At 40.5% G+C, this 72,089-nt stretch overlaps 2 protein-coding genes across 4 annotated transcripts; both read right to left on the bottom strand.

Annotated features, from left to right (window-relative positions):
* Nucleotides 1-15,358: 15,358 nt before the first annotated feature.
* On the bottom strand, nucleotides 15,359-33,366 carry LOC147420983 (RING/U-box superfamily protein). 3 transcript variants are annotated; one of them, XM_086504707.1, is made up of 18 exons: nucleotides 33,100-33,366; nucleotides 32,889-33,007; nucleotides 32,691-32,764; nucleotides 31,858-32,008; nucleotides 31,661-31,758; nucleotides 31,516-31,583; nucleotides 31,374-31,418; nucleotides 30,783-30,874; nucleotides 30,581-30,698; nucleotides 29,606-29,692; nucleotides 29,428-29,530; nucleotides 28,756-28,854; nucleotides 28,573-28,667; nucleotides 28,436-28,501; nucleotides 28,272-28,359; nucleotides 28,139-28,199; nucleotides 15,831-15,894; nucleotides 15,359-15,755 (listed from the first exon to the last, which is right to left on the bottom strand). In XM_086504707.1, the coding sequence occupies exons 3-18, from the start codon at nucleotides 32,695-32,697 to the stop codon at nucleotides 15,618-15,620; spliced, it is 1,380 nt and encodes a 459-aa protein (XP_086360833.1). In that variant the 5' UTR covers nucleotides 32,698-32,764; nucleotides 32,889-33,007; nucleotides 33,100-33,366; the 3' UTR covers nucleotides 15,359-15,617. The 3 variants fall into 3 exon arrangements, with proteins under 3 accessions (XP_086360833.1, XP_086360831.1, XP_086360832.1); XM_086504705.1 differs by lacking the exon at nucleotides 32,691-32,764; XM_086504706.1 differs by lacking the exons at nucleotides 32,691-32,764; nucleotides 32,889-33,007 and having other exon boundaries at nucleotides 15,360-15,755.
* On the bottom strand, nucleotides 24,338-25,867 carry LOC147420984 (uncharacterized). Its single transcript, XM_086504708.1, has one exon. It carries the CDS (start codon nucleotides 25,280-25,282, stop codon nucleotides 24,569-24,571), a length of 714 nt encoding a protein of 237 aa, XP_086360834.1. The 5' UTR covers nucleotides 25,283-25,867; the 3' UTR covers nucleotides 24,338-24,568.
* Nucleotides 33,367-72,089: the final 38,723 nt, after the last annotated feature.

The raw sequence follows: 72,089 nt of genomic DNA, 5'->3' as shown, positions 1-72,089 counted from the left end.
AGTTGAACAATTTCATGTGTGATGGTCCCGAATAAATTTGGAACCATTTGGGAGCGGCGAGCCGTTGAAAATGGCCAAAAGTCGACTTTAAAAAAAATGTTTTCTAATTTTTTCCAAATTCGCATGTATAAATATTTTAAGTGTCTTTTTTGTGGTTCATGTGTAGGATGCCTCTTTTTGACCCTAATTTTGTCGTGCTTTGCTAAATATAGGACTTCAGCTACAAAAATAACCACTTTTTGGCTACCTATTCCGAGAGACGGTCTCTATAAGCAGCAAATGCTGCACATTTGCAATTGGGATTATGATTGAGAGTGTACGTGAGATTGGAATTGTGATTGAGAGAGTGCATGAGATTGGAATTGTGATTGAGTGTGACCATCCACCTCCACGTTGCATCTAATAACCATATGCATAACATAGTAGGAGCTTCTCCCCGGAGAAAAATCCCATATGCTGTTGACATGAGACAGATGTCTCTTCCCTGTATCATACACATAATTTTTCATTGAATCTGATCCAAAATCATCATGCTTCAATTCATAAAAAGCATTAGTTTTCAACCTTTCCATCAAATCTTTTACATTCTCCACCACAAATTGTCGAATAAGACATTCAAGGCATCTTTGCCTGCCAAACCATAAAAGAGCACTTTATGTTTTCCATCACACTTGAGACTATAAGGCATGTCAAATTTGTAAGCATATCAAAAAGATTAACATTAACGATTTGGCCATCCATCTCATCAAGATTTCCAAAGCAAAACACCTCTTTCAGTATCTTCATAAATTCCTCTAAACTCTCTTGCTTGACTTTAGAGCATATGCTTCCAAAAGTTCTACTTCGTTGTCATCAAACAACCCACATGTAGACACATAGTCCTCCTCCACCTCAATAGCATTCATAAAAAGGGGCTTCAAATCAGCATAAGAGTCATCAATAATCAGCATTTGTATCACCAAGAGATGTATCCATGAGAGCATTTGTATCATCCAAATCCACATGACAAGTATCCATGTCATCTACAAGTTTATCTTCCACACAATCACATGATGCTTCATTCTCACACTTGACTTCTTGGTCCCCACAAAGACCTACCTCAAGCTTCCACAATGCATACTCTATCACAGGCTTACCCAAATGAGCTTCTTCATATTGAAAGTTCACATTCACAATTTGCATGACCTCATCCCTTTTGCATGTGCTATCAAACACAATGTCTTCCTTATCCCATAAACATGATTACATCTGCAAGCATTTCCTTTGAAGGCGTCAACTGAAACTTTACATGTTCTTCATGATGTTGGATGCTAAGGGTAGCAACCATTTCTTTTTGACTTGTAGCCTTACCCATAATTTCTTTGTTACCTGGCTTGCCTTGAGTAATCTCTAGAATGCTCTGAATTTTGTTTGCAACCATATTGTATTTTGCTTCTTATCCAGTAGAGCATTTCATCTGACACTTGCTCCTTTTGTACTGTTGATAACTATAGCTATTCTCATTGTTGGTTCTATTAAAGATCTCTGTCCTACTTTTGTCATGGTCTCATCTTGATCTAACTGTGTCTCTATGGAGGGTAGCTTGAGACTTTGTTTCCAATCTGACTTTCATCAACTGATTTAGCTGGCAATGTCTAGATCTTTGGACTTCCTATTGATTCCTGATTGTCTACAGTTTTAATCTTCTTTACTTCTTGTCTTGGTGGCATCCTCTGCTCAATAGCTTTCGTTGTTTTTCTTTGTTCTATTTGATATGCACTTCTTATTGCCTAATTTGCTTTAAGCTCTTTTGAAGTTCTATTCGATGGAGATGAATCATCTTCAATAAGATATGCTTTGATGTCAGTCTCCATTTTAACTGTGCTTGAGGACCTTGTGATGTCGTCCGTGGGTGACCAATCTTGGTCTTCATTCTTTGTTTTCTTTGAAGACTGCATCATGTTTACATTCTGTATCTCTAACACCTTCTTGGCCATTGGCATTCCCATTATGATATTGTTTGGCATATCCTTTGCTGTGGAATTGAGCTATGATGATCTGTGAACTTACTTTAATGGTGGTGGAGACGATCCCCAGTAATCACCACAAAAAGGCACCTCTCGAGCAATACTAATACTAATACTGTAGGAACTCCTTGGTGGGTGAGCAGTCAGAGCAGCAAACCTTCTTTAGTTCTGGTAGCTCTTCAATCATTAGGTCTCAAATCAGCTTGGTTCAAATCAGCTAATAATCTCATTGATGACAAAGAAGAGCCTTTGATGCAAGCAAAATAGCGGAATTGTTGAGAATCATGATAGTCGAGAAAAGGCGAGACTGTCAGTTGGGCAAAGCATCTGCATGGTAGCAAAAACTGCTTGAAGAGTGTTTGTCCGCCGATTTGGTGTGTGAACAATAGCTATATCAAGAAGTTGCATGAATTATCCATTTGTTCACTGGCACCTGATTGATTATGGAGCACCAGGTGCAGAGTAGCGAGAATAGTCTGTTGCATTGAGATTTGGGCAAGGGCCAGCAGAGTTAGCGCAATCTGGGTATGGTGAAGGAACACCTCAGAAGAGAAAACATTAAATGCAAGATCTATTGCAGAGATCGGTGGTTGCAGAAGTAGAGAAACGTTCATTGGAGGCTGCGTAGTTTGAGGAGAAGCATCAGCATCATGACTGGCCTCTTCAAGAGACAACGCTCCTTCTTGAATGTAGTTTACAAGCAGCAGCAACCTCTCCCTGCAGGTATAGAGACCGCAGCTTCTGGGTATGAATTTGTCAGGGACTCCTTGCGTAGGGCCGGGGATGAAGAGGTCGAAATTGAGGCAGGCCGTGAAGGGCTGATCGTGGGGCTGCATGAGCAACAACTGCTCGATTTGAGAGGAAATGTTGTTGATTGCCGCAAAGAAGCACCTGGCCGTAAGCAATAAATCGATCTTCTGTTGCTCATCATCATGTGCAAAGTGACTAGGCCATGCACATACAGTGAAACTCCAGATTGGGTTGACGTTAACTGAGGTGTATGGCCGGTGTGCGTAGGTCCAGAATTGGTAAGAGGGTGCTGATGGGATAGCGTATTGCCAACTCGGAGTGAGCTTGAGATAATCGTACAGGAAGACAATCAACCAGGGTTGTGAGTACAGGGCTTCGTGCAGGTATTGTGACAAGCTCCAGTGATCATGATGAATGAGCATTAGTGGTGACACTTTGATGGCGTGAAAAGAGTGGAGATCAAGGACAGTTATGGCGACGTGTGTGGAGTAGAAGATAAATGGCAGGCTGGCACACTTTACACGTCGGCAGGGATTGGGGCTACGGCTGAAAAAGGTGCAAGCATATGGGATGACAGCACCAGCCCTTCTCTAGTTCTCTCTCTCTTTACCCTGTGTCAAGCAAGAACTCCATGGCTGCGTGCACAGAGCAAGAACTGAAATAAAGCAAGGTCCCTAGCTACCCGTGCCCGTCTCCTCCACCAATGTGGTGTGCTCACATGTGGACAAGAATAGAACCCAAATGAGTCTGCCCACAAGAGAGTCGGGCAGCTCCCTATATTGCCAAGAACTGAGTGTCCTCCCACACTAGGTGGTCGGACACATGACCTACACGACCACACACCACAATATTAAAAGGTTTTTAATGAGTTTTTTTTTACTAATATACAAATAAATGAAATGAAAGTGAGAGAAAAAAATGAAATTGAATTGAAATACATGAAAAATAAAGGGAATGAAAATGAAATGAAATGAAATTAAAATAAAATTGAAAAGAAACAAAATGAAATGACTAAAAAAGTCAAGGACACAAAAAAAGGAAAAAGACAAGGCTTCAGCGGACAGCCGTTGAGAAAAGAGAGAAAGAGAGGTCCCCCCCTTTTTTTGTCTTCTTGTAGCTTAATGAATTGTGTGTGTAGAGGTGCGCTCATGAATGTGTGTGTGTGTGTGTGTGTGTGTGTGTGTGTGTGTGTGGTGATTGACGACGTTCACACGAATAGAGGAGAGAGACGAGAGAGAAAACGTTAGAGAGAGACAGAATGACAGTGACCTGGCATACATTATGAGACAAGAGAGAGAGAGAGAGAGAGAGATACTTATCGCCGCTGACGTGGTGTGCTGCAATTGGTGCGTAAGAGGAAGTGACAAGGGAGCGAGAGAGAGAGTCAACACTTTTCGGTGCGGCAACACGAGCCCACAAAAAATTAAAAATCACCGTCAAGTTTGCCACGAATGTAGACGCCGTATCGGACCGCACGCCAAGGTTCAGAAAATCCCGCGATCCGCACCGAAGCTCAAAAATCGTCTTATTTTAATTTCGAATTTCCAAAAGTGCCAAAATTAGGCCGAAAATCACCTAAGAACACGCAAAAATCTAAAATATTGCCCGAAAAATTCTAGAAATCTCTAAAAATCATTGGCAATCACAATTGAATACTTTTGACACGCATAATTATGCACACCAAAAATAGCAATTTTACCAAATTCGAAAAAATCATCAACTCGACCTTCGAAAATAGTTAAACGCTCAAAATTTGGCAAACAAAAGCCTAGATACGCTCAAAATCAAGCCGTAAACACACATTCAAACAGCTCGTAAAGATTGCAAGATATCATTTTTTTATGGAATTAAACAAGAATTAATGAAAAAATTAGCAAAAAATTATCCAAAAAATGTAAAAATTATGTGAAAAATATCCTTTTTTTTAAAAAAAATCCTCCACACATAGGGGATTAGTGCAACCAAATAAATCACAAAAAGCACATCAATTTAATTGCCAATTAAATTGATCAATAAAATCCAAACTAAACAATTAAATCAACAAAATTAGGTCAAAATTTTACGCATTCGGAGTGTGTAAATCCCTGTTTTGAGCTCAAAAACGTAGAAATTAACCATTACACACACCAAACATGCAATCAAAATGGAATTAATCATGCACATTAGGCACTTTTTAGGCACACACGTGTACACACACACACACACTAATAATTGGCAGTTTTTACCAATCTTTAGGTGCGCACACAAAAATGTTAATCTTGTCAAAATTGCAATGTGATTTTACAAATCTCTAGTTGGACATGACCACAACACAAATCAATCATCACAATTGAAAAATCATTAAGCACACATTAATTTTTAGGTATACAAACAAGGGCAAAATATCACACACCTAAAATTAGGCATACACACACTCAATTAGAATGCACACACACTTTATTTTAGTGCACACACTTGCAATTGACCATTCAAGTATGCAATTAAATCAATTAGGCACACAATTAGCAACGCACAATCACCAATTAGCAATTAAACTTGTCAATTTCATACGTCACTAAATCTGAAAAATTTCGGCATTACGATGGCATGAAAACGAACAATCCAAAAAATTTCAAAGCAACATAGCATCAACATTGCATTGCAATAACATAGAATCAACATTACATTGCATCATGGTGGAGTCTCTATACAATTCTACACATCTTTAGATTCTAAGGAGGTTGAGAATACCACCTTGATTACCTTTCCATTGAAGATCGATTGAACGGTTGAAAGCTCCAATCCTTCATAGCAAATTAGTGTGTAAGTTAGCAAAATTTGTGAAATTACCAAGGGTTTAGTGTGAAATTAGAGTGTATAAACACACAATTGGAAAGATACGGTGATAAATTAGGGAATTATAAACACATTGCTTCATGCACACATATCCAAAATCCACAAAAACATAAGCACGCAAGTGAAATTAGTGAGGAAACACATCCAATTATGCCACAATTACACTAGCGTAGGCCATCATCCTGGCAGTGGTGCCAAATGTTGAGGGTCCCATCGTTGCATAGCTCCGATGACCAACAAAATCATCAATCCGGAGGGATGAGCTACCCGGCTAGGGCATGGAAACACTCACACGATTAATGAGCTAATCATGGAAACACGAATGGTGACTCTATGAGGTGAGCTTCTCGGCCTATGGAGGAGCTAAGCCACAATGATGGGCAATCTCCACATCCACTTCTCTTTACCTTTAATGAACCCAATCACACACACTAACGAATGCAAGACTCACACAACACTAATCCTATCATGCAACACACTAATCACAAGCACACACACATAGATCTATCGAGCACCACAGTCCAATCAAATATGCAATGTCCGGACGCCCAAGGCCTTTAGGGATCCACCACTTACTGAATCTGCTACCTAGGCACACTACTGACCTGTTCTTTACAGCTTGGAACTCCCATTGAGCCCGTAACACATTAAAATATTACAATGGCTTGAAATAAAACAAGAATTTACAATACGTGACCATTTTGAAAAAATGTGAAAAATGTGTAACTCCAATCTTTATTGCTTCTTTGTATTCATCATCGATGTGCATCCATATGTCTTCGGACTTTAGCAGCTCCTATTAACTGACGTTGACTCAGTTAACAGAGAGAGAGAGAGAGAGAGAGAGAGAGAGAGAGAGAGAGAGAGAGAGAGAGAGAGAGAGAGAGAGGTGTGCACAATGGAAGGAGAGAGAAAAAGAGTGACCAAGTATGGAGGAGGAGAAAAGGGGGACAATTTGAGAGAGAGATAGAGACAAAAGAGAGGTGTAACTCCAATCTTTATTGCTTCTTTGTATTCATCATCGATGTGCATCCATATGTCTTCGGACTTTAGCAGCTCTATTGAGAGTTGGAGAGTCAGTCAGAGAGAGAGAGAGAGAGAGAGAGAGAGGAGAGGACGAGAGAGGAGAGGAGAGAGAGAGAGAGTGAGGTGGCACAATGGAAGGAGAGAGAAAAAGAGTGACCAAGTATGGAGGAGGAGAAAAGGGGGACAATTTGAGAGAGAGATAGAGACAAAAGAGAGGTAGGGAACCCTAGAGAGAGAGATAGAGACAATAGAGAGGTAGGGAACCTTAGAGAGAGAGAGAGAGAGAGAGAGAGAGAGAGAGAGAGAGAGAGAGAGAGAGAGAGAGAGAGAGACTAAGGTATGGTGGAAGCACCTAGCATGCCATGTGGTCCCGTGGCAATTCCACGTGGGCATTTGAAATTTTGGAAACATTTTAGTCCTAACTTGCACAACTTTTTGAGTACAAGTTTAAAATGTTTTATGCACTTTAAACTTTCTCTACAGAGATGTATGATGAAGATTACCTCTTGATTGGCCAATATTTGAGCAAACTAACAAATCAAGAAGGATGGAGCAAATAGGAGAGCAAAAGGATTCAAAACAAGGCTTATGGCAAGTTTGTGAAGGATGGGTACTTATGGAAGCACCCAAAATATAGGAGAGGGACTCCCTAATGAGTAGTCCGTGACAAAAAAAATTCAAGTACACATGATCAAGGAATTTCATGAGAGCTTGTGGTGGGCAGAACATAGAAGAGTTTGGTGTACTTTTGCATGTGAGATTTACTCAAACATAAGGCATCATGAAGGTTGGCGTTCTACTTACCCTTTGGCTATGCATTTTAAATGGGTTGTGGAATTAGACACTATACCTTTAGGTTTATGAAAGATGTAGTATATTGTACTTGCAAGGGAAGATTTGACTAATTAGGTTGAAGAAAGGGCTTGGAGAACTAAAGCAACAAGTGTAGTATGTAAATCTTGGTTTGAGGATGTTATATGCAGGTATGATCCATCATTAAAAATACTGTTGATAGGGGTGAATTAGATGTTGATGAAGCCAAGGATTTATTTGCTTGAATAGGCATTAAGTTGTCTCTTACTTTTGCTTACAAACCAAAAGGCAATGTAGACGTGAAAGAGAAAATCCTCATATCATCAATGCATTGACAAAGGCATGTAAAGGAAGCATTGTGGAATGGCCTAGGTTATTAACTTATGCTTTGTGGATAGAACATACTACATAAAGTATAGTTATAGATTACAAATTCCTATTATGCTTACAGAACAGGCAGTGATAACCTTGGGGTATAGGTTTGACCAAAGAGGATCTACTTGCTTTAAGGATATGCCGATTGGAAAAGAGGGCTAAAGACATTGAGGCTGCAAAGGCATAGATAAAGGATGTTAAATTGAAGAATAAAGGGGTTTTTGATCAGCGACATAAGATGAGGCCAAGTGAAATTCAAGAAGGATACTGGGTTTTGGTTTATGACAGTAACCTTGACAATCGATATGCAATCATTGGGTTTTGGTTTATGACAGTAACCTTGACAATCGATATGCAATCATTGGTTTTGGTTTATGACAACAGCCTTGACAATCGATTTGCAAACATGCAAAAGAGGGCCAAGTGGTGGTTTGATCCTTATGTGGTCAAACATACTTACGTTGACACTACTTACTTCTTATGTGAGTTGGATGGCACAGAGATGGATACCTACTAGAGGCAACTGTTTTAAGTTGATCAAGAAACGGGGCTCAGATACATAGGTTGAAGATGAAATCTTGGAGTTGTATAAGGAACAAGAATTGGATAATTAGGATAATACATCTGATGGTATTACTGATTTGGATGTCTTTTGAGGGTGGCACATTTGGAGGATGTGCAAATTGAGAGGGGTGAATGTCATGTGCATAGGTTAAAAGTTAAGAAAAAGATTTCATTTTTTCTTTTCTCATCGACTATGGTTCGGTATTGGGTAGCAAAGTCAACAAAATTTTCTTGGGCTATATGCCAAATGTCAATCTAGGACAAGATTTTGATTAGTTTTGTCGTTGAAACAATTAACTTATGAGGGTTGGCTACGAGAACTTTTGAAATTAGTTTTTTTTTTTTTGGAAATGTGATGTACCGGTTGTTTTGCACGTGAAAATTGGTGAGAAGTGGGCACTCAACTTCAAGGTTATGGTGGGGTTTTATAAGTTCAAGGCTGTGATGGACACCTTCAAGGTCAAGCTCAAAAATGTTAATTTTGGAGGTGTCTGGGGCCATTTTTGCTCTCTTGGAAGCTAATCTCATGAAGGAGTCCCACATGGTAGCCTAAATAACCCACATGCAATGTGAATTGAAGGATTCTAAGAGTATATATGGGAAACAAGTCCCTTGTATTACCATCTACAGAGCTCCTCCCCTTCGACTGTGGTGGGCCTACTTGTTCATCCTCCTCACACGAGCTCACAAGGGTATGTGCGCGTGTATTTGTGATAGTGGCTGTGTTGTTGCTTTCGATGACATGTGGCCATTAGCGGTCGATGGTGGATGGCGCTGGCGTGCAGGTTTCACACGTGGGTGGCCAATGGTTGGCGGCCCATATGGGGTGGCCCTTACCCTTTTTTTTTGGGGGGGGGGGGGGGGGGGGGGGGGGGCTCTTCTAACTCAAGGAATAAACAAAGAGTGACGTTAACCTCTTCAAGCTTGGATAAAATCATGTCACAACTAGCAATATGGTTCGAAAAAAATTTCTTGCAACCCCTTTGGTACACTGCCATATCCTTTTCACTCCCTTCACACCCCTTAAATGTCACACCATCAATAAAAGACATGATGATTGGAGGAATGAAATCCCTTAGCACTTTATTCATGTCATTAGTCATGTGTGTAACTAAGCTTACCTTGCAGTAAAGTTTGCATACTTACCAAACTCAAATAGTATAAATAAAAGTCAAATCATTTCTCTCCATGGTTACCTGGAATTGATCATAACCTAGATATAGATCCCCCATGGAGTAGATGGTTCTTGTTGAAAAATTTGTCGACAATTGTACATGTTCCCACATTCCGAAATATTATCTTATTACAAGGTTGCATATCTTGAATAAAATTCAATGCTTCATTCTTTTTAGGAACTGTAAACCACATGTTGAAATATAGAGCACAAAATGGTTCCAAAATTCCCTTCGCAATCTTTTCATTAGGCAAAGCAATCAATTTAAGAACATGAGCCTTTGGAATTGGAATAGGCCCAAAGTCCAAAGCATATATGGAACGATGAAAATAACTATTGGAGCGATAATAGTTGGATCAACACAACCAACCTCACCTAGTTGGAAAGCATAAACTTTCCATGTTTCTATAGCATATCTTGAAAACTCTTCATCTCCTCTTATGATAGAAAATCATCATCTCCAATCTTCAATTCATGTAGTGTTTCGTTGGTAAGCATGTTCAATTCTTCCTCAGATCCCTAAGAGTAGGTTGTTGAGTAGCCTTCTCCATATTCTCATCACTTTTCTTTGGTAAAGGTATTGCTATAGGCATGACCTTCTTTGCAACTATTTTGTATTTTGTATTAACCTACACCTCTGCGGTATCTAAATCTACTTTCAATTTCATAAAACTTCATACATGTCCACAAAATTTACCAATAACAATATGAGCACTAGATCGCACAATAGCTTTCAGTTCTTCCACGATCCTCATACCCAATTGTTTATCTGATATAGTTGTCGACTTGACATAAACATTCATAACAAACCTTTCCCTTCTGTGTAATCTTCATGGCATATGGCCAAAAGACATGCATCATTCGCTTGAGCTTCTTCATCATAATTCACTTGGAAGCTAGTTTCCACCTGTGAACCATAAGTTAATGCATCAATACTATTAGAATTAGCTTGAATATCTTCCAAAACCTTCTTCATGCCTCTCTTCCCAAAGTTGGTCTTGAGAGGAACACCAGATTTCCTTAAATGAATTATCCTATCCTTCCAAAAAATCAAATTTTGGTTTATGGCATCATTGAAATCATTAAAATCCTTTTGTATGTGATCAAAATTGTCACACCACATACAAGGAAAAGTACCACTTTCTTGGTGAGGTGGTCATTGATTTGGCTCCACACATCACCCTTTTCATCATACCTAACATCCTTCAACTTCAAATTTATTTCGTGAATATCCTTGATAAGCTCGTCCAAAACTAGCTCATCTGCCTTTAATCCTTAGTCTTTAGGTCACACAGGTAATTCTTCATCCACTATATCAACACATGCACTACCCACAATCAATTTATCCACCAATTTTTTTCTTCTAACAATCATGTTAACAGCTTCTATAGCCTCCTTCCGTTCTAATTTTTATCCCAATTCACCTGCAAGATCCTCTAAAAGATCTACCAAACTCTTATAAAGGTTTTAGTCTATTATCAGCTCAAAAAGCACCATTTTCTTCATATTTAATATTTTCTCAGTTGTAGATAATTGGTCAAGTAGCTTCCCAAATTCTCTTGGTAATTCTAGTGCAAACAAACCTTTATTTCCCATTTAACCCACATCATAAAACTATGCTTTGTCATTGTCTCCTTGTCTTCAATAATATGTCTATCTTTCAATGCTTTCTTAAACCATATCCAAGTACTACCATGAGTGGTTCAAATTTTCGCACAACTTTGAAGTTGAGGACCACTTAGAATTGAGGCTAACTTTGATTTTTTTTTACTTATGTTAGTTGTATGTGTATGAATACTTCATGTGGATGAGAAATATATAATCACGTTTTCACAGGCTTTTTTTAAAAACGTTGGTTTTGAAAGAAATTTTATAGCACTAATTTTTTAAAAATGAGCTTGATCTACAAGTTATGTATGAGTTTGAAAACTTAAAAGATTTTTGTTTATTGGTTTTATATATAAATCGAATTTGGACCTTAAATTTTGCAATTTAGCCTTATCATGTTGGTGAGAGAAGCTTCAAAAGGCCAAATTTTCTTCTTTCTCAGGATTTTCAAGTTTTGGGTTCTTTATTCATAATGCATTTTCAAAATAAGAATGAAGTTACAAAGCTTAATGTTAAGTTGTCAGAAGGAATGTTCTAACCATAAATCTTCACAACAATGAAAAATATTATTTTGATTAAAATACATGAGCATTGTATAGGAATTTTGAAAAAATATTACCAAACTTTTACATAATTCCAAAATTAAAACCTATCCCAAAATCTAAAAATAACATAGGTTTTAACATGAAAAAAAATGTGCAAAATTTTTAGCTCATTGATCCAGAGTATAAGGATGACTTGAAAATTTGATCTCTAGCTTCACCAAATAATTGCAACAAGTTGGTGAAAAAACAAGACACTTTAGCATGTGATTACAGAACTAGTATTAAAGAAATTCTTTTGTGTGTAAATAATTTTGTTAGTCTAATCTCATTAAGAACTTTTGAGCCTCTTTACATCCTGTCTGGAATAATTTCTTCTTTGGAAAACCTTTATTGACACCTTTGCAAGACTTGTGCTTCACTACAAAGCATTTCTTTTGCAAAATGGCAAATGACTTTCTTGAAAACTTGTCATTTACATTCTAATGTTGGATCATTTGGAAGCTTTGACTTCCATAACATTTGCTCAATCATATCAGCATACATACGTGCCGGCTTGTCTATGCACAAAGAGGAATGTTCCACACTATGCTTGGAGCTTACATGCTCAGGTACTCTCCATACATTTGAGATCAATACATAAAAGTCATGTAATCCAATTTCGTCTCCTTTGGCAAAGTATAAAACTTTGTCAAGATGGCTTCCACTAGAATAACATGTAGTCAATCACACCATTAACCGTGTTGTGTTTCCTACATGTAAAGTCATTAGCATCATTCAATAAAGATACACCATTTGCAATGAACATTATGGTGCTAATGTGCATATATAGAAGTGACTTTTCACATTTATCCCACTCTTTTTCATCCCTCGGCCATACATAGATACATCCTCTTCTCCTTGAAACATACGGCGTGTCAAATTGTTTATGTCACCAAAGACAATAACATGTTACCTTTGTCCTTAGTGAGCGACGTCTTCCTCTAGGTTAATGAAGGTTTGATCTCTATTTACTCAAGCATAAACGTTGGATTCACGATGAGGATTCCAATAAACATCACAAAAGTGGGTGTGCATGTTGGTGCCATTATTTTCAACCATATGCAACATGTAAACTTATCACCTTTGAGAATAGAAGCATAATTTTTCAATATCTTCTTGATCATACATGCCACACCTCCTTGTCCTCTTCATTGCCTTACATTTTTGGTCCACCTCAAAGAATGTACATTGTATTTGTCCAATCTAAGTATCCGTTGGGCATCATGCTCCTGTAGCGGCCCATGTATAACAATGTTCTTGAAACGTCTTTCATATTCTTTCAATTCTTATACATTTCCATCTCCATATTTTTTTGCTTCAACCATAACTTGCATGATAGATGAATCGCAAGCTACATTATCCATGCATAAATCAACCCATGATTTGGATACATACTTCGTTGTACTTCGATCACGTCTCTTTGTATCCACCTTTCCCTCTTTCAATGCTTAATCGTTCTCACTTTCGCTCAAAAACCCTCTCTTACAACGCGGTTACATTCTTAAACTTCATTCTCAAGTTGTGTGAAACATGTTGTTCGTATTTTGAGCACCTTTTTAGGTGCACATCCTCGACAACCACGACTCTCGTAACTCTTCATCTTCCTTCTTAACAGTCTCTTGCAAGGAGATCCCGTAAGGCATAATCATGGCTTTGATTGTTAATGATGTGTTTGCATTTTGAACAAAAATTTTGAAGATTTGGGATTGTTAATGTCAATCTATGTATGTCCTTATTTGCCAATGTGTCTTGAGCTGAGTGCTTAACGTGAGGGCATCAGATACTCTGCTAGTACCCATGATCAGATACTCTGCTAGTACCCATGATCATCTGTATCGGTCCCCCCCTTTGTTCATTTGGCCACCCAAGCGACGCACATGATGATGAGTATGTAGATCATCATTGTTGGGATTGTCAAAGTCAATCGTGAGAGTACACTTTATACAAAGTTTGTAGATCTATACACCACTAACAAGATGACCAAGAAAACTCTTAAGTTAACCACAATCTTTATGACTCAAAAATAGTGAAGCCTTCCTTTCCTCAAAGACATCACATACAAGATGACCGAGAGAACCCCAATTTACCACAATCTCTACAATTCAAAAATAGCAAAGCCTTCATTTGCACAAAGTATTTTTATTTTCACATCAACACGTAGAGGCCTTCCTTCTCACCTTAGATTGAGCCCTCCTTTGCTCAAAGAATTTGGAATTTTACATCAACACGTAGAGGCTTTCGCACGTTCTATTTAAGGCAAAATTTGCCCACATCAAAGTTTGGATGATCAAGATAGTGAATGGTCGTCTACTAAGTCAAAAAACAACCAGAGAGAGAGAGAGAGAGAGAGAGAGAGAGAGAGAGAGAGAGAGAGAGAGAGAGAGAGTGTGTATTTTAACATCGTGGTAAAGATCTATCCGACGAGGAGAGTTGAACTCAAGACCTGTTATTCAAGGGGGAAATAGAATAACCAATCTACGACACTTCGGTCATAAATTGGTTATACCATTTTCCTCCTTTTTTTATTTGCACACACCCACACACAACCGAGAAGGATAGTATTTTAACGACGTAGGAAACTATCCAAGAGACCTTAAAGGTCTATCTGACAAGGGGAGAGAGAGAGAGAGAGAGAGAGAGAGAGAGAGAGATCCCAAGAGGCTTCAAAAGACTTGTTTACACACACACACACAGATTTAATTTTAATGGCAAATTAAACAAAAAGAAAGCTCACCATTCACGAGACATGATGAGGTCAAGATAGGGTGCATGCTTTGGAGGGACAAAATTCTGTAAAAGTTAAATTTAAAACAACCCCCGGGGGGGGGGGGGGGGGGGGGGGGGGGGGGGGGGTGCGTTTGTACAACCCCACAACCCAAAAGAGGATCCAGCCAAAAGGAAAACCTTCACCCTTGAACACATCTTATCCTCCCTTACTGGAAAGCCAAGGGCATTCAGCCTTAGTGTTGTACTTAGGTTGTCCAACAAGAAATCAAACACAGAGGACTTGCGAATGGGGTAACTAAGGTGGAGTTTCGATACACGAGCAAAGGAGCTCCATTCATATCAATACCAAGCCCTAGTACAAAGGTACACAATTTGCCCACAAACTCATGTGGTTTCCATGGCCCTTACCTTGGCCTCTAAAAGTTGAAGGGAAAATGACAATTGCCTGTCAAAGCAGGGACCAATGACAATTGCCTGTCAAAGCAGGGACCAATGATAATTGCTTGACAAGTCAGAATTCATCACAAGTACTTGCTAACAAGACAAAACATTGAAATTAGTCACATAGCCGTGTAGCACTCAATGGACACAAACTGCTCGATACACATCCCATTATTGTCACTCGTTAGCGCCCCAAATGCAATTGCAACTTAAACAAGGTCTGTTCAAGCTTTGTTTCAATGTAAGCTTTCCCTGAATATGTCTCCACTTTTTCCTAGAAAGGGCTGAAAAGTAAATTTGAACGAACATAAAGAAATATCTGCAATCGATGAGGTTGTAGCCATCTTAGCAATCTAAAAGACTACCTTAGTTAGTGGGCTAAGTAAAAAGCGTATAATAAATGATAGTCCCAGTGCGCTCTAGTTAAAAAAGAGATTTCACAAAGAAACTAGACAAGAAAGATTAATTTTCCTTGTTTACTAATCAAAGACATGTTTTTTTATTTCCAGTGATGCCTTTTTTAAGCATCCAAAAAAAAATGTTAAATCTTTTATGTTGCTTGTTTCTCTGTAAGGCAATACAGGGCATGCCAGCTTCAAAAATGGTCTTGAATCCCCACAAATTATATGCACACAAACTAACTAAATCAAGGAGGTATGCACACAAACTAACTAAATCAAGGAGGGTTCTTTACAAGCTATGCAAAAAAATGCATTATTGACTGCTTCTGGCTCTGGAAGATGGTTCGCAAACATGGTTATATCTTCGGGCATGCGAATCTCTGTGGGATTGCGTCCTACATAAGCGTCCATACCAGCAGTCTTCACGTCCTGCTGCATCTGATGGTAGCGCCTGCCAGAGCCATGCACACACTTTAGACCAGGTGCAACAACTAGACAGGTACTGAATTGATCAAGAGACACTTACAGCCTTTGGTACCGACATCCGAAATTTGTAAAGCAGATGATTGACAACGATTTCTTCACATTGACTGCAGAAAAAGAGAAACACGGGCATGAAAAGCGCTAACTTCCCTAAAACCCAGACAAAAAGATAATTGATGTGTGTGTGTGTGTGTGTGTGTGTGTGTGTGTGTGTGTGTGTGAGAGAGAGAGAGAGAGAGAGAGAGAGCACTAGGAGTCTGCGTTGTCATGCTCATCTAACGCACACCCTCCTTGTTCCCGAGGTCTACAACCTCCGCATTTCATCGCTCCACTAGAGATTACCTCTGGCCCTACCAGGTTAAATACGGGATTTGACTTGACAGCAGACTAAACTTAAAGAGCTACCCAATAATGCTTGCATCTAGCTGCCACCAGTTTGTGACATACCCCCCCTCTTGAAAGAATTGTAATTGCCCTCGATTACGTTTGCAAAACAGACAAGCCATAAATTGTCTGAGTAGACATTGACTGTTAGTACCGACGCCCTTGATCTTTGTTCAGTAAAACTGCATTGAGATCTATCTATGTTAATTGAAAAATATTCATAGCCGCTAACATTCTCTCAATTTCCTCACCTTATACTTCTGGCAAAGCTCTTTGGGTTTCAGTTCCTTTCTCCAACTTCTAGTGTTATTCATCTGAATCTGGATTCTGCCACTGGCCCCTTGTATTGTCAGAGTCTGATTAGCATAGTCGTGAACAGCTTGTGTCGTTCGCAGCCATGGGCGTCCCAGTAGCATCCCATACGCTCCTTGCACATCCAATACGAGAAAACTAGCTTTAAACTTTTCTTTGCCCACTCTTATCTGCATACTCTCTATCATTCTAATTGCCTGCACCACTCGATGATCCGCCATTCGAACTTTGAAAGGTGCTGGTTTCAGGTTAGTAATTCCCATCCTTTGTTGAAGATGTGCTCCCAGAATGTTTACCCCTACTCCTCCATCTAGTATGACGCTCGATAGTGGTTGCCATTGTTTCCGAACTTTGTAATCCACCTGAACCACCGGCACTTCACCATCCCTGACAGCTGTCAAGTCAACTGATCTGGCCTCCATCTCAGCTCAGCCTTCATTCGCTGTCTGATGAATTTCGCTGCTTCAGGCAAAGTTCTTCTAATGTCCTCTAACTCCACAATGAGTTTCTGAATTCTGTCACAAATCTTAACATGAATTTCCTCTTTCTCACGATCAGAGTTGTTATCAGAACTTGAAGAATTGGTAGTATCTTCACAATACCATTTCTTTACTTTAGTGCTTTCAGCTCCTTTATCATTTCCCAACTCTTCCATCAACCCTTGTACTGCAGCCAACATGGTTTCAGGTATCACAGGCTTTGACTGATTAGGTTGTGCTGTCTCAGAAAACTGGGTAGATATCTTTTGAATGACCCGGGCGTCACAACTCTCTGGCTGCTCTGGTAGCTTCTTGGCTAAATCCTCTGTGATTTTCACCGCTAGTTCTCTCTGCTCCTACTGTAACAGACTTGGACACTCCAAGTCAAGAATCAATCGCGACAGCACCAAATAACCACTTCAAAACAATTCACAGATCACAATAGATTTGCACTGGCCCGGCGGACTACCGTGCCTAGAGATATTGGCCCCAAAGACTGGCGCCCCTTTCGGTATTTCTTTTTATATTAATCAATCATCAAAGTACAAGAGAGCGGTTAGGGTTTCACTCTCAGACTCTGCGTCCAGATGCTCTGAGAAGTGAGGCCCTCACCACTAATTTAAAGGTTACAAGGGATACCCAAAAGCAGAGCCCCAAAAGCTTCAAAGCAAAAGCAGATTCTCTCTCTCTCAATGAGAGTCAGTAAAAAGCAAGTTCTCTCTTTCTCTTTCTTTCTCCCAAATCAAAGCGAAAAGCTGAGATTTGCGTCGCTCAAAATTTCCCAAAAAAAAAAAAAAACATTCCGCCTCCGTGATTTCCGGAAATTAGGGTTTTTGGCAGAAAGTAGGATTTGCAGGAATTTTAGGGTTTCTGGCAGAAATTAGGGTTTTTGCTATCCCCCACGTCATCACTTTGTGACACCTACCATTCATCAACCACCTTTTCTTTACCCTTTGCCTTCCATACCTCTCTCTACTGAGCCTATTTGCTACTTTCAGGAGTGACTGGTTTTGCTGGATTTTTTGGAATTTCCTCAATCACCACCCCTTTACTTCGTGTAACTGCTCGTACAAGAATTGGTTCTGGAACCTTCACCTCAGTATCCGCAACCGCAGGTGTTTCTGGACATTGAGCCACGAAATGCCCATACTTACCACAAGTATAGCAACTCAAGCTTCAACTCTGGAAATTACCACGACCCCGGCCCCGGCTAGTACCCGCTTGGTATCTACTGCGCCCTGTACCAGTACCACTGATACCTGGTTTCTCTTCTTAAGAAACATTGGTAGTTTCCACTCTTACTGGTTCAGCATTGGTAAATGCCACCACTGTTCCCTTCTTGAAAAAGATGAATTCGAATACCACAATTGTTCCATAGATGGCCATAGGCTTTGCAATAAGTACACTATGGGCATTCATTTGAAACATGGTCTTTAGATTTACACTTTGAACACCAGCTTTCCATTCTTCTTACCGGTTGTCTGGTCTGGCTAATTTCAGAAAATTGCCGAGCCATCTCTTCAATCTTCTTAGACCAAGATCCCTTCTTAATCTTGTCTTTGGTCCTTTCATCTGAGCTACTTTCAGAACTACTGGAGGCTCTACTGGAATCAAAATCTTCAGTAGAAGTACTGCTACTACTGGACCTCCTCTTCTTTTGACTCTTTTCTTTCTTAGCTTGTTGTTCTAGCTTCAGGGCTCGCTGCACCAAATCATTGAATTTCTTTGTTAGTGGCACCTCCTGTTCCCTAAGCTTCTTACTACGAAAACCATTCAAAAACCATGCTCGCAGCCGCTTTTCAGATGGTGGTTCCTATAGTTGTCTAGTCAGTTCCTTGATTTTCTCAACATAACTTCTGACTTACAATTTTCTTTGCTTTATCTTATCCAGCTCACAGAGTATATCCTCATCTCCTCTGCTGTCTAAATATTCCAGTCGGAAAGCTTTAAGCAGTTTATTATATGATCTGAGTTGACAAGCCGGGTAATGGTGGTACCATTTCCTTACTGCCTCCTTTAATGTTTGCGGAAAGTATTCACCCCAATCATCTTCATCAATATTTTTCAACTCAGTATACTGCTCAAGGGCTTGGATATGAACATCTGGGTCATCCTTCTTTCCCCCTTTGAACACGGGAAAAGATATTTTCAATGAAGATGTGTAATCATGTCTATCAGCATCATTTCTTCCTCTTCTCACCTTGGGATCCTGACTCCTTTTTGAAGCTTTCTTAGAATGGTCTGTGTCTGCATCCCAATTAATTTTTGCCTCCGTCTCAGTGTTTGTTTCCTCCCTGGCTTTTCTACTGGAACTGTGGAGACTTCCTTCACTGCTTTTGGCTCCTTCGTCCCCCTGTATGGTCCAAGAACTCTTGGCCTTGCGTTCTTCCCTTTCAGCCCTTCTTCTTCTGGACTGACTAGAATGCTGAGAGTCCTTTGCCTCGTCAGCATGACTGTGCTCCTCCTGAGTCTCAGTGTCAATTACTTATTCATCCTTGGGATCAGAATCTCTTACTGACTGTAAGGATTCTAGTCGCTAATCCTTAATTAAGTACTTAAACTCATGATTAAGACTTAAGAAACTGAAACTGAACTTAGAACAAGACTTAGAAGACTCTGTGTTTGATTGATTGAAAGTGTGATACAAGGGTTCCTTTTATAGGAATTGAATAGTCATCAGTGAAGAGGCATGTCTCTTTGTGAAGAGACATGACTTTAGGCGAAAAGACACATCCTTTCGACGAAGAGCTGCAACCATTGGGTGAAGAGTCGCATCCGTACGGTGAAGGGGTGTGGCTTTTGGCGAAGAGGTATGTCTTTTGGGCGAAGAGGTGTGACCATTCGAGAACAAGAGTCCTCCTGGGTTAGTCACACTTCGCATCTGCATCTGTAATGAATCAAGAAGAGTGTAACAAGTCACAATCGTGACATTCCCTCCCATTTACATTAAAACCCCGTGTTCAGATGAAAGTCTTCCGCTTTTCAAAGAATTCTTGAAGGAGGTTTGGGTACTGCTGCATATCTTCATCCGTCAGCCAAGTTGAGTCTGACTCATCAAGATCCATCCACTTGACAAGAAATTCTGTTGTGAATAAGTCTGGAATTGGAGAATTTCCTTGTATGTATTGTTTGAGCCAAGAAATGTGGAAAGTTGGATGAAGTTTTCCCCATGAGAGTGGAAGTTCCAACTTGTAATTGACAACCGAGTACTTCTTGATTATTTTGAAAGGTCCATAGAAGCCAGGGCGCAACTTTGGAAAGACCGATTTCACAGTTTTGTAGCCATGAGGTGCTACATATAATAAAACCAAATCTCCCTCTTGGAAATCTGCATGTCGTCGATGCTTATTGGCTTGTCTCTGGTACTTTTGTTGGACATGAACCAACTTGTCACGTACTTGAATAAGTACATCTTGCATTTCTTGAACCAACTAATCTGCTAGAGCTACTTTGTGTTGAAGAACAAAGTTTGTCGGTATAAGAGGAGTATGCCCATAAGCTGCTTGGAATGGAGTCATGCCAGTTACTGAATGGATAGAGTTATTGTATGCGAACTCTACAAGTGGCAAATACTCTTCCCATGATCCCAATCGAATTTGTATGTAATGTCGAAGCATTTCTTCCAAAATTTGATTCACTCTTTCTGTCTGCCCATCAGTTTGAGGATGGTATGCTGAGCTGAATAACAAATTTGTACCAAGGGATTTGAAAAGGGATGTCCAAAAATGCCTCGTGAATTTTGGATCTCTGTCTGAAACAATAGACTTTGGTAATCCATGTAATCTGAAAATGTGTTGCACAAACAATTGCGCAACATCTGGTGCCGAGGCAGCTTTCTTGCAAGGAATAAAGTGTGCCATCTTTGAAAACCGATCCACCACTACGAGAATCTGTGCATTGCCTTTTTGAGAACGAGGCAATGTAGTGATAAAATCCATGCTGACACTTTCCCATCTTTCTTGAGGTACGGGCAAAGGATGAAGTAACCCTTGAGGAAGTTGTCGAGAGGCCTTCATTGTTAGACAGGAATGACAAGCTTTGACAAACTTGATAACATCTTGCTGCATTTGTGGCCAAAAATATGTTGCAGATAACAATCTGTATGTCTTGTTGATGCCTGGATGAGCAGCAAAAGGGACTTCATGATGTTCTTGGATCAAAATTTTCCGCAATGGTGTATTGTGTGGAACACAAATGCGATTAATGTAATACAGCAAGTCATTGACAATGGTGTAAGCTACAAACATATTCATCTCTGCAGGAGTCGGAGTAGAGGATTTAAGAGCTTGAAATGCATCCCCAAAATCTCGATCTGTCAAATACTCATGCTTGAAACAAGCAGGTATTTCCATCTGCACACCGGAAATGGCAAAGTTGATGGCTCGAGGAAGACGGCTTAAGGCATCTGCAACTGCATTTGCAAGGCCTGGCACGTATTGAATAATCATATGAAAATTTGCCAAGAACTCAACCCATCGTCCTTGACGAGGATTCATCACCGGTTGAGTAAAAATGTATGTTAATGACTGATGATCTGTCTGCACCACGGAATCTGCGCCAAGAAGATAGTGTTTCCAAGTGCGGTAAGCATGAACAATGGCTAAAAATTCCTTGTCATAAACTGGGTATCTCATTTGTATGGCTGAAAATTTGCGGCTGACAAAAGCAATGACACGCTCATTCTGCATAAGAACACCTCCAGAAGCACGATCTGACGCATCGGTCATGACCTGAAAAGGTTGAGTAGGATCTACAATAGCCAAAACTGGAGTTGTCGTCAAGGCATGCTTAAGGGCTTTGAACGACTGTTCTGCTTCTTCAGTCCATTGAAGTTTATCCTGCTTGGTAAGCTCAATCAAAGGAGCTGCAATGTCGGAGAATTTGTGGACCTTGGTATGATAAAAGTTTGCAAGTCCCAAAAAGGAGCGCACATCTGAGATGGTGAGCGGTAAAGGCCAATCCACTATGACCTGTATTTTCTTGGGATCGACTGCAACGCCACTGGCAGAAATAATGTGACCAAGGTATTCCACCTGATTCTTGAAGAAATCACTTTTCTTCTTATTGATGTATAGCACATTGGTTCGCAAAACTTGGAAGACAAGCTTCAAATGTTCCTTGTGATCAGCCATCGTTCGACTGAAAACTAAAATGTCATCCAAATACACGATCACGAACTTGTCCAAGTATGGTCCGAATATTTCATTCATCAGCGTCATAAAAGAGGCCAGGGCATTGGTTAACCCAAATGGTAATACCAGAAATTCATAGTGACCATACTTTGTGCGAAAAGCTGTCTTGTACTCATCACCAATGCGAATGCGAATTTGGTGATACCCTGATTTTAGATCAATTTTGGAGTAGATCTTTGCTCCCAGTAACGGATCAAATAACTCGTCAATGCGAGGCAGGGGAAACTTGTTTTTGATCGTCAACTTATTCAAAGCACGATAGTCGATGCAAAGACGCATAGATCCATCCTTCTTTTTGACCAACAAAACAAGAGCTCCAAAGGGACTTTTGCTTGGGAGAATATGACCCTTATCCAACAAATCTTATAGCTGCCGCTGTATCTCTTAAGACTCTGAGTATGAAACTCGATAAGGGGCTCGAATTGGTGGAGGTTGGCCGGGGATCAAATCAATGGGATGATCCACGGGACGCCGAGGAGGCAAAGTTGTTGGTAGCTCGTCGGGAAACAAGTCCAAATGTGGTTGAAAGAAGGGTTGCTGCAAATAGGCAATATTTGAGGAGGATTTAACTTCTGCTTCTTCTGCACCGGGTTTAACATCTCTTAACATGATTAAGGCTGTAGCACAATCACGTTTTCGAACCAGCCGTTTGACTTGTAAAGCAGAAACCAATATAATGGGTTTGGCACTGAAAAGACCACGAAGCTCTATTTCCTGTTGCTTGTGAAAGAGCCGAATTGAGTGATCTCTGAAACTGATTATTGGATCATACTGAAATAACCAAGATTCGCCAAGGATCAAGTCGTAATGTGACAAGGGCATAACTGAAAAACCAAGCTGATCTTGGTAATCCTGTATCTGAAAATCCAACTTTTCAATCCTTTTGTTGCACTCGAGGAAGGAACCATCAGCCAGTTCTACTTGGTAAGCTGCCTCACTAGGTTGAGTTTGAAGACGCAGTTTAGTAATCAAAGATGTGCTGACGAAATTAGTTCTACTTGGTAAGCTGCCTCACTAGGTTGAGTTTGAAGACGCAGTTTAGTAATCAAAGATGTGCTGACGAAATTAGTAGAACACCCACTGTCCACAAGAACATTGATTGGCTGCTTGCCAACAAAGCTAAGGAGGCTTAGAACCTGATTCGAAAGATCCACTGGAGCAGTGACGTGATTCCGAGCATTCATCATTAAGGCACTTACAACCTTGGAAACTCGAACACAACGTGCTGCATGTTTGCCTTTGTCTGGGACAGGAGATTGGCTGTGGATAGGTTCTGAAATTGTGGTCTCCATGTGAGAATTCTGGCGAGGATTTGAAGGATTTGGCTTCTTGGGGCATTCATACCATCTGTGATCTCCATGACAAATTGTACATAATCCTGTACGGTTGGAGTTGGAGGTTGAAGGAGCTGATGAAGAGGATTGCTGTCCAGAGGACGTATTCGGCCGAAAATCACGATGACCATTCCTTCTATGATTGGGACGATTGTTTCGTCGATTCTGATTATTTGCCGAAGAGGAGGCTCTGGAAGTGGCTGCTTGTCCAAAAGATTGGGGTCGGAAAGAAGTTTGTCCAGCAGAGTATTGTCTCGAAGAGTGAGCTCCTGAGAAAGAACGCTGATTCTGACCACCTTGTCCTTGGTAATTACGTTGTGAAGAGCTTGCAGAATTGGAAACTCGATCACCAGAAAGGAAACTTCTGAGTGGGCGCCGATTGTCACCAAGACGCTCAACATAAGCGATTGCAGCATCCAGTGTGGCAGGGTTAAATTTATGAACATCATCTCGCAGGGAAGGCTCAAGTCCGTCAACAAAACTGTGGAGTTTGTCGGAAGGACTGAGAGTCTCTATCTCAAGAGTTAATTTCTGAAACTCTGAGATGTATGCGGCCAAAGAACCAGTTTGGCTCAGGCGGCGGAGAGAAGACCGGGCGTGGAAATCGGCATTTGCAGGCTCAAAAGCTTTGCAAAGAACGCGCTGGAATTTATCCCAAGTAGCGGTGATTTTTCCATCTTTAATGCGGCGACGCCACCAAAGGAATGCAGTATCCTTTAGTAGAGAGCTAGACAAAGCAACTTTCTTGCTTTCAATGAGATCAGTATTTGAAAAGTAAACCTCCATTTTGAAAAGCCAATGGTCCAGCATGCGCTTATCGCGGCGACCGTTGTATGGCTCGGGCAACTTTGCATCTATCTTCTTTTTTTGTGCTGTGTTTATTATCTTAAAAAGATATTTCAATTCAGGATTGTCTACCTCTGGTTCCGGAGCGTCGACTTGCTCAGGAATTGACTCTGCTACCGAAGAAACTGAATGGGTAGCTGGCTGCGTCCTCGAAGAAGAAAAGGCCTGCAGGACATCCAAACGTGCGGTCATCGATGCAAGACCGGTGGAGAGGGCCTCCTGGAGGACGGACATCTATTCTCTGAGGATGGCTATCGGATCGTCTGGTGCAGCACTGCCTGTCTCTGACATTCTAACGGCTCGCAGGGAATATCTCGGAGAAGCTGGAGAGGTGTGGTTGCCGTAAAAAGGTGAAGCTGCTGCTGATGCTGCGTCCCACTCCTCTAAGAAATCTGGTCCAAGATCCAAATCCTCGATATCTTCCACCTCGTCGATAGGAGGTGTGTCGTCTGGCGTCAAAGGCATGTAGTCCGGAAGCTGTAACTCGCTGTGAACCCGAACTAAAGGCTGCTGGGAAATGATGTCGTTTACTAAATCCACGCGACACTCCGTTAGAGAATAGGCCAAGTGGGGGTATCGGCTCAGTATGTGCTCGTAGTGTGGCAAATGAAGAGGCTCGCACGTAACAATGATATGCCACACCACCCAGCCCTGTGAGCGCGAGGCATGCCGATGAGTGACATAAACCAGGTAATTTTGGGGCAACACTGCTGGCTGTAATGCAGGTACAGGACCAGGCTCGGGTGCCGGAATGAAGTCGGAAACCTGTCTTTCCTCTGGAACTGGAACTGGAGACGGGGAATCCGAAATGAGAATGACTTCTGGTTCGAATGCGGGTTCCGGTTCGAGTACGGGTTCTGCTTCGGGGGTATCTGGTATAATTATCACTTCGGGAGCCGGAGGAGGATTTTCTGGCAATACCTCTACGTCGAGGGCATCGTCTTCCATGACTCTGAACAAGCCCGCGTGCGCGTCTGTCGATGGCCAGAATTGGTGGCGCTGGGAATTAGCAGAAGAGGGTGCGCTGAATTTCTCACACGCTGGCGTTGATTTGTCATTGCGCTGGCTGCCGTTGGCTTCTTGTCCTTTTTTTTTTTGTTTAATTATGGGGTGCCCAAGGGTGCCCACTTAAAAGTGAGGTTGGGCGGCCGGCCAATAAACCTTTTAAAATGAAAAGGTGGCCCCAATTTAAATCAGCGCTGGGAATTAAAGTGAAACGCTGCGTAGCTGCCTTTTAATTCGAACGCTGCTGCCTCTTGGAAAAAAGCCAGCGCTGCCAACATGGGGCTGCCGTGAGTGAGGTGCCGGGTGAAGGGGTGGCCTGGATGCATTGGGTCGCGTCACTTGCGCAAGAAGGAAAGAGTGCAACCCATCCTGTCCTCGCGAAGAGTCTGGAATTGCAACCGGTACGCTGCAACACCTACTCTGCTTGCCATCTTCTGCTTATCTTTATGTATGTGTTTGAGAAAAAATTACCTCATGTTGACATGGGTCCTGGCCATCTTTCTTCTGCTTCCATACAACTCCGGGAAGGGGGAGAGTAGCGGCGAGGGTGAGAGGCTCACACCTTCAGGTCCCGGGAAAAATTTGCTTTGATACCACTGTAAGGATTCTAGTCGCTAATCCTTAATTAAGTACTTAAACTCATGATTAAGACTTAAGAAACTGAAACTGAACTTAGAACAAGACTTAGAAGACTCTGTGTTTGATTGATTGAAAGTGTGATACAAGGGTTCCTTTTATAGGAATTGAATAGTCATCAATGAAGAGGCATGTCTCTTTGTGAAGAGACATGACTTTAGGCGAAAAGACACATCCTTTCGGCGAAGAGCTGCAACCATTGGGTGAAGAGTCGCATCCGTACGGTGAAGGGGTGTGACCAGTCGTCGAAGGAGTGTGGCTTTTGGTGAAGAGGTATGTCTTTTGGGCGAAGGGGTGTGACCATTCGAGAACAGGAGTCCTCCTGGGTTAGTCACACTTCGCATCTGCATCTATAATGAATCAAGAAGGTGTAACAAGTCACAATCGTGACACTGACTCCTCAGGGATAGGGTCAACGTGGTAGGATGGTTTCCGGCCACGGTTGGGTTTAGGTGCCATCACTACAGCTGAAAACTCAAACTGGGAGAGAAGTTTGTTGGTCAACGAGCAACAGCTCTAGCCACCGTGATCGCCAAAATGGAATTGGAGTTGATCTCTTTAGATAGCTGATTCCAGTGTTAGAATTTACAGCTACTGGTGATTCATTGATTCAATCAGTAGAGCTGGAAGAGAAGATAGAAACTGAACTGGAATAGTTACATGAACTGAAATACATTTGCTGAGGAGAGAGACAAACTGAATGACTAGAATTGGTGTTCAGATTCAGATTCAGATTCAAAGTTCAGGAAGAATGAATACAAGGTGTATCTAACTGAAGTACACTCGACTATTGTGTTAGGGATTACAGAGTATGATTACAAGTGAAGATAATGTAGCTCGGGAACAGCTTCAGGACTACAACCACACAACTAAGAGTAAGAAGTCAAAAGATAAACAGCCCAAAAGTACAACCAACCCGATTACAATGTAATGGGTCCTATTTATAGCCCTTTGAAGTTACTGTGGTAACCGCCATGGTAATTACTGACTGGTTCGTTGCTCAGCTTTCAGGAGCCGGTTCCCACCTAGTGAGACTGCCTCCGCCATCTACAAAGAAGAGCCAGCTCCACCTAAAGACTCATTAGCATCATCAGGAGGGGCTTTTGTCACGTCATCCTCAAGGGGAAGATATTCACCCCATCGACATCATCAACTGGAAAAAAGTGTTATGAATGTGGAAGAATGGGGGGTTGAAAGCAGTATTTTAGGTATTTTAAATCACTATCAGTACTTTATCTGCTTTGCAAAGTACTTGAAGGGGGATTAAACCACTTCTCGATTGTTTTCTCAGTTCTCAAATGCTTTTTACAGTTTGACAGTGGTTCTGACAGCTTGAAAGTGGTGAACTGTGGTCACTATACTACTTGACAGTGGTTTTTAAAAGTTTGATTATGGTTGTGACAGCTTGACACTGGTGTACACAAACAAACCTTGCAGTACATGTGGTAAGAAGGGGCATCCTCCTTCTCGATGCTACTCAAATGGAGGCAATGGTACTAAAGAAAGCAACAACAACAACAACAGCAGCAGCAGAAGCTACAAAGGGAAGAGACCTATCAGAGGATCGGCTCACATGGTAGAGGACGAAGAAGAAGACGAAGGCGAGAATAACCTTGTCTTCTATGACGACATACTTTGAAGATGCAGCCTCTCTACTTGTAGGGGAGGACTTTTATTTTCCTGTGTGGATTTACCATCCTAAGTGGATTTTGTCATCCTGTGTAGATACAGGCTGATCATCCTTAGTGCATATTGTATCTTCAGTATTTTGTCCTAGTCCAAATCCCAAGGGAAGGATTGTAAACTGTGGGTTTTGTCCTAAAGTCCGAGTGAAAAAGGGAAGAGGGGGAATTATCCCAATGTAATGGACTCAAGCTTTAGAACTACTTAAAACTCATTTCATGAATGAATAAACACAACTCTATTTTGCATTACATCTCCTTCGTTTATGGTGAGCTTGTGATGGCTTAGCAAATACTCAAGATCGTGTTTATGAGTCCAAGTTAATTGATCTTGGAACCTAATTCGCTTGAGTGATAATCTAGCCAACACACACTCACTTGTGTGCACGATGTTTATCTTTCATCCACCCTAGCTAGCACGATCCAATTCCCATAGAGAGAGAGAGAGAGAGAGAGAGAGAGAGAGAGAGAGAGAGCTCACTTGCAAAAGTACAATCCACTAAATGGTGATTGAGGTCTGTTTGGCAGAAGCTCTGGTTTACCTGAAAGTGACATCTTTGATCACATTAGACATTGCAATGATCGGACACTTCACATGCTTAAAGAGTAATTACCAGTTTCATCTCTGTCCATCTTTCCGAGCCATTCAACCACCACATCCTGAATTTGAAGCCCCTGTTCTTGTAAGTAGCGCCTGGTGACCTTCATACCATAATCAGGCATTAATGACTCCATAATATCATGTAGGAGCATGACATTACAGAAACTGTTAGCTTACTTCTTGCTCATAGGTATTGCCCCAAAAAGCTCCAACAGGGAGGTTAGTTGCAGTCCTCTCAATTATCTAAGCATAGAAATAAACTTCAGAAAGTCCAGAACTCAAAAAACATATGCAGGAAAAGTCTGAGACTGTACCTTCCTCATTATACACGCTGACATCAAAGGAGTGGATCTGATTGTACTTTGAGAGCGCCAATACAAGCCACAAAACACTCGAGAGCATCCTGCACCTACATAAGGAAACAGGTGCATCTTGACCAAACTAAAGCCCTCATTTAAAAAGATGAGGTCATGGAAAACATATTCTTAACTATTTACATTTTTGTACGACATCTGTATCAGCTCTCTCAGGCAGTAACATAGAGCACGTTGTGCACTGCAGATGCAACGTGTTGGGTCCGCAGACAAATGCATCATCTGCTAGCATCAACCAACAATAACAGACAAGCGTAAGTCCAAGACCTGCTAAAAAATTGATCATCAAATATAGAAATCAGTTTCCCTCTCCTTTTGGTACAAAAAGAAACTCTCCCCACAGCTCAATCTGCAGACTTATATATAATATGACAAGATGAATCCTGGAAAAGCCCAAATTCACGTTAATACTAGGATGTCCCCACTAACGTCATCAGTGTAAAATATAGGATTTAAAAAACTACGGATCGATGAGAGCTCCCATATATATCAACACAAGTAACATGGGCATGCATTCAAACAGTATGTTTCCATCATTTTCAAATATTCAAACTGCTCAAATGGTAGGTAAGTTGGTGCAATGTCCAAAAGAGCTTTTACCAGAGAATTGATTTTGATGTACAATTTGAAGTTCTATAATTATGTTATCTTAAATCAAAACTCCATGTCTAATCGCCAAATAAACCGACTTACCTAAGACACTATGAGTTCATGCATTGAAAATGTTTTTGCCTGCTACAAATCTGCTAAGAAAAGTACATGTCGTCATCAAAAGAAAAGAAACAGAACTCCCACCAGCTTGAGTGAAAGTATTAGATCTTGGACACTGGGGGCAGCGAGCTGTTTCATCCTCATCATCATCATCACTAGTACATGAGTCACCGCCTCCAACATTCACCTAGCAAAGTATTTTTCCAAGAATTAAAAGCCTTTTACGCCAGCCTAAACCTTTATAAATTTCAAAGATGCATACAAAATTGCTTCCAACAATTGCATGTTGGTCAAGGTGAGCCGTCTCTTCAGAAGGTCTTCTCAAAGAAGGAAACTCCTGCAAGTAGTCCTGCAAAATGAAGGGCTACAATTGAATTTCTGCTTTCGACAAAATCTCCATCATTTTTCTTCTAGCCGTATCTTGCCATTCTGTTTCTTACCTTCTCAAACTTGGGAAGTTCAATTTTCCAAATACCGTACTCACATCTACAACATGATTTTGCCTCACTTGAGACCTATAGCGTATATGATTTTGCTTCTCTCGAGACCTAAAGTACACCTAATTTCAACAAACTTTGAAATGTATTGTTTCCTTTCTGTATAAATTAGATAGGCACTGCACACCACACCTCCTCTCGAGAAGTACAGCTTTGCACTCTTTTTATTTTAAAACAAGAAACCATCTTCTATTAATAAACATCTGAAGGGCACATACCACAAGATAAAAGTACAAAATTTATCAAAGGAAATATCCAAATGTGTCATATACAGTGAGTAAGACAAGGTTACACCTTATTCTTCAACATCTTAAATCTCCCAACATAAACAACTCTATCCTTGCACTCTCAACCTTTGAGGACACTATTCAGGCACCTTACCAATTGGATTATCGCTCAGTGATATATTTCAACAAACTGGTCCACTATAATCTCAGTATTTGTGAAGAAACTTTCATGGGTCTCAGCACAAAGTGGACGTCTTAGACTTGCCATTGTTACTCTGCAATCAGAGGCTAAACACTTCCATGATTTCAATATCAAGTGCATGTACTGTTTCACTTCACCTTATGATGGCATAAGGCCTGCCCTGTTATGAACAAATACACTGTTTGTCCATAAATCCTATGCTCCTTGTGGGTAGACTACTTATTTTCTTCAACTACATACTATTGCCACCAAGCAAAATATTTAAACAAAGCAATAAACCTACGATGAACCAAGGCTAAAAGACTAACTACCTCAATTATACTTGATAGAGTGTGATTCTTCTTCACAAAGACAACACATTCTCGGCATTGTGGACAACTGCACGTGGACATTCTTTTGTTCTTGTACCACTCCGAGAAGCACCCATTGCTGCCATTATAAGGTAAGAAAAACAGTGTCTATTACAGTTGCTTTGCAATTTGACAAATGTGCCTCTTGGTATATAAATCTCACCAAAAACTATGCAAGCAAGGTGCCACTGTAACAACATCGTGCCAAACTCCAAGACATATGCTGCATTTCAAGTCATCCCGAACTTTCGTTAACTGATAACCAATACAAAGCAGCAGGTCAGTGCGACTGGTTGTAACAAATGCCACTAAAATCTGTAAATACTCCAGCTCAACAAGAGTAGAAAATAATGATACAATCATTGGCAATGGACAGGAAAGATGGACAGGTTGAATTTCTGTATAAAAGTTATTAATTACATGTTGTTGATTAATGAAAATTTTATCAAAGGCCTTTATGTCCAAAATCTGCCCATCATAAAGAGGCAGTGGAAGAATACCATTGGCCACTGAAAATGAACCGGCAAGGACTCAAGGAATACAAAGCCTTCAACACATAAATGAAGCAATTATAGACAGTTATGGTAAAGACGAGTATGAGGAAGAGGAATCAGAGGATAGCAATCAGTTTTCTTGACACGGAAAGCATGTACAGTTCCATGAGGAGGATTCAAGTAGGATTCCAAGAAGCCATTTTACAAGAAATATAAAACAAAACGAATTATTCAAGTCTAGATGAAGTAAATGATAAAACCTTCAAACGCTTTGCACTATCTGATTGTGAGTAAGCCTCGGTAACCTACAAAACCTCATGAGTAATTAGCACCGATCGGCTTGAAAACTAATTCACAGTTCAACTAATATCCACAAAAGTAGTGGCAAGAAAGGCTTTAAACCTCATTAGATCTTTTCGTTTCAAATCCGAAAGTCCTGTCAAGTACATGAAAAAAGTAATTGGGAATACCTGGATAAGCAAGTCCTTGAGTACAGATCAAACAATATGAGCAAGCAGAAAGCAATTCTTGAGACAGATACCCATACCCAAACCACGAGGACCGAGGCTGATCTCATCCCCATGCTGCAAGTTACAGCGCTCCTCATTGTTAAGTGGTGCACCATTGATTAGACTTCCATTCTTACTGCATTCCATGAATGCCCATTTTTTTTAAACTCCGTTAAATGAGAATTAGAAGAGACTGACTAAAACGCAGAACAGAAAAAGAAGATGTTTTCCAAACCTCAGATTGCTCATCAATACTTCTCCAGAAGAGTCTTTAAGAATCCTGCAATGAAACTTGCTGACTTTCCTATTGCCATTTAAATGGGTTCGACCAACTACTGTATCAGATTCCCACAAGGCTATGTCCGGGTTCGATCGATCTATAGCTACTGCAAAATACAATGAGTAATAAACAGCAACAACATCAATTACTTGATCAAAAAACATAACTTTTTGAGATCAGAAACGTCTGAACTTAGGAACTAAAAGAGAGGACAAAACATAAAATCAATACATACAAAGAAAAAGGATAATAAGAAACTACGAATGCACCGTGTGTAGAAAATAAGTAAGTAAATAAAACCAAACAACTGGTACTCAAATATAACTTTTACAGTAGAGATGTGCAAAATACAAGACAAGCTTTCTTGATTGAAACTTTGTACAAATACTATACTTTAGGTTCATTAGCATCAAGGACTACAACAAAAACAAAATATAGACATAAGCAATTTTTGGAGTCCTGATATAAGCTATAGACTAAAATGATCTTTGAGGATGTACAGCTACCACTAATTAGTGTCCAACAGGCTCTTTAAAAGATGGGCTCACCACTTGAAGCCCAATTCATGAAAAAGCTCAATTCATGAATCCAGCGAACTAAAATCTATCAAACCCCGGAGGTGATGAGAAAGCTCAGCCATGACAAGCATACTCATCCAGAACAAGCACTGGAACATATAACGAGAAACACAGTATGCAATACGCAATATAACCAACAACAAAGAACAATCTTATGATATTATGTCAAGTACAAGTGTGCTTGGACCACAGAAATCCTTATTATTTAACCTGGCATGAAAACAATACAGCCATAAATTCGCTGTCCTAATCCCCAAGCGATATCAAGTTAAGGTTCAACAGTCCTGTCCAAAAGAATGTAGAAACCCATGAAAAACTTCCCATGATGCAGCCATACAGCTTTTTCTACGCAGCCTTTTGCGCAGCCCATCCAAGTAATTACATGCAAGCATGTACCAAAGGTCATACCATTCACCCGCGTGCAAGGCTCTAAAACTGCTGCCATGACATGCACCTTGAAGGCAAGATTACCCAGACCGATAGGCAAATCTTTATACATGTCCAAGCGATTGCACATGAAAGCAAACCTGTTGTCGGACATCCATGAGGAATGAAAGCGCACAAACGTGGTCAAGAATTCAACTAAACACTGAAAAGGAAAGGGGGTGTTGTTGCGTACCGAGTCGAGCCCAAGGGACAGGGCTGCTGTCGGTGATGTTGATATCCTCGTTTTCGCAATTGTCGTCAGGGCTCTGTGTGTCCTCAACAACGCCTCCTGGATCCATTGGGGAGCGCGGGTGTGTGTGTGTGTGTGTGTGTGTGTGTGTGTGTGTGTGTGTGTGTGGAAGAGAGAGACTCGTTAGTGTAAACAGAGAGAGCTATGTCGTAGCTTGTCTTACATTCCTCTTCTTTCTTCACGTAGAAGCCTGCTAAAGGCCGTGTCACGACTCACGAATAATATTTCCGTTAATGTCAACGTGGACATCATACTTAAACCTTATTGTTTTGCTGCAGTCAAAGACATCAAATACTGCCACGTGGACCTATATTGAGTTGACCCACGTGGAGATCTCTAACTGGGTGGTGCATGTTCACGCGTTTATATTCAGATTATCACGCTTTTCTCGAAAAAATTCTGGCAAAACTCTACACATTTTACTGTGAGTATATTGAATTTTTAACTGAAATGTCTATTTTTGGCTTGCCCAAAGGACAAATGAAGTAGCTTGTTTTGCTAACAAACACTGGTCATCCTTGGTTTCTCTCTTCATAGCAGTTTTTATACTCATTGTTAATTTTCACAAAAGCTACTTTTAAATTAAATCTATTATAGGATTATGATATATACTAGGGAGCCATCAAAGAAACAATGCTTTTATTGACACCATTCAACGAGTATTTATAGCCCCGTGGTGTCAATACAAGTGTTAGTACTAGGGTTCGCATCAAATCTCACATATACGTATAGTTATCACAATCAATATATATCGACAGTGATACCAACACATATATGGACTATGATAACGACGCTTATATCAATTGTGTAGATCCCATAAATAGCAATAATTTTTACATATAGGTACTGCAAAAATAGTTTGAGGATGGTAGAGCTATCAACCAAGAGGCATTTCCTCAACAAGTATGAATGCATACCAAAAGAATTGCAAAATGCAAAGACAACAAGTCAATACAAGAATGAGATTTGAATGACTCTTTTATTTGATTATTTTCAAATGCTACAATACGATGAGTGAGCGAATGGAAAAGTACAAAACTATATCGATTTACAAATTGAGAGTTCAATTACAAACTTATTGAGGATGTATGAGGCATCCTCAATAAGTACATATATGGTTAAAGATACAAAAACTATATATAAGCACCACAATGTGCTTCTCTAGCAATGACAAATCATCTCATTGTAGCTGGGATGTATGTGGCATCCCCAATAAGTACATAGATGGCTAAAGATACAAAAACTATATATAAGCACCACAATATGCTACTCCAACAATGACAACTCGCCCATTGTAGCTTGGAGACAATACAATGAGTGAGTGAATGGCGAAGCACTAAACCATGGCGATTTATCAACTAAGAGTTCAATCGCAAGATGGGAGGGATGCGTGTGGCATCCCCAATAGGTGCATGCATGGCTAAAGCTACAAATAAGCACCACATTGTGCTACTCCAACAATGACAACTCATCTGAGTGGGTCTCACAAATCAAAAAGAGATAATAAACAAAATTAGAAAACAACAATGATTGCAAAAAAACAAACTAGTATCAATGTAAATTGTGTTAAAAGTAAGAATAACTTATTGATCCTGCTTGTGATAGCAACTTCTAGATAAGCCTCCTCCAGGGCGTAGCCAAGAACCACTTTAACGGCCTTTCTTTGTGTAATAGCTCCGCTCGAGCCCCATGGAGCACTATTGGAAGCATTAGATGCAATATAATTATTAGAAGGAGCAATTACAAAGTTGAAAAATGTTAAATAGTTAGAGCTATGTAGTAACACTTCTAAAATCCTCGTTGAGTGGCGCCTATCCACTGCTTTGAAGGTGATGCAAACTCCCTATCTCCACTTGCATCTCTCCATTGACTCCATAGGTCAAGGGAGGTGCTGGACTCCACTTTGATAAACCTCCAATCTTATTTGTCGAGCCAACTAGGCTTTCTTAATCCATGTTTGTGTGCTTCACAAGTATTCGATTGCTTGTGCTTACAAAAATCATGCTTCTCATTCATCCCTTGGGGCTTCCACCATTAGAAAACCTCTATATCATGTGCATTCAAGCATCGTTTAAATAACCCCTCTTCACATACATATTTTCATGAATTAAATGACCCATCTTCCCTTAAAATCTGTAGATTTTTTTCCAAAAATGATATTTAAAACCCCTTTTTTCAATTTAAACTTGTAACTATTTTATAATTAAATAACCCTTTGGATGAACTCATGTGCTTTAGTTACATATTTAAGGTGGACCCCAAGGAGGAATTCCAAAGTCCGAGCAAACAAAAAGCCAAGCAAAACACGCAATTCTAGATAAATCATAAGACTTTACATCATACTGTCAACTTTGTATATATTTTGACAACACTTTCTAACACATGAGAAGTACTAAAACTAGCTAATAACTTTCTTTATATAGTATTTGATGTAGACAACTCTAAAGACGCTTTTTGTATAAGAAAAAACTCTTTTTCTTATTCTTTTTCACATTCCATGTTGTGTGTGTGTGTGTGTGTGTGTGTGTAGCACTTGGGACACCAATGCTTACAAAAATCGATCTTGGAATGTACTCCTATTGGTGATAGTAAGGAAATTGGTAAAACCAGGGATTTCGTTGACGTGCTCACGATCGTGTGATTATGTTAATAACATCAGTAATTACACAAAAGACCTGATCACGTTAATTGTTAACATGATCCTAATGATGACCTGCAAAAACCAAATAGAGTCGGTTAGCCTGTTGGGTATAAACATGTTCCCTCAGGACCCGCCGGGATTTTTTATTTTCTCGATGGGCCCGTCGGGCAACTGCTTTTACCCGGCGAGCCCACTGGGAAAAATAAAAAACTCGATGGACGTAATTATATAAAGTAAAACCCTTGCTAATTGTGGTGCTTTGACTAGGCAAATCCCTGAGGAGTGTATTCGAGCGCCAAGTACAGTCATCTCCTTGTGAATTGACCTAAGGTTATAGAGTCATAGGTCCTTTTTTTGGGCCGAATGTGATTCTTAATTTGGTAACTACTTCTAAACATATTTAAATCCTTCACCGAACATAAAGATATGAAACCAAAACATTTGAGAATTTAGAGAGTCATGCTCATTGCGACGAAGCCATTGGTCCATAAAAGGGGTGAAGTTGGTCTTAGAAGATGAGCATATGTAGTGACGAGTCGATAATCAAGGATCGGATGCCATGTACTAGTGTACTGGGTATATAAAGATCCTTGAAGTCTTTCATTTTTCACCATCATAGATTTGAGTTGATATACATTATCATTGCACAATATAAGAGCTATAATCCTTAATTGTGTGAAAATAGCTTTTATATATTGAATTGGATGCATAAGGGGGCTACAATCCTTGACTTGGTACAAGTAGTCCTCAATTGTGTGATTGTATTGAAGATTTATTTGTGTTGTTTTATGCATTGGTTTATATAGGGAATGCATTATGTATTATGAAAGATTGTTAGTGCATGACATGACCAATCATAGATATTATTACTTTCGTGTGTGTTTTGCAAATAATTATCATCGTTTCAGTGTAGAAGTTGATTATTCTTTATAGCATTTGAAAATAGATATGTCGTATTGTTTGCAAATCGAAGAGGATGTATAAATAATTATCATATTTATAACTGCATTGACAAAGTAATTGCATTATTGTATTCATAATGTCGTGTAGAGAGTGCATTGCAATGTGTATGTTTGCTCATAACATATGTGATCGAATGTGGACTATCTAGAGTGCATTGCGAACCTCTAAGTGTGCAAATTTGATTACTTTCTTAGTGAAATTTTTTTAATATATATTGAAAAGAAGAAAATGTTTTAAAAACTGAACATCTAGTTATTATGCCTTCAGTATTAAATTGAAAGCAATGGAGAAAAATGTTGGCACAAGTGGTACGAAGAAGGCAAAGAATAAAAAAACCTCTAACAAAGAGTAGGATTATGCTCACAACATATGCGGTTGATATGTGGAGTGGCAATGTATATGTTGCTTCACTACAAAATCAGGCGGTGCACCACGTATTAGGGACCATTTTTTGGGTAGCATTAATAAGAATTGTAAGAAATATGAACATCCTCAAGCACCTGTTGTTATAGAAATGATATTTTATGATTAATTGCAGCTGACATGTGGAAAAGATTAGACCCAGCTTGGCCTATGCAAATGTATTTGTATATCATGCATATTTTATTATTCAAGTGCTCTTTTATGAGCTTTGGCCAATTATGACCGGCCGGCCAGTTTGTAACCAATTTGACCATTCAAGAAATCTATAAAACACATACGTGCAAGAGGAAAATGGTCACTCTTGCACGGGGGGAGATTGCACCCAATGTTTGCGTTGCTCTTCTCTCCTCTACTCTCTTCTCTCACATCGTGCTGGCGTAGCACTCCTCTCTAGGAGGTGTGCCTGCACGTGCGTCTTCGCTCTCTCCCGCTCTCTATCTCTCTCTGTCCACGTTTATCATTGATTATGTGCTCATGGATGCGTCAGGTATGCAGATCTATTGTTTTATTGTCTGTAGCGTGTTATTTTCGAGTATTTTGCAGGGCAGCCAGGCTTCCGGCTGTAGCAGTGGTATCAGAGCATTGGATACGATCCTAGCTTGGTATGCAGGCATGGATACAGAGAACTTCACAATCAATTTATCAAAGCTAAGTGTGTTTTATCATTGTAATGGTAATTTTTGTTTCCTTTTACTTTGATTTTTCTACTCAAAGGCAAGGTATTTGTGTTTGAGAAATTCATAGCTAGGCTAAGTGAATTATATAGCAAAGAAAAAAAAAACAATAATCACTTTTGATGGATAAAAAAAACTAGTTATATTTGAGTTACACAACAACGAGCATTCAATTGCATTTATGGTTATATGAAAGCAATACATGTACAATAGAGAAGAAGCGATAGGATTAAGAGTTGATGTAGAATAACTATGAGTATATGCAGGCAGTAATTGAGGGAGTATACATTGGCACATGAGGGATATATATATATATATATAATTTTTTTTTCAACTTCACAAAAATAATCTTGATAGTCATTAATTGTCCGAATGAGTTTTTCTTGGGAATTTGTCTCGACAGTTCCAAGTGTCCTTCCCATGGTGCAACACCACAGGGAAAATCAAGGATTGGCCACGCCACTTCTTGTTGTGGTAGGAACGAACGCATAGATAACAAGCCATCACAAAACTCTGGTTGATGGTTTACAAAAATGTAAACCACACCCTCATAACAACTCACAACAGCAAAAACGGTCTCGTGAACAACGTCATTACCGCCACCTGGGCTCAGCCGCCTCCAGCACGTTGTGGATCGAATGGTGTGTCGCTCATTCTATAGGGTTGACTTGACTCCATCTTGGCATGCAAGTTGTGACTATTCTGCAGTCATCAAGTCTAGCTTGCTCTTGCATGCAGCACATCTCTCTCTGGCCTTTGCACCAGTCGCCGCCATGCACACCCATAAAGTAGTGCACCACGTGAGTTTGATAGTTTATGAGTAGGTCTTCCCTGGCTTGCCATGCAGACCCAGAAACAAGTGACTCGCAACCACCCAATTGCTAACTTACCAACTCTCGCGCTCTCTCTCTCTCATCTCTCTCTCTCTCTCTCTCTCTCTCTCTCTCTCTCTCTCTCTCTCTCTCTCTCTCTCTCTCTCTCTCTCTCTCTCCAGGCCACTTCATCAGTTGGCATGCAGTTGAAGCCCCCCCTAAACACCCATATATGACCACTTGAACCAAGTCCCGCCCCCACTCACTTGCGGCTGTAGCAGTTTTGCTCTGCCAACCCCACACACACACCCAAGTGGAGGTCGCCGTTACTCTCTCTCTCTCCTACCATGCCCACAACCACCCATGCGGTTCTAAGAAAATCATAACCGATGTTTGTCGACCCCTCTCTCTGATCACCCACCTACTTTAATTTTCTTGAGCAGCCAGAACCAGCTTACTGGTCGACCTGTCTCTCTTTTGCACAGATCTCCACGCATTTTTTTTTTCTCCACCCCACGTCAGCTGCATGCAACTCTCTATCTCTCTCTCTGCCCCTCGTTTACTACACAAAGCGCACACACACCCAGTTCGGACTCCATACTCAAGCTCAACACAGTCATGCATGAAACTGCTATGGCACAGTGATTGCTTTTTGGTTCCAATCGGCCAAGCTTTGGGGGGCCACAGCTGAGAACCCACTAACGTAACGAGCCGTCTATGATGTCACTCCTTTACCCCCCTGCAAGAGGCCATAGCAATTGATGAGAACCCCAGCCACTTTGTACTGGCCATAGCACCCCACTCTGCAATTCTCTCCTCGGCTTGCCCTGTGCCGACCCCGCCCCCAACCTTGTCACTATCCACCTCAGCACCCCTTGCCACTTAACAAAAGGAGCGGTGGCATATCCGTTGTTAACTAACTGAGCCTACGGCAGTAATAAGAGGAGGTATTGATGCCTCTCAATAAGGTTACAACAGTGGAAGTTAGCAGATAGGAGCCGCTAAGGGCCGACTCATAACACGGGATATCGGTAGATGTAGTGACAACACCTGCCATGGACAACCCTGCGACTGTTGTGAATGGGAGGAGTTGTTGCACAAGCCGAACTACTGACAATGTTGGTGGATTGCCCCAACTTTCTGCACCACCACCAACAACGGTGTTGCATGGTTTATGTTGGCCAACCACGCGCAGGCGCCCTGCATGCCTCTCACCCACCTTGAGCATGCAAAAGTGGCGCTATCTACGGCGTCAAGATTTTTATTTTTTTATTTTTCTAAATTATCATGCCTAACCCACACTTCTACCTCTATCACACCAAATGGAGGTAACAAGTACACACAGCAATTTATTAATTAATTTCCCAAAAAAAAAAAAGTCGATTGTCATTGACCCTGTTGGAGTTTGATTCCTATTGATTGCATGCTACGGATTTTCGCCCGTTTAGAACATGGAGAGTTCTCTCTCTCTCTCTCTCTCTCTCTCTCTCTCTCTCTCTCTCTCTCTCTCTCTCTCTCTCTCTCTCTCTCTCTCTCTCTCTCTCTCTCGGTCGATTGCTTACAATAGCGGACATGGGCGATGCTCTACAGCGACTGTTGCAATATTTTCTCAGACGCCGTCAGAACATTAACAATGCTGATCATGAATTTTGTATTTTTTAACTTTGCTTCATTTTAATTTGTACCCATGTATTGGATCAGATTCACACGAATTGCATCAATTTGGCATCATATGTGCACTGTTAATATAGCATTTCATTTCATTTATCTCTCTCTCCCTTTCCCCCTATGACTCCCTACAGAGGCAAACGTTCACGCAGCTTTTCCGCGCCTAGTACTTTCTCGCATGATGCCATTTGCCGCGTATCCTTCAACATACCATGATTGTGATGATGATTGTAATCACGCCTTTCAGACTTTTAGTTTTAGTCAATTTCGTTCCCTAGAACATTGGACAAAGTCTAATCTAACATTTCATTTCATCTCTCTCTTTCTCTCTCGCTTTTCCCCCCCCCCACTTCCCCTTTCCTTTTGGTCAATGGTCGATGTCATGGAAGCATCAAACATCGACATATTTCTTCGATGACCAATGCAATACTTTCTCAAACAACGCTCGCTTTTAGGCATCCACGTGCACTGGTAGTGATCATGATGTATTTAAACTGACTATTTCAGTCTTTCACTACACTTCATTTTAATACCTAGGCACTAGATTAGATCCATAAGGATTGTATTAATTTGATCTTATAGGTACTTTGTATAAGCTGAAAACTCTCATACTACAATATCTAGTACAAGTTTAAAAGAGAAGCTTAAGTTTTTGGTCTTGCCAGGCATTTTCTTGATGCATATTCTATACATAGTTTGACGTCTAACTGGCAATATCTCTAAGGTCAAATTAATTTTGCATTGTTTTCTTTATTTGTTGGACCAATCTACTCTTTATAGTATGGCCTTTACATGATGTATGCTCATGATATCATGACTAGACGCTAGTATGCTCGTGATATCATAATTAAAGAATAGTCAATGCCCTTTAACAATTATAAATAATAAATTTTACAACGTTAAGCACTTTAGAGACAACAATTTGCGATATCAAGGGGACTACTCCATTTATTCAAACAAAAACAATCTACAATATATTGATTCCATCTCACTTTCGAATTAATCCGAGGCTCATCATTGTAAATGACTTCTACTAATTACAGTTCTATCCTACTTGTATCTCTCTCCCCACGCACAAACTAGTACATATTTTCAGATGTAGTACATCAGCCAGGGTCAAATGGTTTACAAAAAGCACACAGCACTTGTACCTCATCCATATACCAACAATGGTCTATATATTCAAATACAGTTTACCCTCCTGGTATGTACATCAAATACGTCATTCCTCTTTTCTTATCTCATTTCTCTCCATTGTGTTCTACACTGAATACTCAAACAACACTACTAAGGACATGGCTTCTGATTGTATTGAAGGAATTCTTTATTGAGATAATTTGTCAATAAGCTATGCAGCTAGTAGTCATGCGAGCTACGGTGCTCTGGATAGTGACCAACACTTTATAAGCACCTTGCTATACTCCAAAATGGTGTCACACACATAGTAAAAACTTTTCCCTTTTATGTCTTGTCTAGTCCATTGGTCACGGACACACGATTCGCCGATTTAGGCAGTGTGTAGATACTCATCTTGGTGCAGATTCGCCGATTTAGGCAGCACATTGAAAATTACAGATTCATGATTTTTTAAACAATACCAAATGCAGATTCTCCGATTTAGGCAACATTAGTGCAGATTCGCCGATTTAGGCAGCACACTTTATTGGTGTAGACTTGCCGGATGAGGCAACACCAATCACAAAATCATGCTGCAGTGGCTGGCCACCACTGTAACTGGTATGATTTTGTTACCCGGGTACATAATGAAAGTGATTTGGATTTGGACTTATACTGTGGAATTGGAATTGGATTGGGATTTGGTATTTGGTGATTATTATGGCAGTGTTTATGTGATGAGATTTGACATTATGAGATTGATGATGAGTGTGACCAATGATATCCTGATTCATCAGGGTATGACATATACTGATTATTCTAGTGGTATGGGACACTAGAATAGGTAGTATGTGGATGACGGCAAGCATAAGCAATGTTGTCTAATTTTATGGATTTTTTATACTATTTGATACAGATTTCTAATCATTGTTTTTGACAAGTACTGTTTGTAGATTTCTATCTTCGCAACTGAGGACAGTTGCTTTCCAACGGAGAGGTATGTTATAGAAATGATATTTTATGATTTATTGCAGCTGACAGGTGGAAAAGATTAGACCCAGCTTGGCCTATGCAAATGTATTTGCATATCATGTATATTTTATTATACAAGTGCTCTTTTATGAGCTTTGGCCAATTATGACCGGCCGGCCAGTTTGTAACCAATTTGACCATTCAAGAAATCTATAAAACAAATACGTGCAAGAGGGAAATGGTCACTCTTGCACAGGGGGAGATTGCACCCAGTGTTTGCGTTGCTCTTCTCTCCTCTCCTCTCTTCTCTCACACCGTGCTGGCGTAGCACTCCGCTCTAGGAGGTGTGCCTGCACGTGCGTCTTCGCTCTCTCCCGCTCTCTATCTCTCTCTGTCCACGTTTATCGTTGATTATGTGCTCATGGATGCGTCAGGTATGCAGATCTATCGTTTTATTATCTGTAGCATGTTATTTTTGAGTATTTTGCAGGGCAGCCAGGCTTCCGGCTGTAGCAGATGTTATAGAAATGATATTTTATGATTTATTGCAGCTGACAGGTGGAAAAGATTAGACCCAGCTTGTCCTATGCAAATGTATTTGTATATCATGTATATTTTATTATTCAAGTGCTCTTTTATGAGCTTTGGCCAATTATGACCGGCCGGCCAGTTTGTAACCAATTTGACCATTCAAGAAATCTATAAAATATCATTTCTATAACACCTGCAAATGCAAAGCGTTTGAGAGAAGAGTTTGCCAAAAAGGGTGGCAAGAGACAACGGATACACAGCTCTGTTATGGATGCAACTCAAGAGCATTCAGAGCTAAATATTAACTCTGCTGATCCTGTGGTGACACCAACTAACCTTGCAGAACAACTTGCGCAGGGAGAGGAATGTCAAGCAGCATTCACCCCACTTGCCAAAGCAATTTTCTTCACTGGAAGCGCTCTAGTCATGGTAGACAGCAATCATTGGAAGGCCGCCTGGAAGAAAATCAATGAGTTTGGCCCAGGATTTTCAATCCCTTCGTATCACACGATACAAAATGTTCTCTTAGAAAAATGTTACATTGAAGTCAAAGAGTGTGTTTCCAAAATAATACTTAGGAATACTTCTCTTTCAGGATGCACAATTGTGAGTGATGGTTGGTTTAATATTCAAAGAGACCATTGATCAATGTAATGCTGATTTGTCTAAGGGGAAAAACATTCATAAAGGCGATTGACAGTTCCGATGCAATTAAAAGTAGGAAATACATTTATGAGACCTTGATTAATGTAATTAAAGAAATCGGAGTTGAACATGTCGTTCAAGTAGTCATGGACAATGCAAAGAACTGTAAAACTGCTAGCAAATTACTAAATAAGTGCTTTTCACACATTTTCACCAATGGTTGTCATACAGACAGCTTAAACTTGGTGCTGAAGGATTGGTACACTAATGAAGAAACCACATGGTTTGCCAAAATAATTGACACAGCGCGACAAGTTGTGAAATTGATCTTGAAACGACAGAGTGCTCGATTTGCACAGAATGCACATGTCAGTGATGTTGAAACTTCTCGCTGAAACTCGATTTTGCATGCAATTTTATACATTGGAATCATTTTTATACATTAGAAGAGAATCTGATAATAGATGTGGAAGTTGAAATACAAGAAAATCCACAACACTTGGACTTAGAACCAGATAACAACTTCATAGATTCAATATAGCTAGAGAGTAGAATGAAAATTGTGTCAAAAACCATTATGAAAGAGCTTGTATTCAACGTGTTTTGATCATATACAATGCTTTATAGTATCGATTATATATAACTCAATCGATGTCAATTGTTATGTTCAAAATCTGCATCTTCGTTACTAATAGATTTTTTATTGTGCTAGGGGTGTCTTGGCAGGCTTGCTTGAATTTATACTCATTTTTCATGCCAAACATATAATATATTCCTTGTGGAATATCTTGTGAACAGATTGCACATCGGCTACTATTTTGCATTAAACTGATTAAACACACGAGGTGATAATAATGACCACATGCAAATGTATAGTATCCACTCCATCCATCAAAATTCTTGTAGCAAACTGAACACTGGGAAGATGAAGATGCATCCGATTGTGACGTGGGGACCAACTCTAGATGCAGGACGAGGTGACTAATGTGTGTCCCTTGTACAGACAGAGGATTCACTTGCTGTGTCAAATTTTGAATAGATTGTGCCTCCAAAACTGCAAAGTCCGTTTGAGCGCTCGGATGCAAATAATTATTTGATACGTGCTTGATTGGCATTCTAAGCATCATGCCCCAATCAATGATGCGGACATGCAGTTTATATGGGTGAGTAAAGTTCAACATTATGTTGAAAGGGTGTAGGTCACTGTGCACTATACCAGCTGAGTGAGCAGTCGTAACGCCATCAATTAAAGCGTGTAAGATTGCTAGTATCTACCCAATCACTGCTTTGATACGTGCATCTCTATCTCTGGTAAGTGTTGATTTGTTGGTGGCAGCGACCTCCAACCATGTTGTATCTTTTGCATGTAGCATATGAACGCTCCGTGGGCAAATGGCAAGTGGCACATCATGTCCCCCAAGGTTCCCCCATTGTAGTATGGAAAAGATTGTGATCTAGGGAGCCTCGGTGGTAAAGCCAATGCATCTTACAATGGAGGGGTAAATTGTTTGCATTCCTTGCTCTGTCTGAAAGCTAATGTGCCAGTATCACTGAGACTAGTGGGCGCAGACGAGCCGACGGGATTTGTTCTCGGGCACCAACGACACCAGTACCAGCTGCGCCAGTACCAGTGAGATCAATTGGTGCGGCCGAACCGACAGGATTTGTTCCCGGGCACCAGTGAGACCAGTACGAGCTGCACAAGTATTAGTCAAACTAGTGGGCGTTGTTGAGCCGACGGGATTTGTTCTCGGGCACCAGTGAGACCAGTACTAGTTGTGCTAGTATCAGTGAGACTAGTGGGCGCGGCCAAGCCGACGGGATTTTTTCCCAGGCACCAGTGAGACCAATACCAGATGCCAAGTTATCAGCAATTGAACTTTTGTCGAGCGAGATTTGTGATGGGTCAGCCGCCAGTATAGCAGTATAGTTGCACCAGTATCAGCGATACCAGTATTACCAGTACAATACTAAAAATATGGGACCAGTACCAATGTTCAAGTATTATACCGTGGAGCTTAAGGCAAGCTAAGAATAGCATCTAGGAGGCAAAAAATAGGGAAAAGCGAGGATTACACACGCCATGCAGAAGCTAAATAAAGAGGAGGGGGGGGGGCTAAAAATAGGAGGTCGGACGCGCCCTAAAGGGTAGTTTTTGGGGATAGTTGAATGTAGTTTTTTTTAAAGGTAAGATTGGGAGGAGATTTTTTTTTAGAGAGGAGACAGGGAAGTCAACGAAGAAGAAGTGTACGAGCAGGGCTTAGCAGAAGGAGGCTTATCTGACATATTGTGGTTTATATTTCCATCTGGTTTGGGTTATTTGAAGAAGGGATTTCAAATCAACAGGCATAGCGACGTTGGCATATGCAACCGATTTGTATCAAGGGTTCCAGATATCCGTTTATTGGTTATGTGTTAATATCTGTTCCAAGTTGGATTCTAGCCATTAATTATGTTCCAATCAATGATATTCTCATGCAATTCTATATAATCATCTCTTTATCGTCTTATTAACACTAAATCGGCCTCAACCACGTTCGCTTTCCTCGGTTTTGCATCTTGACTGCTTCTCCGGCTACAGCAAGAAGCCTAGCACTTTCCTGGTCGACCCTGGAGAGACATGCACTCTGACAACGTCTTGCTCATTCCTCTCTCTCTCTCTCTCTCTCTCTCTCTCTCTCTCTCTCTCTCTCTCTCTCTCTCTCTCTCTCTCTCTGAGACTCATTCTGACTTAGGTAGTGGTCACTCGATGCATAGTTATTAGTTACTTTTTGAAATAAATGTGCTTCATGGACAATGAGACATGCATGCACTAATTATTTTTCGTATATGGAGTTATGCAAGGCTTTTGGAACTATGCCGATTTGGCATAGTTGCAGCAGTAACATATTTTTGATAACAGATGCGCACGTGACCACACCCTTACATTTTGTTCTTTCTTCTTGATTTTTTTAGTCTCTCTAAACCCAAAGGAGACCTGCAATATGTTAAACCACACTCTTTGTATTAATTGAAAAATGCAAATCCTCCATTGTTGCTACGAAGGTATGGTTGCTCAAGTTCCAACTTCTAGGTTAATGGTTAACAAGCACATAGAAGCTACACGTTGTGATAAAAAAGGAGTCTACCCAAGGTAGCACTAAATCAATGTTGCTTCCATTCAACCAAGCTTGCTAGCCTTGATGTTGCTTTCCATGGGTGCATTCAAGTCCACTGTCGTTGATGCAATATTAGTATAGTTCACTGTTAGAATGGTGCATTCATGTCCTGAAGACCAGCAATAATGGGTATGATATAAGCGAAGAAGATGGTTTGCCAAAATCATAAAGAGAGCATGTTGGACGGTGCAAGTGATAGCATTGCAGGGCTTTCCATCCGTGATATCAGGCAAGCCTCAACTGAAGGAGGTGACATGGTGGGCTATCATCTATTATCAGCTATGGTAGGACATATAATACAAATTTTTCTTACATCTGGTGGCCTTAAAGGTAACGAGCGTGATGTTGTATGATGAAATAAGCGCATGACCTTGATGCTTTCACTATTCAACATCTTTTAGTATGACTCTTCTAGCATCGAGTGTTGTTGATGTTGATGAGCTTACTCTCATGTTAGCTATTCACCTCACTCTTCCACTAGGTCCTTCATCCATATCACATATCACTTGACCTTAGGCAAGCACCTTTCTCTCCCTCTCTGGTGGATCATGTACGCCACGCTAAGGTTTTTTTTTTGTCTTTGTGGGGATCAGCCTGTGGCACTGTGGATTGTTTATGAGGGTTTTTTGAACTCAATATTTCATCATTCATTTCTTGGTTTTGTGTATCAAATCAAATCAACTATGTTCAGCCAGCCATACAAGTAGGCATTAATAGTAATGGCACATGCTTGCTATAGTCTTTACTCAAGAGGCATCACAAAATCCCACAAATACACAAACATTTTGTTCTTAGTGTTTATGTAATAATAATAATCATCAATAGGCACATGTGTCTACAGAAAGGAATTAATTTTGTTGCATCGCTCAAATAATCATGTTCACCATCTTATAGGTTTCCACAATTGCTCTTCATCTACCTTGGCATCTATCGATTGCAGAGCCCACACTGGTGCACCAAATGTTTACTACATGGCTTTTAAAATATATGTAAACTTAGCAATACACAATAATGTGCACTATTTTGAGGGCTTTGTAGCAGAGAACTTATCACATCATGCGTGCGTATAGTCTTTTCAAGCTCATCATTCTTTCACCTCAAGATCCTCCATATTACGAGCATCATATTTTGTACATTCTTCATGGTGAAAATTTGTATGTCTAAGTTGTTTTCGCATTCAAGTAATGTCATCATGGAGCCTATTAAACCATCTCAATTATTTGTTGACTTGCAACATGTAGGTAATTACATGGGTTGCATGTTGCTCCCATCTGCCTCTTTTTCTTGTCGTTGAATGTTTCAAAGCCTCCAATGAAAAAAGTTGGCACAATGGCTAGTTGTTGCAGTTTAAGATGACAAGCCAAAAGACCACTACCAAATTGTAAGCTTATATGGGTGTCTCACGCTTTAAATCAAAGAAATATGAATTAGCAAAAGCAAGTGCAAATTCTATGACCATTGTTATCACCTACTAGTGATTAATCATTTGATAATAGTCCCATCTATTACATCCCACTAGTATTTTCTGATTTGATATATATCTCAAGTATTAATTCCTCACTCCTTTCAACATTTTTTGAGTGCATACAAGAATGTTGGCAATGCATCAATTGATATTCAAAAGCACTCGTGCATGCTTGCAACAATCGGTAGAGGTGATGGCTGATCTAACATCATGATTGTGGGTGTTAAATGTTGATCTTATATGTGAAGCTACTCAATATATGGCTTCTCTATATATGGCACCCAGGTCCCCTCTATATATACATCATCTCATGTGTGTATTCTACACACTTTGGGGTTCTATTTCTGTGCTCTCTCCTTCTCTCTCAACCTCGTATCAGAGCAGGACATTTTTGTTTTTTATTTTTCTCCTGATTGAAAGCGATTTTGCAGAAACTACCCGCATGAGGCACCGGGATTGATGTGGTCTACAACTTTGCAGAAGTTCAAATTCTGCATCGATTTTGAGTTATCGTTCTCGCGGACTGCGTACATGCCTGAAAAGCAACTTCGCTTTTGTTTTTGACTTTTCTCCTGATTGAAAACAATTTTGCAAAAACTACTTGGATGTGGTCTACAACTTTGCAGAAGAAAGTTTTTTCAAATTTTGCACCGATTTTGAGTTATCGTTCGCGGACTGCGTACATGTTTGAAAAGCAATTTCGTTTTTTGTTTTTGATTTTTTACCTGATTGAAAACGATTTTGCAGAAACTACCCTCAAAGCCACCGGAATCGATGTGGTGTACAACTTTGTAGAAGAAAGTTTTTTCAAATTCTGCACCGATTTTGAGTTATCGTTCGCGGACTGCGTACATGCCTGAAAAGCAGCTTCGCTTTTTGTTTTTTATTTTTCTCCTGATTAGAAACGATTTTGCAGAAACTACCCAAGTGAGGCACCGAAATCGATGTGGTCTAAAATTTTGCAGAAAAGCAACCCGCGGAGACACTGGAATCGATGTGGTCTACAACTTTGCAGAAGAAGGTTTTTTCAAATTCTGCACTAATTTTGAGTTATCGTTTGCAGACTGCGTACATGCCTAAGAAGCAAATTTCTTTTTTGGTTTTTTGATTGTTCTGCTAATTGAAAACAATTTTGTAGAACTATTCGCTTGAGCCATCAAAATCGATGTGGTGTATAACTTTGCAGAAGAAACATTCTCTAAATTCTGCACCAATTTTGGGTTATCGTTCTTTGACTGCGAATATGTTTGAAAAGCAACTTTCGTTTTTTTGTTTGCTATACAGGAACCAGTTACATATCGTTCCGATTCAGTCGAGCCGTTGATGATCGTCCAAATTCTATCGAGCTACTGTTGGTACATGATCTTTTGCTATATGATATACTCGCCCATTGATTCTCGTATAATTATTCTTTTAGAGATATACTTTACGTCGTTTTATTGATAATCTCTCGTTGATACCATAGTGATTTTGATGGTACCATGATGATGTTTTGTTAGTACTTTGGTCATGGTGATCTTCGTTGATACCATGATGATATTTCGTTGATACCATGGTTATTCTTGGTGATGTCATGATGATATTTTCTTGATTCCATGGTTATTCTCGATGATACCATGATGTTGTTTCGTTGATACCATGGTTATTCTCAGTGATACCATGATGTTGTTTCGTTGATACCATGGTTATTCTCGGTGATACCATGATGTTGTTTCGTTGATACAATGATTATTCTCGGTGATATCATGATGTTGTTTCGTTGATACCATGGTTATTCTCGGTGATACCATGATGTTGTTTCGTTGATACCATGGTTATTCTTGGTGATACCATGATGTTGTTTCGTTGGTACTATGATTATTCTCGGTGATATCATGATGTTGTTTTGTTGATACCATGGTTATTCTCGGTGGTACCATGACGTTGTTTCATTGATACAATGATTATTCTATGATGCTTTTCGTTGATACCATGATGATTTATTCATTTTTATTGATACAATGATGATAATTTGTTAATACTTTGATGATACTCATTAATGATATCATTACGTTGATAAATGTCGTTTTATGTAGTATATACACATGTCATTTACATCACGTAATCACGCATCTTGTACTTTTACGTTCATACTTATATGTTGTCGTGCGTATATATGTCGTCAAAAGAGTGGCGTCGCGAACCATCTCTTATGGCATTGTGAATGTAATTATTTCACTAACGATGCTAATAATTTTCATGACTATGTTTTTTGAGTCTATGATCTATGTAGGATTGATCAAAGAATTGATTTCATGAAGACAAACTTGGTGACAATAAAAGATATATGAAGGCATGTTTGGTGACAATAAAAGATTTATGAAGGCATGTTTGGTGATGCCATATTGATGACAAGTACACAACAGATTCACAGAGACACTTCTGATTATGAGCTAATCGATAGCCTTTACACCTCTTTATTGAACCTTTGTATTCATTATTGTATTTGATAGGATAGGAGTAATGTAACTCCTCATAAAACATTCATTGTAAAAGGAGTGATGTAGCTCCTCATAAAATATTCATTGTAAAAGGAGTGATGTAGCTCCTCGTGAACATTTATACATTCAATGATTTTTATAATATAACGGTGGGTGTATATAGAGTTGTGGGTTTTTCCCTTGATCCCCCTGCAAGCGTTTTTTCATCCACAGTTAGGGACCCTTATTTGAGCGGGGGTGTTGAGTTTATATGTGAAGCTACTCAATATATGGCTTCTCTATATATGGTACCCAGGTCCCCTCTATATATACATCATCTCATGTATGTATTCTACACACTTTGGGGTTCTATTTCTGTGCTCTCTCCTTCTCTCTCAACATTAAATAGCACATTGCATTGGACTCACAAGCCCCACAAGGCTCACAATCGTGCAAGCAACACCCTAAGCTACAAAATAGGTCTTAAACTTGATCAAAAGTATAATTGAGTTAAACATTGATCAAAGGGTTTGTAAATTCATCAATGCTTAACACTTGGTTTGTGTTTGAGCCACTTAAGTGGCTTGAGCCATAATAGTGGCTTGGCACCTCATTCTATAAAATTGGCCCTAAGACTCTCTATTTTTCAAGAAACCATGATTCTAGGATACCATCGATATCCTATGACGTAGAGGAAAATTCTAGTATACCATTTATCCCAAAAAAGTGTAAATTTAAAAACTTTAATTTTCTAAAAATAGTAAGAAGCCACAAATTGGCTTTTAAATTTAATAGCATACACATATTTGAGGCCTAAAACAAACCGGCAGTTTTTTCCTAAAAATAGTGTACGCATAGATTCTCATTGTATACATATCCATGTATTTTTTTAAAAAGTTTCAATGTGCTTTGAAGGTTTTTAAGGGGTCTACATGGGGTATCAAAACTTTTGAGTGATTTTTGTTCGATTGTACCTAAAAGATGGCTCTTAAATAATATTTTTACATGAAAATATTTATTTCTAATTTTTTTCAACTCCCTATATGCCTTGAGAACAAATCCCTGAAAGGGTTTGATGAGATTTTTAGTGGTTAATGAGAACAAGAATTTATAAAAAAGTTGCTTATAGACACGAAAGTTTTCTTATGCTCACACAACCCTAGTGTTAACTATAGTTGGAAAGGAGGTTTTTTGAGCAGTATTTTTGAAGGATTTAATGTAATATTTATGGTTTCCATTATTATGTGTTTTGGTAAAATCTACTCGATTTTTGCTTTTCTTGACAAAACTTGCTTAGTGTTTGGTAAAACTCGACCCCAAGGGATTTGTCCACTTGTTTGAGAAGAAATAATCTAGAGAAAGCATGGGAAATCTTGATGAAGGAGTGAAATGACTTGATCCTTCTTTGATGCGTTGCTTCACCACCATTTCGTCATGATTTCATGGCAAAGACATAGGTGCAAAGCTCATGCATGCGGTGAATGAGAGCTTTCTCATCTTCACTTGTGTATGTGCCTTGATTACTGATTTGTGTTGTAACAATGTTCCTACTGCTGATCTCTATAATAGGGGTCTCCTACAGTGTGAAGCCAAGTGAGGGGTCTTAGTTGGGTGGTGATAGGGTAAGGACAATATGATGGACAGGTAGAACATGGAGTGGATGGCAAAGATGTGGCAGCAACAAGGGATACTAAGGGTAAATGTGTTCTATGAATACCATGCGGGGTGAATACATCAATTCCACCACCTCCACAACATATTCCTCCACCATCACTAGAGTATCATAGGCATGATGGCTCAAGTTTTCATTGTTGGACATCAATGACCAAAAGTGCTTGAGAATGTGGAACAACCCGATGCTCTAGGCTAGAGATGCATACCACGTATCAAGATCCTTTGGTGAAGGTGAGCCCATGTGTGTATAAAGAAGAAAGTGAAAAAACGAGCAAGTTGTATGAGATGCCTAGCTTGTATGGCCAACAAGTAAACTTTGAGCTTGAAAATTACAAAAATAAACAAGATATGCTTTCATTGCACCAAAGTCATAAAGACTTTTAAACTTTATATTCATAAAAACAAGTAAAAAATAAAGAAGATATGCATTCATTGCATTTACAAGCCTCCATCTCATCTTGGCACAACTCAATATGCCCTATATCTATGAAGAGCTCTCTCCTTGGAGAGACATCCATACAATCATCCCATACGTCCTAGATTGCCTCCATTTTTATTTTTTGCCATGATTACATTAGGAAGTGAATGAGGGCCTCTTTATTTTGTAGTTTAAAGAAATGCTTAAGGCTTAAGATAGCTTCGGCCAAGCCTAAAAGAGTGGAGAAAAAGGTCTGTGTTGGGCTTTTAAAAAAAACTTATTTTACATTTTGTATTTTAAAACATGTAATTTTTACCAAAAAAGGTGGATGACTTGATTGAGAATTTAAAATTATATTTTTTCACCTCTCCTCTCTCTCTTATGCTGAAACCACTTTCTTTCACTTGGAGGTTATTAAAGAAACTGCTTTTCAACCCTTCACCTACCAAAAAAGCAGACTTTTTGGTAATCATTGAGCAATATTTTGCTAAAACAAGGCCACCGAGCCGGAGGGAAAAGCCCTTGTGAGCCGTGATGCATAGGAGGCCATTTTGAATGGTCACCCCCAGGCACCTAAATTCCAACCTTGGGTTGAAATTTTTGTGGAAGCCTTTTTGAACACGTGTTGCCTTAATTGAGTTTGTACAAACAGAATGAACAAGTCTAGTCACCCTGTGAACATGTGAGGGGCACATGGTCTAGCATAGATGGCATGTGAGTTGCACAAAAGTCCAAATGACCATCCCAATCACCATTGCTTTTCCACATTCTATGGAGCCACTCTTGACCTTTAGAGAGTTGCCCCTTGAACCGGGAAAGGTGCATTGTGACCCTTAAGAGGACTTGCACCTAGCCATGTTCTGCTACTACTTACGTAGCTCATTTGTACACAACAATAAATTGGTCCATTTCTAATCAGGCTATCATTTTGAGTCTACACACACACACACACACACACTCTCTCTCTCTCTCTCTCTAATCATTAATGTGTTATCAATTATGTTATTATGAATGCTAATCTTGTTGATCCACCCTAACTCAACAATTGGAATCAGAGCTCTTGGTGCAATTAGAGTTCTCTAATTAGCTACCCTAATTATACACTTGATTACTCTCTTTTCATCAAGTGTTAGTGGCAAATACGCTACACAATCACGGTGCAACTCTCATGGATTTTGGGCACAGCCACTACCCTCGTCCATGATAGGAAATTGTGATTAGTAGCAATAGCGTGTGTTGTTTGATTATTGCACTTGCGTTCGACTTAATTTTATGACAATTTCTTAGTAATTTTCATCCTCAATTGACCTCCTTGACCTCGCATCGTTCTAGCATCAACCTTACAAGGAAATCTCTTGAAGAAATATCAATGAGGATACTAATATGCATAGACCTAACGATTATCTATCCTTTTCTTGCAATTAGAGGTAATGCTTTTTAAAATACTTTGCAGAATGAATACCACATTGACAAGTTTGCTATGTGAACTAGGGGCTCTTGCAACATGCCAGTTGGTAGGGATAATAATTGTGGCACTACCTGAGCCACCTACGACCATCCATTCTTCAAGTTGTTCACATAGATTATTAAACATGGTTGTGCTGAGCTACTCAAATGCAAGGCATTTAGTGCCATCCTTAGTAAAGATTCCCTCACTTTCAACAAATGTATACTAGTGGACCACAAGACTATTGAGTTAGGGTGGATCAACAAGACTAGCATTCATAATGACATAATTGATAAGTACATTAATAATTAGAGAGACTCAAAATGATAACTTGATTAGAAATGAACTAACTTATTGGTGCGTATAGATCAGCTACTTAAGTAGTAGCAAAAAATGGCTAGGTGCACCTCTCAAAGGTGACAATGCACCTTTCCCAAGGGTCAAAGGAAAACTCTCCAAAGGTCAAGAGTGGCTCCATAGAATGTGGAAAATCCATGTGGATTGGGATGATCATTTGGACTCTTGTGCAACTCACCCGCCATGTGTGCTAGGCCATGTGCCCTCACATGCTCGTAGGGTGACTAGATTGCTGACTGTATATAGGTCATGCCCATCTCTTGCCCATACAAGTTGAGAGGTCTAGGCCAAAGGCCATATTTCCCAACAATCTACCCCTTGGATTTTGGTTTATACAGAAGAAAAATAGATTGAGACTCAATGCCACATAGGCTACACTTAGTAGTCAACAAAGGCTAAAAACAAGTCTTATTTGACATGGTGTCACAAAGACTAAAGATCCCTCCCCTCCAACAAATAAGACAAAAGACCATCCATATCTATAGTATATTAGTATATTCACAAAGGTGAGTGTAGGGGCAGCACAAACATCTCACAGACATGCACGGTTGACTTTGCCTTTTTCTCTACTATTACTGCTGCTACTTGGGCATTCTGATGGTGGATGACCTTTGATGCCACAATTACTAAAGAAGTTGTTCTTGTAGCAATATTTAGAGAAATTCCTTGTTTTTCCACATTCATAACACTTTTCATTCTTGGTCTTAGTTGATGAAGATGTAGTCCTAGATAGCGATGCAATGTAAACTCCTCCATTTCCCAATGCCTTCTTTGCTTGCATCTTCTCTTCTTCAATCATTGATGACTTGTTTGCAAGGTGGGTGCTCGCTCCTTTTGTTCTAGCATTGTGACTATGTTTTCAAACTTTTCTGGAATAGCACTTAGGAGCACAACAACCTTATCTCCCTTTGGAATTTGACATTCGATGTAGGTTAATTTAGGTGATGATGCTCGTTAAATTATTCACGAGGCTTGAAATTTCCTCTCCTTCACTCATTCTCAGTTTGTAGAGGTTCTTTTGAAGGCTGATTTTTCTCATTATCTTCTTGTACCAAAATTTTCTTCTAAGGTTTTCCATGCTTGAATTGTTGTGGTGCAATTATCAGTGAGGTGCACATAATTATCATCTTGTGAGGTGATACTTATGCTTAGATCTTGTTCATCTTTTCCTTGAATGTGTGCAATTTAGGTTTTAATGAGTGTGTCGCTGGCTGTCGATGGTTGAGTCGTGCGTGGTTTGACAACAAACCATAATTTTTTTTGCATGAGATACCCTCGCAACTTATTCTACCAAGTGTGGAAACCTTCCCTATTGAATTTTTCAATCCCTTTTTCTCCCATAGTATTGTAGAGAGGTCTTAACAAGTAGCCAGAGCTAATGCCTATGTCTAGCCTCTTTACACGTGCACTCGAGAAAGCTTATCCCCTTAGCTTATGGTATACCACATACATTTCAATTTCAATTGTACCATAGAGATTTTAACTTTGAAGTACAATAATTTGGGGAGAATTAGAGAGAAGGAAAAAATTCCATGCTTTGAATGTGGATGGAAAATTTCTTTGAAGTTAAAAGATTTTGAATGCACTTTGAGGCTACCTTGGAAGCCTGGTTGAAGTATGTATGAAATCAAAAATTCTAACATTGGAGTTCGGAGTTTTGAGGGAGCCTTGGTCAAATTTTGATGCTACTGAATATTGTTTTTTTCTTGGTCGAGAGAGTGTGAAAGTACTTTAGGCAATGCTTGTCACTGTGGGCAGGTGGTGAGAATGCCCCCTTGGAGATTCTTTGTGGAGTTTGTGAGCCATGGGGGTGGATGAGAACGAGGGCTTGGTGTCGGGTAGTGCGGGTAGGGTGGCCTTGATTGGGCATCGGGTGGACGGTGGGTGCATAAAAGGGCTGTTGAATGGGCTATGAGCTTGGAGACTGGTCGAGAAACGGATCCAAAAGGGGGATTGTAAATGGCTTAGTGCCTATTTCAAGTCCACTGGTGGGTAGCCAGAGGGTGTAGGCACCCTTCCTTTTCAAAGGCTGGCCCCATTTTGACTTCTTAAGATCTTTCCCTATTTAGGGACCTATCTCACGATCTGCTCAATAGAGAGTAAAAGCATACACTCAAGCAAAATCCATGGCATTAAATGTATAATGTGACACACACACACACACACACACACACACACACACACACACACACACACACACACACACACACACACACACATGGCCCATTCCTACAAAAACAACATGTACATAAATGCACACACACTCAATAATAATAAGAGGTTACGAGTTTAATTGGATGGGCTAACGATGTGCGAATAAAGGGGTTGAGGGCTTGATGAGAATCTTGTGGAAGTAAATTCAAAATGAAGTTAGTGATGCTTGGTGAACATATCCACTCATTGGAATCAACGGTTTGTGAGGGCAAAAAGTGCTTTTGGGCACACACTCATAAAAGGAAGCACAATATTTTATTTCCTCTTAGGGGTTGGAACCAAATTCTATTCATTTTCAACCGATAGATAGGAGAGTCTTGTCAAGAGAGTTTGGTCTTCAAAGTCGATCTCAGATTGTGCGGCTCTTCCTTTTCACTTGGATTCTTCATCCGTGCATAGATAGCGAGCGCCGAGAGAAACTCGTTTTCTTTGAGCCCAAGTGTCTTTGCAATGTCGTCGAGGAAAATAAATTGATTACCCTCCACCACCACTTCATGCAAAGGGAGTAGTTGTAAGTCAAGGACTTCCTCCAACCCTTCATCTTCCTTTATCATCCAATCTCACTCTATCATTCAATTTCATTCGACGGTTTTGGGCTCTTATAGGAGAACAAGTGTCGTGGATGCTTCCATCTTCTCATTAACCTCATCAACATCTTCATTTGCCTCCTCCATAATGGTTACATGGTCCTTCTTGTTTGCTAGCCTTTACCTTATTTTTTCCCCTTTTCCATGCCTTCAAGCACAATCAAACCCAAAACCATGTCCCAAGGTATGAATTGCGTACCTATACATCCCATGCTCAAGTCTGTGAGGCCATCCTCATCCTTTGTCTTGTAGTCTTGTTTGGTGAACACTTTGATGAACCTCAAAAGAAAAAGGAAAAAGTTCTTATCGGCCCCATATACATATTTGACAAAATCCACTGGCAACCACACCATGTTAGATCCCTCAAACACAATTGCATATTTGGCCATGTGCTCCTTTATGTAGTTGATAACACTTTGGAAGGCCTTTGCATACAAGCTGACTGTGGCTTGCATGTTAATAGAGTCCTTGAACACGCTCATCAGATCATGTGCTTTAGCTTCAAGGCCAATCTTTCTGAGTTGTGTGACGAGTGCATCACACGATGTTGCCATGGGTTTGTGCACAAGGATGATTCTAAGAGAGTCTAGAGTTAAAGGTTTGTGCAAGAGAGAATGAACTTGAAAAACTTACAAGAAGGATAGTAAGATGGTTTAATATCCTGCTAGAGTTTGATTTTATAGTGGTAGTCAAGAAGGGAGCCACACACCAAAGAGTAGATCATTTGTCAAGGATCACATTGGAGAAGCACCAAAAGGGGTAGATGATGATTTACCAAATCCTACATATTCTCAATGGAAATGATCCCTCGACGGTCAAAATACCTTGTATCTCTAATGACAATAGCTAAAGTAGATTCACAGATCCCACTTCCAATCACACCATGATGGATAGAGCAATCTGCCCTATATCTGTTGTTGGCTGGAAGATTGTATCGAAAAAAACAAAGATGGGATTCTAATTTTGTGCATTAGCCTTTAGAAATAAGAAAAAAATTTGAATCAAGCCCATACAATGGTTGTAGTGAAGGAGTACGAGCGGAAGTGTGACGCGAGAGAGAGTGCGAGAAGAAGAGCACGATGATATGGTGAACTCGCTCTACTGTAATGTGTAGAGCATAGTGAGTTCTTATTAGGTTTTTACAAAAGAATATGTGTACATACCTGGCAGCCCGCCCACTTACCTGGGCGACCACATTGGGCTTTATACCCCAACACCTCCCACTTAAAGTCCAATGTGGTACTTTAAGTGTGAGAGAAGCTACTATACAAGCTAATATACAAGAGATGTAGAGAAGTGATGTACTACCCTACACCTAACTGCTTGCGAAAATGCGCAAAGCTCTCTGAGGGAAGTCCTTTTGTAAGAAATTCAGCAGGATTTTTTGTAGTGTGAACTTTGACAAGCTGAAGTTGCTTATCCTCGAGCATTTCCCTGATGAAATGATACTTCACATCCACATGCTTTGTCTTTGAGTGATAAACTGGATTGTGAGCCAATTATATAGCACTTTGACTATCACAATATAACACAGGCATCTCTTCTTTGATTCCCAAATCTGTTACTAGTCGATTAAGCCAAATTGATTCTTTGCATGCCTCTGATGCTGCAACATATTCAGCCTCTGTAGTAGACTGAGTAACACAATCTTGTAATCTAGAACGCCATGATACTGCTCCACCAGCCAATGTAAAGACATACCCTGACGTAGACCTTTGGTTGTCTAAGTCACCTGCATAATCTGAGTCTGTAAAACCCTTTACACTTAGCTCCTGACTCCCATAGCATATACACATACTCTTTGTAGCTTTCAGGTATCTCAATATTCCTTTCACTGCCTCCCAATGTTGCTTGCCTGGGTTTGACATGTATCGACTTACTACTCTCACTGCAAATGCAATGTCTGGGCGAGTAGCAATCATTGCATACATCAAACTACCCACTGCAGACGCATATGGAATCTTATCCATTTCAGCCCGTTCTTCCTCAGACACTGGACAATCTTGTTTGCTAAGTTTCACATATGGTGGCAATGGAACACTCAATGCCTTTCCCTTCTCCATATTGAAACGTTGAAAAACCTTGTCAATATACTCTGTTTGAGATAACCAAATCAACTTCTTTGATCTGTCTCTCTCAATGTGCATACCAAGTATATGACTTGCCTCACCCATGTCTTTCATGTCAAACGATTTTTCCATCTTTGACTTCAAAGCTGAAATTTCTTCCAAGTGCTTGCCAGCAATCAACATGTCATCCACATACAAGATAAGGATCAGCCAACTACCATCCTTAGCCTTCTTTGTATATAGACAGTGATCGAACTCACTACGTTTGTAGCCTTGAGAAATCATAAACTTGTGGAATTTATGGTACCATGCCCTCGGTGATTGTTTTAAGCCATAAAGACTCTTTAACAACTGGCATACCAAATCTTCCTTGCCTTTCTCAACAAACCCTTCTGGCTGCTGCATGTAAATTTCCACATCTAAATCACCATGCAAGAACGCTGTCTTGACATCCATTTGGTGCAACACCAAATCTAATACGGCAACCAATGCAAGAAAGCATCTCAATGTAGTCATCTTGACCACCGGAGAGAAGACTTCATCAAAGTCAAGGCCTTGTTCTTGCTTAAAGCCCTTGGCAACAAGCCTTGCTTTGTACTTTGGCTGACTATCATGAGCGGTGATCTATGATACCTGTAAACCCATTTACAAGGTAGAGCCTTTTTGCCCTGTGGTAATTTAACTAGCTTCCATGTCTGGTTTTTATGCAGAGCTGTCATCTCTGACTGCATGGCCAATTTCCAATTCCCGGAGTCCTTCATTTGCACTGCTTCCTTGTAACATGAAGGCTCATTGCAATCACTCAACATTACATAGTTCATAGATGGAACAAACCTATCAGGAGGTCGCGTGATACATCCAGATCTACGCACAATAGGTGGCTCAGGCTCAGCCACAACCTGTGGTTCCACTCTATCCTGTCCTTGCTCCTCTTGAGCCCTGACATTTTGTCTTGCACGTGCAGGTCCATCTTCTTGTAAGACAACTCTTCTAATCTCCTCAACCCTCTCTGGTTTAGAATGATATTTGGCTTCATTAAAGTGAACATCATTGTTGCGGATAACCTTTCTGGATTCGGGATCCCAAAGTCTGTACCCCATCTCACCAGAATTACCATAGCCTAGAAAGATGCACTTTCTACTCTTTGGCTCAAGTTTGTTCCTAAATTCCTTTGGAACATGAGTATATGCCTCACAGCCAAAGACTCTGAGATGCTTGTATGAGGGCATTTTGCCTGACCATACCATCTTTGCCACTGAATCCTTCTGCAAAACCTTGCTAGGAGATCTATTTATAAGATGAACAGCTGTTGATACAGCTTCAGCCCAAAACCCATTTGGCAATTGTGCATTAGACAACATACTTCTGACCTTCTCTTGTATGGTCCTATTCATCCTCTCAGCAACACCATTTTAAGGAGGATTGTAAGGAGCAGTAAGTTCACGTTTTATACCTTTTGAATCGTAAAAATGTCCTGAAAGGCCTTTGAAACATACTCTCCACCATTGTCAGTGCGTAAGCATTTAAGATTCTTGCCACTCTGATTCTCCACAAGTGTCACAAACGTTTTGAAAACACTAAACGCTTCATCCTTGTGCTTGAGAAAGTAAACCCATACTTTCCTCGAGTAATCATCTATAAATGTCATAAAGTAAGAAGCTCCCCCTAGAGATAGGTTAGGCATAGGTCCACACAAATCACTATGAACAAGTGCCAACTGTTTATCTCTTCTACTGCTTCTATGCTTATGTGGCTGTTGTGTTTGCTTACCATACAGACAATGTTCACATAATTCAAAATCATTAAATGACAAGCCAGACAAATAACCAGAACGAGACAAGATTTCCATTCCCTTCTTGGACATATGTCCTAACCGGCTATGCCACAAAGAAACGTTCGGCTGCTCGGTTACATTGATTACATTTTGAGAGACATTTGATACATAAATCGTGTAAAGTCCTCCAGACTTTACTCCATGTGCTACTGTCATAGAACCCTTGGATATCTTCCACATGTTATGTCCAAAAGTGGTGACGTAGCCAGCATCATCAAGTAAACCTGTGATGATCAAGCTCTTTGTAAGTGCTGGAACATGTCTCACATTCTTCAGCGTGAAAGAAGAGCCATTCTGAAACTTCAATTGAACATCTCCAACACCTAAGATCTCACATGTCTACCCATTGCCTAGCCGAACATGATCTTTAGTGGTCACATAAGAGGTAAACCACTCCTTGTTTGGAGACACATGAAGTGATGCCCCTGAGTCTATAATCCAGTCACTCAGTGCATTTCCATCAGATGCTGTAAGAAGAGCTAAGTATTTTTCAAGAAGTAGATATCTCCTGACACTAGACTGTCATCCTCTGCAACAGTGTTTGTCACATTTATTTCTTGAATCTTCACTGAGGACTTGTTCTTCTCACCATGGTCTTCTGCTTTCTCTTTGCCTTTTTCTGCTTTCCATTCTTTGCAGTCTCTTTTCATGTGACCCTTCTTGCCACAATGGTAGCATTGTATGTCACTATTGCCTTTAGCACTGCGGGACTTGCTACGAGACTGATCCCTCTTTCCACCTTTGTACTTTTCTTTGGTCCTTCCCCTGACAACTAAGGCTGTTCCTTTGCCTTTTTCCATTGTCTTTCTGTTGGTTTCTTCAGTAAGCAGACTGCCTTCTACACCTGCTATGGTCAAACCATCTGGAGGTGCAGAATTACTCAAAGCTGTGCAAAAAGTGCCCTAACTTTCCGGCAATGTGATCAACAGGAACATAGCTCTAACAGGTTCATCAAACTTGACACCTTGAGCTGACAACTGACTGTAGATGGTGTTGAATTCATTCAGATGATTGGACATAGCTGTCCCATCTTTCATCTTCAAGTCAACAAGCTTCTTAAGCCAGTATACCTGTGAAGTTGCACTTTGCTTCTCATAAAGATCACTCAGCGTTGTCCATGCTTGATAAACCGACATCTCGTCTGCTACATTGAAGTAAACGCTTTCTGCCAAAGTCAGCATAATGGTAGAAAGTGCCAATTCATCCATTTCGCTCCATTCATCTTCGTCCATATCTTGTGGTTTTATCCCCTTGAGCTTTATAGGTTTTATCTGCTTCTTTTGTACCAACACGTGCCAAATCTGCTTCTTCCAAAATGGGAAATTGGTTCCATCCAGCTTCTTGATATTGTAAAGAGCAGTGTCCTGTGATCCAGCCATAGCTACGCTTCAGATTAGTTTACTTTCCTGGGAAAAATTCGGCAGAGTTTCCCCTATAAACTGACCTCTGAACCAATATCAACCTGTCAAATGAACCAAGAAAGCTTCAGATTCTGCAGAAATTTCGACAGAGTCTCCTTTGTAAAATGGCTCTGGTGTACTCAAAACATACCAAAAAACATCTTAAAAAAACATTGTCTCTCTGACACTGTAAGCTGTGGGTAAACCTGTCCTGCACCTGTACTGTCTCTCACTGTCCTGTCACTATCCTGTAAGCATAGACTACGACAATGCCTCAACGGCAGTAAAGCAAGAATGCAATCCCAACTGTCTAACTCACAGTCAATACATCCTAGCTGCCTATCTAAGGGTGCTCGAGGGATCGCTCCAAGACATGTATCACCGAAAGGATCTCAACATTCGAGAATCCCCCAGCTCAATAAAACCTCACTCGACCCTCAACAAAGGCTGCAGTAAATCTGACAGTACATAGACTTCCCACAAAGTCATACATCCACAAATTTCCCACTGTATGCTGTAATCGCTGCGGCGGTTGTTTGCTGCGTGACTCACAACCAACAAACCCTCAACAGACATACATAATCTCTGACAATACATCCCATGTGGAAGTACTTGCAATGTCAGGATGAAATCTAGAATATCAAGCAGCAAACACAAGCTACCTGATGAACGGGTGGATGTCGCCTACAGTCTGTGTGTAGGTGCGCCCGTGTCGTATGTGGCACGCCTCCAAGAACTGTAAGCCGTTCTTCGTTGTGTAGATAGCCACAAATTAGCACTCTGGAAGTGCAGATATCCTCAGCACTTGCAGTCATAGGCCGAAACCCCAAAATTGCAGAGTCGGATCTGCACCCGCTGAGACCATGTAGTCGAAAATGGCCTGCGCAGAACTTTGTCAAAGCCGAACGGTGGCCAAGATGACCTCAGAATGAAATTCTGAGAACACCCAGCCCTTCGAGCTTTCCCACAAGATTTGGGGCCGTGTCTTCGCTTGTCGAATCTCACTCCAATCTGAGCAGGTGACTCTGGCTACCTGCAAATGCTGCCCCGGGCCTCGATCTGAGCTCTGATACCAGTTGAAGGAGTACGAGCGGAAGTGTGACGCGAGAGAGAGTGCGAGAAGAAGAGCACGACAATATGGTGAACTCGCTCTACTGTAATGTGTAGAGCATAGTGAGTTCTTATTAGGTTTTTACAAAAGAATATGTGTACATACCTGGCGGCCCGCCCACTTACCTGGGCGACCACATTGGGCTTTATACCCCAACATGTAGGACTTCATTTTGTGGAAGATTAAACCTTTCAATGATTAACTTGGTTTAAGAATTTATTGGCCCACTATGAAGCGAGATGTTCATGCTTATGTAAACAATTGTTTCCAGTGTAGGGAAAAAGCATCCATTCCTCATGCCATGTTATTTTAGATCTCTGTTGCACCAAGATGGAGTAGATATCTTGTAGAATATCTGACAAATAGGACATTCCATGGAGATATGAGTAAACCAAAATGAAAAGAAAGCGAGATTAAACGGACAACTATGTGATGATCGGTCATCAAATCTATAGATGAGGAAAGGACCAAAAACTTAAATTATTGCCAATGAGGACGAATATCTCCCTATCTTGGAACAAACACACCCCGGTCTTGAAGGAGGTCATTTCTCTCACGAAACCATAGCTAGAGCTATATTGATGGTTGGCATTTGATGGCCAACTCTATTTGCCGATGCCAAAGAATTTGTTCGACGATTCGACTCTTGTCAACAAGCAAAATTGCCAACAAGAATCAACAGTATGCCGTTGTGGCCTATGATGGAAGTTCGTGCATTTTCTAAGTGGGGTATAGACTTTGTCGGTCCAATACAACCACCAACATGTAAGGCTCAGGCACAATACATTACTATGGCCATGGATTACTTGACCAAATGGCAGAAGCAAGGGCCACTAGGATGAATGATGCTCGCACCCCTGTAGCATTCTTGTATAAGTGAATATTTACACGTTACGGACTTCCTGTTGAGCTTGTGAGTGATTGATTTCCTCAACGAGGTGATAGACAATTTATTGACCGATTTTATGGTGATCCATAACCAATTTGCACCCTATCGTCCTCAAGCGAATGGCCATGCCAAACATACAAACAAGATCTTGAGCTAAATGCTTATTAAGATTGTTAGCTCAAGAAGAACTGATTGGGAAATGCATCTTCATTCAGCCTTGTGGGCTTATCGAGTGCCATTCAAAATGGATTTGAACGCCACTCCCTCTAACGTGGTCTATGGACTAGACGCCATATTGCCCATGGAATTCTCCTTCGAGTTATGCACGAATTAGAATGGAAAGGTCATGAGTTGTCAAAACAACTAGAGGACTTAGAATGGTTAGATGAACATAGATTAGCGGCCATAACACATATATATGCGCAAAAACAAAAATAAAAAAATTTGTTCGATTCACATTTGCTGACAAAGGTCTTCAAATCAGGAGATTTTGTACTGGTTTACTCACTAAAACAACATATTCTTGAATTCAAGAAAAAGGGGCATGGTCCTTTTGTAATTGAGAATGTTTTTCCAAGCGGGGAAATTAATCGAACAACCATAGATAGGGAAATTCTGGAGAATTGGACTAGTGGATGTCATCTACACAAATACCACCTACAATTGACTAATGATCTTTTGCAAAGAATGCATGCAACAAAAGAATAGAAGCTAAAACAACATGTGATTGAGGAAGCTTAAGAAGAAGCTTGCATTCAAATTTTGAAAAGAAAAGCCACAACGCGACCAATCCTTGAAGTTTTGCTGAATACCCTTCGCAATCTTCCAAAGGAGATTTTGGATTGCAAACGACCATGTAGTAGAGCTCGAGATGCTCCCCAAGGAAATCCATATGGTGGCCCAAGGACAATAGCTAAAGATTGCACACCAAAAGCTGGGTTGTCTCCAAGAGTTTTACAACAAGATGGAGCCCTGTGGAGGTGATTTGCAGAGAGCCTATGAGTTGCTCAACGCAATCAAGGAAGATGGTACAACCCCAATCTCCGATGCAGCATGACAACCCATCAAGGTAAACATTTCCAAGGAAATAGTAGTAGAAGTATTAAAGCTACTCACTGAAGGTGAGTCCATGAGGTCAAAGGAGAAGAAAAGGATGGGGGTGTTCACCAAGAACACCATAGCCACAACGTTCCAAGATATAATCCACAAACTAGAAGAGGAGCCTCCCAAGCTATTCCACCAACGTTTTCACTTCTCCACAAAGAGGCCACCCCATTATACATGGCCAAGCCATGTATTGGTATCAACTTTTACCGTTGCATTAAAGACCAGGCAACCAATGCCCATCAACCACGCTTCTTGGTGTTGAACACCCTCAAAGGCACAAAAAAAGACGAAAGGCATCAAGTACACTGGAGCTCCGAAAATTTTGGCTAGAATTACATATCATGTTATGGAGATAGTGGATAGTCTGCCACTAGATCTAGAAAAAAACATGTGGCTAATATTAGGTTTGAAAAATGAAGAAAGAGAAGAGGAGGAAGAGGATTCACCTCCATTGCTATGAAGATCAAAGAGAAAACTACCACAAGTCGCTTCAGTAGAGAGCAAGGAAGAGAGTGATGAAGGGCCCATGGAGGATCTTGAAGATAAGGAATCTAAAGAGAGTGAAGCCAATCCAGAGTTCAAAGAAAAACAAAGTAAAAAGCCTAAAGGCAAAGAAAAAGTAGAAGATAGACCCTCAAGACCACGGGTGCATTATCTAAGGGAGCGTGAGACATTACCATCTTTCATGAGTCTAAGATGGTTGCAGGATGCTATGGTGAGGGCCCAAGAATTATGGAGATAAAATCCACTATGGTTGAGCAGTCGGACATGCTTGGTTGCACATCCTATACTATCAACCAACACCCATCATTTACACAATATTCTATACTTTGTCAATTATAGAGAATAAGGAGTTGCATGACTGTTGTGCCTATGGTCCACGATACATTTTTGTACTCTCTCTCTCTCTCTCTCTCTCTCTCTCTCTCTCTCTCCACACAATCGTTCCGATTTCAACTCGTATCAAAGTTGTGGTTGTGGTGGCATTGTCAATGGAGCGAAGTAGCACGATACTCGGTGAAGAAGATCAAGTGATGTTCACAAGGGAGTGCAAATTTTAGATTTATGAACCTTGAGTTTGTGTGGAGCTTAAGGAGTAAGATTTTGGCTGATTTTGTCAGAGAAGAAGAAAAATAGAAAATTGTAGCAAAACATTTTCTACTTTTTGGGCTTTGAAACACAATTTTCTGCATATCTTTCTCTCCCTGATTTGGAATTATGTGATCCAAGGGTCTATTGTAGGGCTTTAGCACATTTTGTACATGTTAATGCAATTGGATTTTTAAAATTGTACACATAAAATTTTGTGTGAGCATATCAATTTTCTATTTCTTCGTCTTGATGTGTAGATTTTGGCATATGTCCCCCGTACAGTTTTGGGTATACATGACCCAAGAGTCTATTTTGGGTTTTGGCATGTTTTGGACGTGTTGATGATATCATAATTCTAAAATTATGTGCATAACAATTTTTTTAGCAAGCTACAACAGATCTGACACATAAGGATTGTGTGAGATTGGTATCTACACTATAGAGTAGTGCATATTATAAGTGGTTGGATATGTATGTCAGTTGGGAATGCTAATTAGGAGCTATTTGATCTTGCATTTGTGAATGAAACTATAGATTTTGATACAATTTTTTTGCTTGACACAAATTATATTGGAGTGGCAATGTTTATGCTTACAATTGTTATGCATTCTTGATACGTATGCTTTGTACATGTTCAATTGGATCCTCTAGTGACTTGAGCATTGTGGGTGCTCATGTTTATGCATTTTGGATGCTTTATTATTGCTTCAAATATTGAGCATGCTTTTATGCACGTACGGACACACACACTGAGCGTATGTGCATTGATTGTTGCAATTCATTGTAGTATATGGGATTTATGGTATTTTTCATGTGAACTTGACATCCTATGCCATATGGTTTGATGCCTCTCATAAGTGTTTGAGGCCACTTCCATTAGAGGATTTCCAAATAGCGAGCTAGATTTTTCGAGCAAACCAAAATTCGAGCAAAGTAATCCAATCAAAGCACGGAGCTTATTCATAGCCCTGCCACACCCATATAGAAGCCATCGATAAACTAAGCGCGATTGAATTCAACCCCATATTTTCGGTACCAAATTCAAGATTCTATTGTAGACATCTCTCTCTCTCTCTCTCTCTCTCTCTCTCTCTCTCTCTCTCTCTCCCCCTATCTATCTATCTATCTATCTAAGTTCTTCTCCTAGAGTCTTGGTAAACCGGTTCTAAACATGCTAGCTTGAAGCTACTAGAGCCAAATCAACAAGCCCAAGGTGAAAGCTAGCCAAGTGGGACTAGTGGTGGCTTGGAAAGACGATGACCAAGGGTGACTAAATTCAACCTGCTCACGACCAAGTTTTTTAGTTGTATATGGTAAGGTACCAAAGCTAGACTTTGGTTATAGGGTCTCTCTCTCTCTCTCTCTCTCTCTCTCTCTCAACAAGAGTCTCATACAATAAATTCTAGGGAATTCTTTTTTTTTTTTTTGTTGGAACACATACCGCAACCTTCCCCCCCCCCCCCCCCCCCCCCCCCCCCCCCCCCCCCCCCCCCCCCCCCCCCCCCCCCCACCCCTTCTCTCTCTCTCTCTCTCAACAAGAGTCTCATACTAGGGAATTCTTTTTTTTTTTTTTTTTGTCGGAACACATACCGCAACCTTCGTCCCTCTCTCTCTCTCTCTCTCTCTCTCTCTCTCACACACACACACACACACACACACACACACACACACACACACACACACACACACACGTGCGCTAACTATAGGTTGTCCTAGGAAAATGTAGCAATATGTACAAATGCTTGAAAGTTGTTACTACCTTTACATATAACTACCCAAATTGCTTTGTGAAAAAATGCCTTGCTGAATTGGAAGGCAAACCAAACATGATCGACCTTCCTATGTACCTATCCAAACTGCTTTTTGCAAAAAGGCCTTGCTGAATTGGAAGGCCGTCCAAACAGGCACGAGTTCGCCTAAATTGGAAGGCTCCTACATCGGTTATGCACGACAAGCATAGCATGTGGATGTGGGATTTTTGTGCGCTGAGAACTCGAAAAAAAAACCTTTTTTTCCTAAAACTTGGAAAACTTTTAGTAGCGAAAAATTTAGAGTTGTTTTTTTATTATATTTTAAGGTATTTCAAAAAAGATACACTAAAAACCTCCAAACGTTGTCCTTTGAATCATCATTACAAAGTTAAATCTCAAAATTTGAAAGTGGGAGTACACTAAGAGGCCTTTCGCACAAGGCTGGGGTTTAACTCTGCCTCTCACACGTCACCTTTAACCCTTCACTCTAATGCCAAGGTTTGTTGCATCACTGCTAACCCCCTCCATGCCGCATGCAAAACACTTCTAAACTTAGGTATCTGCCAATTCTCTGAACGATGACAATCCTCCTCTCCACCTGTACTAGCTGATAAAATTGGGCCTTGCTGTTAGCAAGTTAAAAAAAAAAATTGCACTATCGAGAAGTAGTTGTATAGGGGCACAATTCTAATTGGCAACGGGGTCAGTGTTCTTCTGTGGAGGAGTTTTCAGAGGTGACCATATGGAAGGCGCTTGGGTCCCAAAATCTCTTCAAAACAGTCCGCAGCGCCAAGGACTCGTTTTCAGAGGTGACAGAAGAGGTGATATGAAAAGACGCTTGGGGTCCAAAACTTTGCTCATTAAAGGTGTAATCTCATAATCTCTCACCAAATTACCAACGTTGCAACCATCTAAAATACAAGCACTCGCTCAAAAACCTGGTCAGATAATGTATCTCACTCGCTCAAAAAGCGTACGTTCATGAGCATGGACATGGTTACAAAGAGAAAGAATAACTCTCTCGAATGTGTGTGCGCCTCTTGATTGTGCATACCCTACATGCTTTTGGACTATGCATCATCAATCATAAGCACCCACACACTCGTGCATCACCTCCGGTTTGTCATCCCGAAGGCAAGCCACTCACGCTGTCGGGGGATAAGTATGCGAAAGGTGAGCCGAGAAGGCACCGAGCCCCTGGCTGTGAGAGGTGCGGGGAAACGAGGTGTAGCAGGCACAATTAACGAAAACAGAGCTCAAAACAAACAGTTCGCTTAATACCAATTAATCAACAGTATTCATGATTAATGAATCGTTAATGGAGGCTTTTATGCTCCTTACAAGGTTGACCTCTCTTAATCGAGGTGCTAATCGTGACAATCTTTACTGATCTGACTCGTTTCCTCCTTCTGCTTCAAGATTGAAAGAAAATCGATTTCCTTCCGCTTTGGCTATGGGAGCTTAATGATTCGAGCTTAGGCTTGGCTTGGATAGATTAAGCTTCAGATTAGGCTTAAGGATTAAAGTTTAGGCTTTGGATTCTGAGATTAGGCTTAGAGCTTGGATTCCGAGCTTAAGATTAGATGAGATCAAGAGATTTCAAAGCTTAGTTTATGCTTGGCTATGGCTTCTGAGATTAGGCTTAGGCTTTGGCTTAAGGGTTTAGAGATTAGGTTTAGACCTTAAGAGATTAGAGAGCTTGAGATAGGATTCAAAGCTTGGCTTATGAGAGATTAAGATTGGGAAAACTTGGCTTAGCTCGTGAGAGATTAGAGATTAGGCTTGAATAAAGAAGCTTATCAAAGATTAGCTTGGGCTATGGCTTATGATCTCCAGGCTTTTCTTCCCCGGGAGAGAAAGCTCAACGAGAAGAGGAAATGGCCCAAAAAAAGTCACACGAGACCTTGCTCAAGGAGAGCCCCTCCTTTTTTAAACCTTGCATGAACTTCCCCTTTTTCTTGCTAAAAGGGGCCTACCTATTAGGGATGTCGCTAATGGGTACCCCTTGATGACGTGGCATCCGCGGGGTCGAGCAGCACCAAATCCGTCGGGTTCAGCACCAAAATCATGCATGATAGAGAGCTGATGAGTTTTTGTTTCATGCGCGTCGCCGTCGGAGCGTCACTCCACGCGAGGTGAGTTCTCTCCCCTCCTTCACGCTGCCTGCGCGCTCTGATCTGCCATGCCCTTTTATTTTTTCTTTCCCCTTCCACACTTTAGCCTTTTAATTCTCCCTTTGGACGGCCATTGGCCATGCCCTTTAATTGGGCGGCCTTCGCTTAAGTGGGTGGCCGGTTTCCCTCGCAAGGGCACCACATTTGGCATACATATTGGCCAAGTTTGCCCATTGGCGGCCATCTAAGTCATTAAAAGGCTCTTGTTCCTTAGAAGGGCACCACATTTGGTATACATTTCGGCCGAGCAATGCCTCCAAGTAGAAGGCAACACATTTGGCATGCATATCGGCCAAGCAATGCTAAGCTTCTCCATGGTGCGCGGCCACGGCCGTTGCAAGGGATGACATGCCTGCCCAAGCAAAGCCGCTCATTTTCGACTAGCAATATCACTTTGTTGACCGTTCTGGTGCTTTGAATGGCATCATAGCTTTCAAGATGCAAGTATCAGTGTCCGTCAAGGCTAGGCATATTATTAAAAATGCTTCCGCATCGGCCCACATTTGGCATACACATCGGCACCGCACTGCATTAAGACAGATGAACTTGACTGATCAAGGCAACGAGGGCGGTTCGAAAACGGCCCCCGACGATACTTAAACTTGTCATATCTTGTAATAATAATCAATATCTAATTCTCCTAAATGATTTTCTCATGTTAAATTGATCATTCAATATGGGGAAGTGCCAGGGGAGAAAAAGCTAGAATATTGGTTAAGCTAGCAGACCGACCACAGTAGGGATCCAAAGGGGGGGCCATGAAAAAGATCCATGTGCAACAATGGGCTTAAAAAGACCCTAAGGTTCAGCTCATTAAGACTTCCAAAATGCTAAGGTTCCAAAATTCAAAGGTTGTGTCCAAAGGTCAAGCATGGGGGGAATTGGATGCTTTGTGTGTGTCCCAAAAGTCTTTATCAATCCCTACATAGGAGGGGGCGAGCCTTGGGAGTAGGGGATGAGAGATAAACTCACACACACACACACACACAAGCTCCCTTTACACAAAGGGAATGAGGGACACATGTCAGCTCCCTAGCCCAGATGCCCACAAGGTGTACTCAATTCCTATTGGATGGCCTTGGAGGTGGACCAATGAGAATTAGGCTAGAGTAAATCTAGTTTAATTAATTTAAAAACACTTAATAAAAGAACCAAATGAGAATTAAGCTCTCTAGAAGACTATTGGACAGTCTCCCAAGGGGTCCAATGAGCATTCAACAGCCTAATGGCTTGCCTAATTCCTATTGGCCAGGAGGCAAAGGGGTCCAATGAGAGTTTAGTT

The sequence above is a fragment of the Adiantum capillus-veneris genome, chromosome 28, assembly GCF_014529385.1.
Source record: "Adiantum capillus-veneris isolate H3 chromosome 28, ASM1452938v2, whole genome shotgun sequence".
In the NCBI taxonomy this organism is placed as follows: domain Eukaryota; kingdom Viridiplantae; phylum Streptophyta; class Polypodiopsida; order Polypodiales; family Pteridaceae; genus Adiantum; species Adiantum capillus-veneris.
This window is presented reverse-complemented; position numbering and strand designations above follow the sequence as displayed.

What these genes read in the sequence shown, in the direction of transcription:
- LOC147420984 (XM_086504708.1), bottom strand. Translation starts at nt 25,282, where the DNA reads ATGGAAGACGATGCCCTCGACGTAGAGGTATTGCCAGAAAATCCTCCT.
- LOC147420983 (XM_086504705.1), bottom strand. Translation starts at nt 32,997, where the DNA reads ATGTGCAATCGCTTGGACATGTATAAAGATTTGCCTATCGGTCTGGGT. An exon ending in GCCTTGCACGCGGGTGAATG is followed by an intron (nt 32,009 to 32,888) that starts GTATGACCTTTG and finishes TGTATTTTGCAG; the next exon opens with TAGCTATAGATCGATCGAAC. An exon ending in ATAGTGCAAAGCGTTTGAAG is followed by an intron (nt 30,875 to 31,373) that starts GTTTTATCATTT and finishes ATTGGTTATCAG; the next exon opens with TTAACGAAAGTTCGGGATGA.